The sequence below is a fragment of the Lagopus leucura genome, unplaced genomic scaffold (genome assembly GCF_019238085.1).
Source record: "Lagopus leucura isolate 7727_CA_CO unplaced genomic scaffold, USGS_WTPT01 Super-Scaffold_100045, whole genome shotgun sequence".
NCBI classification, from domain to species: domain Eukaryota; kingdom Metazoa; phylum Chordata; class Aves; order Galliformes; family Phasianidae; genus Lagopus; species Lagopus leucura.
In genome coordinates this window covers 3148877-3218960 of record NW_024962292.1, presented here as the reverse complement: position 1 = coordinate 3218960, position 70084 = coordinate 3148877, and the positions used below count along the sequence as shown (strand labels likewise).

Below are 70084 nucleotides of genomic sequence, written 5' to 3'. Positions count from 1 at the left end.
GATGACTACAGACTGCCCTCAGGACTGAGCAGATCGCATATTCTGTAGATGAGAGCTAAGAGACTTTCATTTGCACATGTACATTTCAGAAAATAAAGCAAGCATACAGTAATGCCCTTTACTCACACCAAAATCAAAGCAATACTGCTCTTGTATATGTTATCTGCAGAGATAGTAGCCCATCTATCCTTATAAAAACTGATAGAGGACTAATGTGAAGACTGGTACTTCCCACATCTTCTTCATGGGTTGAAAAGGGCCTTCTCTTGCTGCTCACATTTTTAATCTCTGCAGCCTCAGCATGCTGCAGAAGAAATGCAAATTCCCAAACTCAGATTTTGCAAATACGTAACAGAATCCCATATCCTCTAAGATAACAGAACCTGTATCACTCTAAGGTTAAGAGAGCTTGTAAGAAAAGATAAAGCGTTGACAGATGATAAAGTAAGTAATGTCCTTATAATTTAAAACTAATGATTTTGCTGAAAAGCCCTCTGGATTTACCTGACCATGCAATGACCACTGCTAAACAAAAACAAGTATCCTTCAAGTAGGATGTGGCTAAATAAGTTGCTGCTCCTGAGAGACAGGAACAGATTCAATTTGAGGATACATTACCACTATAGGAAGTGCCATAGTAAAAGGGAAATAGAAAAATTATGTTTCCTGCAAATGACTGTAGATACATTTCCACATAGGAGCTTAGTCATTAAGCTGGAAAAGACAGGAATTAATTCATACACTGTAATGTCTGTAAATGAATACTTAAAGCAGTCAGGGTTTCAGATGGAAATCATGAGGGATATGGAAGTACTTACAGGTCAAATGATGAGAACCAAAGTAGAATGTCCCTGAAAACACAAATGCAATCTTAAACTGTCTAAGAGGAAATACCTCCTCAGATGTATACATATTAATATCACTGCACCAGCAGCTAATGTGACCTCACTTGGGCTATTCTTTCAGTTAGTCAATCCTGAACAGAAATTATGGAGTATAACATGTTCAGAGCAGTGTTACTACCATGACTGAAAACACAAAAAGCCTTTTGGATAGGAAAAAAACTACTTAAAAATTTTTAGTTTACCCAACAGGAAGCAATTAATTTTCACAGATTACATTTCTAAAATAGATACAGAATTTGGAAACAGGAAATTCCATCTTCTAAGAATGGTAAAATTAACAATATACTTATTAATTCATGTATGAAATGATGTTTTAATATTAAATGTCTTTACGAAACTTTAATAAAGGGAAATCTCTCCAAGATTGCAGCTTCAGCCATTCTGGGATTCTGACACAATCTTTTTACTTGCAGGAAGGAAGGGAAGGGAAGTTCCCTTAGGAAGGTAAAGAAGTTGACTCAGTAGAACAAGAAAACTTTTATAAATATTTTCTTAAATCCTGAAGTTTCTGAAAATAATTTTCAATATTATGACATTAAACACAGAGCCAAGCAGATAGTACTACATAAAGAGCGAACAAATCAACCTAAAAATCTGTGGGAAGCCAATGCTCCTGCAGAAGCTACACACAGTGTCAGAATAGGGCAACCAATGAATAGCAATGCAATCAAAGAACAGTTCAACAGGCTTTCCTAATAACATTCTGACAGTTGTTTGGATCAGGCAAGTCTTTGTTTGAGACTTTAAAAACAAGATGAACATGACTGGAAAATAAAGGAAAATATTATCTGCATGATTATTTTCAAATGTCTTTTCTAACTACTCCAACAAAGCATAAAACTCCAGAGAACCAGCTGGAACTTTTTCCATCTTCCCCACAAAACTGAAACAAAGACAGGCAACATTTGTATAATACCAAAAGGCTATACTAAAACTGAGGAAAACAGTCACAGTAATAATGTATATATATATTTTTTCCTTCCACCAGGACATATACAATAACAAGGAATTTTCACTGAACTGCACGTGTCCAAGGAGTTATAACACTGAGATGTGGTTTTCCAAATAGTAAAGCAAATTCCACGCTTCAGGTCATGATAGAAACACTTTTTAAAGGTTGCAAGTTTCCCCATTTTTAAGTGTAAAAGCATGTACAACTTGGTTTTCAGGTGATGATGTCTACATACCTAATGAAAATGAGAGACAGGAATATGTTCTAAATGAAAATGGAATTATTTTTGTGGGCAATGCAAAGTACATTGAAGCAAGAGGATGGTACTATGGACAGGTAAGCTGTAGAAACTTCATTTGTCTCCAATATCATTTTAACTTACCATTGTTTGCTTCTTTGATAAGTAATATATATTTATATGCAAACTGGACAAACCTGGCTGGCTCTGCTTGTGGTGTGCTCGCTGTGTGCCTACCATGACTTTGGCTTGAGGGCTTAGCACTGCAGCTAGTGTTGACTTCTACAAGTACTGTGAGCTCCATACACATTTTTAGAGCTTATCTGTGAGCAGAGTATCCACAGTACAAATGAAAATATTCTCATGAGGCTCCAAGGCACCCATTGTTTTTAATGAAGTTACAACCAGCTAGAAATGACACCGACATAACTCCAGGGAATCCAGTAACTGCAGACAGAATAAGCTTGCCAGTTTCAGTTTTACAGAAGTCATTTCTTCTGATGGACAAAGGCACTATGCAAAACTTAGGGTTTGTTTAGATATCCTTGGCTTTAGCCAATACTGTAGTGTGAATTGCACACTAATGACTTTATTCCTCACTGTCCCTATAATCTTTGGTCTGGAATACCTCAGAAAGGAGGAACTATAGTGGAATCTGCTCTGATCACATTAGCATAACTATGTTCTTAAAAATTTCTCCTACCTTATCACAGTTTCAAGACCATCTCCTAAACATCTGTCTCACCATGCTTGATCTGAGTCTATACTATCGTCAGGATCCAGCTGTTGATGTAGCTCGAAGAGGAGATCCTAAATATGTGGGTCGAGTCATTAGTTCTATGGTAAGAAATGGACAACTTACTCTACACAAAAGCAGAATGCATTAGTTACCCTATGTATGGTATATTACACACAACTGCTTTTGACTGTTCTATCTGTTTTTAGATCAATGGAAATGATAATGATAATGGAGTTCTCCTGGGAAAGTGGCAAGGAAGTTTCCATTCACATGAGAACCCATCCAGATGGGATGGCAGCGTAGTAATCCTCCAGAAATGGCGTCAGGATAACTACAGGCCTGTTCAATACGGCCAGTGCTGGGTGTTTGCAGGTGTGATGTGTACAGGTAAGCACTGAGGGTAAAGGACTGTGGTGAAACAGAGGCACTTCATGACCTCGGGTTTTTTCAAACCTACAAAGCAGTTAATTCTATAAAAAGGAACAGTGCTTTGAAGGCATCCTGAAGAATCAAATATTTTGATAACTTTTTTTAAAATCTCAGACATAATCTATTATAATCTATTACAAAAGTGTTGGGTTTTTTTGTTTTGTTTTTGTTTGTTTGTTTTTAATGTATTTCAGTTCTGAGGTGCTTGGGGATCCCGACTCGTTTGGTTTCCAATTTTAACTCTGCCCACGATGTGGATAGAAACCTGAGCATCGATAAGTACTACGACAGCTCTGGAAAAAGTCTTAATATCAGCAAGGATTCCACATGGTAAACATAAGTTTTTGCATCTCCCAGTATCATGTAAAACTATATTCCATTGTTTTGGGGAAACATTTACTTCAAACAAACAAAAAAAAAACAACTTTTTTTTTTTCAGTCCCATACATCAAATTGCAACTTTCATAAAAACGTAAAATGCTTCCACTGACAATATACCAGATTCAAAGTCTCTTATTAACTCTTAAGCAGCCTGTTTGTGATAATGCAACTCTGTACCTTCCACATTCTTAACTAGTTTACTGCTACAATAACTTTCTTTCATCGCACATTCAAAGCCTCTGTTTCTCAGCTTTGAATGTCATCCTCCTTAGGGAGCCTCCCCAATAAGATTTTCAGCACTCCTTTAGATAGCCTTTCACTTTACGGGAAAAAATAAGAGATAATTCAAATACAGTTTGCAGGTGGAAGAAAATAAGGTTATCAGGGGAAGTAAACAGAGATTCAGCAAGGGAAAATCATGCTTGATCATTTGGTAGCATTCTGTGATATGGGGACTGTCTGGATAAATGAGCAGAGGGCAGTAGATGTTGTCTATCTTGACTTCAGCAGGGCTTTTGACACTGTCTCTCAGAACATCCTTCTAGTTAAGCTTAGGAAGCGTGAAAGAGATGAGTGGACAGTGAGGTGGACTGAGACCTGGCTGACTGGCAGAGCTTGGAGGTTTGTGATCAATGGTGCTGAGCCTACTTGAAGGCCTGTAGTTGGCACTAGGTCTAGTCTTGTTCAACATATCCATTGGTGACCTGGATGAAGGGACAGAACGTTCACTCAGTGTTCACTCAGCAAGCCTGTTGATGATACAAAGCTGGGAGGAATGGCTGACACAGCAGAAGGTTGTGCTGCCATTCAACAAAACCAGGACAGGTGAGAGAATTAGATAAAGAGGAACCTTACAAGGTTCACCACGGGCAATTGTAGGGTCCTACACCTGGGGAATAACTGTACGCATCAGCACAAGTTGGGGGCTGACCTGCTGGAAGAGAGTTCCGTAGAGAAGGACCTAGGTGTCCTGGTGGACACCAGGTTGACCATAAGCCAGCAGTGTGCTTTTGTGGCTCAGATGGTCAATGCTATCCCTCAGGATATCATTAAAAAAAAAAAAAAAAGTGGTCGGCAGGTCAAGGAGAGTTCTCCTCTTCAGTGTTACTTCTAGTTCAGAAAGTCCCTAATTTTCTGACTGCTAGAAACTAGGCATGTACATCAGGGAAAGGATCACTATGATCACATGCTGTTCCTAGATTTTTTCTAATCACTTCCTGCTGCACACAACTACAGATGAACTATTCAACGTTATGAATAATTTGAGTGTAGCTGTCCCAAATTTTTTTAACTTGTAGCCCTCACATCTGAAGGTTACCAAGCTCAATCCCCAAACACTGTCCATATCCAAGGCCTATATCTTTCCTATTACCCCCAAAGTAAACTGTTCAGTTCTGCATACTCACTGCTTTTGTTCTCTTTTTATTAGAGAGGCCTACAACTCAACAGCAGGCAGTAAGTCTGTACTTCATGAAAAGCAGTGAGCTGCTGTAAACAGACAACTTACGTCAAGTCTTATACAATCTTTTTAAAAAAAAAAAAAAAGACAAAACAACAATTCCCTGCACCTTTCAATCTTTGAGCCTATATGCCTCTATGTTACTATGCTTTCTAGACATTGTACTCTGTCTCTAGGGATTATCATGTCTGGAATGAAAGCTGGTTCATTCGCCCAGATCTGGGAACACGATACAATGGATGGCAGGTTTTAGATGCGACTCCACAGGAACAAAGCAAAGGTAACAGTGTTATGACTTAACGTTCCTTCCCCAAACTGAGTACGATTAACCAAGTTTACACTTTTTTTCATGCCTTAGGATTATTCCAGTGCGGCCCTGCATCTGTTGTAGCCATCAAAGAAGGCGATGTAGACCTGGATTACGACACCTTATTTGTGTACACAGAGGTGAATGCCGATTGCAACAGATGGATTGTATACAATGATGGAACTAAGAAAAGAGTTTATTGTGATACTGAAATAATCGGCAGGTTTATCAGCACCAAAGCTGTTGGCAGCAATTCCCGTGTGGATATCACTTATAACTACAAATATCCAGAAGGTAGAGTTTGTTATCATAACTTATGCCTTTCTGAACTCCTGGAAGTAGGATGGGTAGCCTGTTTAGCTTGGGTATTTCTCAGATTCCTTTAGAAAACATTTCTGTTGTCAGACTATTTTCCTAATACAGCAAGCATTATATTTTTGTTTTTGTGTACTTGCTAGCATCCTTACTATGACAGACACTAAATATACTTCAGTCTCTCACACAAAATTACAAAATGAAATATATACAAAAAATAGAGCTCTGTGTTTTACTAGCAGAGGCAGACAAATCCGAATTTTCAAAAGAAGTCTTAGAATCCATTGATTGTAATACTGGAAGTTGTTAGATTAGTAAATAGTAACACTCTCCTTTACCTGGCAGGGAGGTGAGGACAACCACCAAGTCTCTAATCAAATACGTTAAATTAGTCTTGTAATTCTAGACATCTATCCCCATATGACCACACTCAGTTTCTCTCAAATAAACACTACTGTGTCCATTCCAACTCTTCATCTTTTCTTTTTGAAGACCCCATTTTACCCTGCTCCCATGAGTGGTGATTCAGCCTTCCTGTCTGACTTATTCACCAAGCTATGCTCTCTTGTGCCATCAGCTAACCAGCTGTTATGTGTTTGCACTCTCTGTAGACTCAGTCTTCACAGTACTGGATTCTGAAAACAAAATAGTTGGGAAACAGGAAAGGTAGTAAGTGTCATTTGTCTGTACTTAAGAAAACGAAAGAGCAACTGTTAAAAACCGCTTAGCTATATGTTTGCAGGAATATTTTTAGATGCCTAATTTCTGAAGGGAGATGTGTCTTTAAATAAGAGTTAAGGCTTGCTGCTCAGAGTCAGTGGCTGTATTTCAGTACTTCCCTCTGCAAGGTTTTAGTGCAAGCACATTTAATACAGAGGCTGGTTACCATCAGATTAGCAGTGACACCTACAATGCTACTGCGTATTCTGATCAAAGAAAAAGAAATCTTGCACACAAAAAAATCCACCAACAAATGCATGATATTTCATTTCAGTAACTTATTCACCTTATTACATTATGTTTATTACTTTCGTGAGAAAAAAGAAAAAGACTACTAAAAATATGAGGAACTTCCAAGTATTTCATATTTCTAGGCAAAACAGAGCTGAGACCCTTTGTCATTCTGATAGCTTTTACATAGAGAAGGCCCAATGGCAAAAAAAAAAAAAAAAGTATGAATTTTACTTGGTTCTCTTGTTTAACCAGGCTCTTCTGAAGAAAGAAGAGTTTACAGAAAGGCCTTGGCCAAGATATTTGGATCACGCATCACAGAAGGACACACCGCTTCCCCACATGAAAGATCTTCAGACTCAATGAGAAACCCTGGGATCTCTGGGAAGTTCAAGCTGGCTGAACCTCCAGTGTTTGGCAAAGACATTAACCTCATCTTAATTCTCAATAACCTATCCACTGACCACAAGACTGTGAAAGTGGACATCAGTGCGTCAAGTGTCCTGTACACCAGGAGAGCAGTGGCAGAGATCCTGAAAGCAAACACCTCTGTGGATCTTGGTTCTAAGCAAGGTAACTGCTAATAACCCCAAGGAGCATTTCTACAGCTTTTCTTAGCCATTAAAACGACCTGAAGGCAAACAGAAGGAAGAAACATTGATATAATGTCCATATCAGCCTTACAGTACATTGACCTATTCCATCTCCCAGCAGCACTGTTTATGACAAGGTTTTACACAATATTTTTCCCTTTAAAAACTTGCACTAGTTCAACCAGGAAATGAAGATCTCGTGAGTTGTTATAAAGAAGGCTACATCTATATTAGAGCACCAGAAACAACACAATGTCCCTGTTTACTGCAGGGGAGTTGGACCTTTCAGGGTCCCTCCCAACTCAAACAGTTCTATGATATATATGCCCATGATCATTATGATACATACAGGAACACATCTTACTCTATAAAGGAATTAAGAAGCCTGCTGTATAAAGATCTTTTGAATCTCCAGGGGCTGCAGAGATAAACACTCTCCTCCTTTCTCATACACACACCCCATACATGGCAGAAAAGTAGTAGGACTAAGACAATAAGTAGCTGACTAGAATGCTTAAAAAAGATCTCTTGAACAAGCTTTCTTCTTGACTGAAGTTAACAAATAGGGTATAGAGAGAGAACAAATAGTTATATGCCAAATAGTAGAAACTCACAGGGACAGAAATCCAGTGAAATGCAGATAAGAAAATTCTGCTTCAGGCCCAAATCCTCCATTCCAAAATGTAAGGGTGAAACGAGCTCTTTAAAGCAGACTCTGCAATAGAAGGAAGTGCACAACTGGCCGCACAAGGAAGAAATATACAGACCCCTGCTGTCTTATCTTCTGCTCTCTTTCATAATTTCAAACACTCACTTTTCTTTAGTATTCTTTCAGAATGTAATAGTTCGTACATGTTTGAATTGCAGAGAAACACATCCGGTTAAAGATCCCTTATGCTTACTATGGGAAATACTTGACTACTGACAAAAGGATCCAAGTCACTGCTTTGTGTGAAGTCATGCATGGGGTTAAGCTGCTGGTGGAGAAGACAATCATTTTAGAGGACACAAACATTATCATTAAGGTAAACAATTCTGTTACTGATACCCTAAATATACGGAAAGAACTAAAGGGCCTTCCTGAAGCTCAGTATTTAAGATGAAAATTTGAGGATAAATGCATGAAATTTGACTGCAGTTCCAGCTGTTGTTCTAAAAGTTTGCCTGCTTAATCTGAGAAAGTATATTTTCTCAAAATGGCAGCGTATGAGAGAGACCACTTTGAATCTGCTTTGTTACCATTCTTCTTTCCCAGTCACGTTCCACAGCTTTCATTTTACAGGAATTGTTTTTGTTCCATATTTATTTCAGCTATTGGCAAGTATTCAGATTGCCTTCAAACAATTTTGACTTCTCCCAGAGTAAACCCTGAATTCTAATCTACATCAGGGCCAGTTTATATAGTTTTACAATTTAACCCAAATTAATTATGTGACCTGAAATAACACCAACCCAAATATCAGACAGATTTAATGATATGTCTATGTAGTCAGTGCTCTATTTCACTGAGGTGGTATAAAAAAAAAAAAAAAAAAACAACCAAAACAACATTGTATGCAGCTCAAAAGGTAGAATTTCTTCTCAGAAAGAACAGTGATGCAGTGGTACAAGCTGCCCAGGGAAGTGATGGAGTCACTGTTCCTGGGGGCGTTTAAGGAAAGGGTAGATGTGGCTCTTAAGGACATGGGTTAGTGGGCAATGTTGGTGGTAGATGGATGGTTGGAACCATGATCTTGGAAGTCTTTTCCAACCTTAATGGTTCTATAGCACTCTTTAGCTAATCCAAATCCAGCTTCAAGTATTAGGAAAGCATACCAACCATGTGTTAAATTCCAATACTCCTACCAATCTCATTCATCTTCAAACATAAGAGATGCTCGCCTTATAGTTCAACTGAGACTCTAGAAAAGTATAAGTAAATAATGGGAAAAGTGTCTTTGTCATTTAGATTCCTCATCGGGTTGTAGTGAACAGAGCTGCTACTATAGAGATCTCCTATGCCAATCCACTCCCTGAACCTGTGGACCGCTGTGTTCTCCTGGTGACTTTGATGAATCAGCAGGTCAAGATACAGTAAGTGAAAGCATTTACTCATTGCATGATCAACTGCATGATCAACTGCATGATCAACTGCATGATCAACTGCATGGTTAGTTTCTCAGTTAAAAAAAAAAAAGTCATGTAAATTCTAATTTCTGTGTAATAAATATTCTATTTATTAACACCAAAATGCTACCAAATAAATACATACTGAGAATGAATGATTTCTCAACCATGTATTATCTTTCTACCTAAGAACTTCTTCAAGAACTAAAAACTGCTAACAGCCTTCTTGGGAAAGCACGTGCACACGTTCTTTTGTCTCTCTGTTATTTCTTTCACTGTTTGGCTTTTTATCTACAATACCCCCCATAGTACTAAAGTAAGTCTGAGCTAGAGTAAATAAACAGGATAGCATCTTAGCTTTCTTTGTTTCAGCCCAAAAAGAAGTTGCTCTGCTCTCCTTCCAAGAAGGAGAAAACTGTCTTTTCAAAACTATGAGCAGAGGTGTTCTATTACCTTTTTTTTATTTTTTTTTTTACCCCAACCCTTGGACACTTTTTTATTTTTTAAACAAATTCACTCAGTGTTGAGTATTAATTACCTAAAGCTTGTTTTATTATAATACAGCCTGACTTTCTGTGGCTCTGGAAATATTTGGACATGATAACTCAAAATATGGAAAATAATTTCTGGTCATCAGGAAAAAAAAATATAACCATATTACTGGCACAATGGATATGAGTTAAGCATCATCGACAGACCTTTAACATCAGTCTTCCTATTCCAACTTTCTGTGCTGACTATCCAAACTTGTATCTAGTTCTAACACAGAAGCATGAAGTAGAGATTCAAACCTTAATCATTGTGTTCTAGACTAAAATGCAGTACTGGCTTCTCTGCCCCAAACCCCAAATAACTCACTGAACACAGCGCTGGGTCTTCAGTAACCCATTGGTGTCCCAGTTATCGTGCAGTTCTGCTTCTTGGGAATCTCAGGAAAAGACAATACGTGTCTGAATGAAATTATTTTTTGTTTTGTTTTCAGTCTAGCACGACTGGCACCAAGGGAGAGATCAAGAATTTATTTTGAATTCACACCCCGCAGGACTGGGCCCTTACAGCTGCAAGTAGACTTCTCTTGTGACAAATTTTCACATGTTAAGGGCTTTGTAACCATTGCAGTAGCACCTGCATAACACGATGGAGTCAGTCTCCTATTTCAGCATTATCACAACAGGACTTTCTTCTCCAAATAGGGAACAATGATCTCTCATATTACAATAGAGTTAAGTTCTCTGCTTTTACAGCACTTCATTATACTCTAACTGTACTTCCTTTTTTCTTTTTGTCATGACATCTAGAGAAATAAACCTTCTTTTCTTGTATAGTTTCACTGTTACATTAAATCTACTGATTGCATTAAGCTTCAGATTTTGACTTTTCCATCAAATAATTAATGCAATCTCTTCATAATCTCATTCTAGCTACCAGCAATAAATAAAAGCTATTAAAATAACTGTATTCTTTTGTAATGAAACATACATTACATGAAAATATTATGAGAAATCACAAGACTGAGGAAAGCTTCTTTTCCTATATTTAACAAGCTTCTTACATTACAAAGTGGATCTCTTCCTCCATTGTTCAGCATCTAGTGATACCTGTGACTTTGTGAATGGGGAAAAAAGCCAACAAAGACTAGGAAAACAGTCTTCCCACAGCCTGTGGGCACAGGCCTGCAATGGAGCAGACAATTCACATACATATTTAACTCAGTAATGTCACCAACTCCCAGGCAGCATGAAGCACAGGAAGAGACTTGCATTAATATAAAAGCTCAGTAACATGAGGTAACTAACATTTTTTTCCCACCACTTTGTATGGTCACTAGACACAAAGAACATATTTATCATCACAACACAACACAAGTTGTCCACAGGCAGAACCTGCTCCACACTTCTGTCACAGTGTTTGCATACAGATGTCTCTTTTGAGAGCTCCTGATCCTATCAATGCCAGGCATCAGGCCTCACCCAAACCACACTTTCAAATATAATCATAGAATGGCTTAGATTGGAGGGGACCTTAAAGATCACCTACTTCTAACCCTCTGCTGTAGGCAAGGTTGCTGCCCACCAGCTCAGGCTGCCCATGGCCCCATCCAACCCAGCCTTGAACACCTCCAGTGATGGGAACCCACCACCTCTCTGGGCAGTCCGTTCTTGCATCTCATCACTCCCTGAGCACAAACTTTCTTCCTAACATCCAATCTAAGTGTCCCCTCTTTTAGATTAAAGCCCTCGAACCCTCATCCTATCACCACGTGAAAGTAATCAGTCTCCCTCTTGCCTATAAGCTCCCTTCATGTACTGGAGGTACAATGAGTCACCCCACAGCCTTCTCCAAGCTAAACAAGCCCAACTCCCTCAGCCTGTCTTCACAGAAGTGCTCCAGGCCTCTGAACATCTTCATGGCCCTCCTCTGAACCCACTCCAACAGCTCCACATCCCTCCTACACTGGGGCCCCATACCTGGATGCAGTACTGAAAATGGGGCCTCACAGGGGCAAAACAGATGGGCACAATCCCCTCCTAGCTCACTGCCAGCTCTCTGTTGATGCAGCCCAGGATACATTGGTCTTCCAGGCTGCAAGTACACACTTTTGGCTCGCATTCAGCTTTTTGTCCAACAGGATCCCTTACTCCTTCACCATAGGGCTGCTCTCAAGTCCTATTCCCAGTCTGTACACGTATCCAGGTTTGCATCAATCCAAGTGCAAACAAGCCATCAAGCCTCTCTAGGGATGGCTAAAAAATATCGTGCTCACTCAATTGTTATTACTACCTGGGCTTAGTTTGGATCTTTTCAATACAAATTTAAGCTGCAGAAAGTTGATTTGCCTTTTTGGTTGCATGCAATCTTGATATGAATCTGGAAACTAAAGAAGAAAACAGAAGAGATATTTAAAAGGCACAAGGTAGAAGCACTGAGGCAAGGAAAATAAGGGATCACTTTTTCCCCCACTATCCTTCTTGCTCCTAACCTATCACAGTCTATTGAAAGTATGCAATAAATGGTGCACAACATCCTCTTGGGACAAATTGGCAGGGCACGTTTCTAGATAAGTCCTGGCATGAGATGCAGGACAGAAGAACATGACAGCTTAAAGAGCAGAGAAGTGCCTGTAATTACAGTGGGTAGAGCTTATGGCAGAAAAAGTGATGCTCTGCAGCTTCCTCCTGAGTCCAGCTCAAGACATCACACCAAACAGCTACAGAGAAATGTAGAAGTATTAAGAATGCCAAACTATAAACAAAAACGAGTAAAAGTAAAGGCAGACACTATTCAATCCCCTATTCTTCATAGAAACCTTTGATGCATAGGTGACTGCATAATCACACCCTCCCAGTGGGCTGTATGGCTTGTAATGTAAGAAACACTTATTACAGACAAGCACGTCAGGAACAGATAATGAGAAAATCAAGGGTCCATATGCCTCCAAGAAAGACTCTGTTATACCAAGTGATTTGTAAGACCTTCAGGCAGGTCTGTCTTTTTCATAAATAGATTATGCTATGCAAAGTCACGATGCTACTGAGTTACAGTGACATTACAAATCTGTGCAGATCACTGTACACTCCATGTTGTAGAATATGTATACGATATCCGTCTATATCAGGCCTTCTGTTCATGCAGTCTCCAGAAATGTAAGCTGACACAAACACATCTGACCGAAACGAAGTTGGTTGGAGGCACTTCCACAGATTGCATAGAGATGAGGTAGGTGCCCCATCCCTGCAGGCATTCAGGGTCAGGCTGGACGGGCTCTGAGCACTAGTGGAGCTGTGGGTGTCCCTGTTCACTGCAGGGAGTTGGGCCAGATTGTCTTTAAACATCCTTTCCAACTCAAATGATTCTATGATTCTAGCTTTCTGCTGACTCCTTGAAGACCATTTTCTTTGTTCGATCCAGTCCGGAATGTTTTCTTCTCTTAGTAGAGAAGACACCAGGATACTGATTATAATCCTTCCTCAGCCATTCACCAGTTTTAAATAGTCGTAATTAGATCCAATATTGTGCAATTATATCAGCCCTAAATAGATGCTTATGTAGGATATTACTAAAACAACAATAACTTGCAACCACAGGTCACACCCTGCTTTATATAAGCTGTAGCTTATTTAGAGGGGTCAGTACCTTAAGCCTTTCATTACTTACGCTGGTGGGAGAGGATTCAGAAAGTTGCTGCACACTTTTGTAGCCATAGCCTCAACTACCCAAGTGTGGAAAAGAAGAAAGAAACCTTATGGCTGGTAAGTTACCAAAAAAAAAAAAAAAAAAAAAAAAAAAAAAAAAAAAAAAGATAAAAAATAAACCATAGCTTGATTGCTCCAATCATCACTCTTCCAATACAGATAAGTGACATTTGCTGCAGAAATAGGATAAATTACATCTCACTGTTCTTGGAAAATTAGCACTTTCTAGGTTACATGCCTTTATTGATTAATGTATTCAAAATGTATTTATTTGATATAATGTATTTGAATGGTATGTTGGTTGTTGCTTTTTGTTTTGCTTTTTAACTCATGTAACAGAAAAGTAGAAAAAGAAACTACTTTACTTTTTTTTTTTAAACCATATCCATTAACTGCTCTACACAGTGCCTCAGCAGCTTTGTTGGATAGAGGTGCAAGCATCAAACTGCCATACAGAAATGCTGGGCTCTAATCCCTTTCTGATACCAAATTGATCAATAGCCTCACAAATGTCATTTGATGGCCTCCAGACCCCATATCCCCCTCACAGCCAAGCAGTTATGTCAGCCTGTGTGCTCCTTGGTGGAAACACAATCCTAATATCTATGAATTGTATTTCACTGGCTCCCATGCTAACTGGAAAATTCTGCAGAACGTTGCTTATAAGCACGTTCCCAAAGTCTATCCATTAGAGGAGAAGCACTTTCCCAAACGACTTTTTTTTATGACTCTTTTGAATGATGATATCATCATTATCAGGATCAGGATCACCATTATCAGGATTATTCAAAGTCCTTACCCTCCCCTCCACCCCCAAAAGAGAGACACTGAAACCAGAAAAAGAAATTGTAAGATTAAAACTGTTTACAGATTAAATCAAGGAGAAAGTTGGAAGTACACACTGGCAAAGACTGGCACTAGATTTTTATTGTGACTTGTGACGTGTTCACTAGAAACATCTCTAACTACTAGCTTTGGAAGGTGGGCCAAAATATTAACACAGTAAGTTCTTAAAGGCAACAAATGCTGGTCATTGTTGGTTTATGAGTTATGTTTTGTTACTTTTTGTTGTTGTGTTTTTTTTTTTTTTCTTTTTCTAAGTTTTCCTACTCCTCCGAGTGTCATTTCTTACTCTGTTGTACATTTTGTCTTTACCTGTGTCATTCCGCCTTGGAAGACCTATCAGTATTTATTAGGTCATTAAACAACATAGTTCCATCAGCATCCTTAAAAGCACAGCTCAGATGTTATTATGTATATGCTACATTTTTGTTTTCCACTACACAAAATGTTCTCTATTATCTGCATCACTGCACAGCTAATGACACTCTCCAAGACATACCTCTTTTCCTTGCACATGAAACCAGAACAGCTTTCATATGCCCCAAATTCAGCAGTCTTAGAAACCTCTTCTTTTCTCATATGCTTCTATTTAATTTGTAAAGTTCAGGAAAAATAGTGGTAGGATACATACAACTAAAGCGTTGCAAAACTAACTTCTACTAAATCTCTGAGCCCAGGAAACATGCTCTAATTCACTCTTAAATTAGAGGACTTGATGGTAGGATTATTGTTTGCTGTAGGTTTATTTCAATTAAGCATATTTAAGCCAGGAAAACAAAGTCATGGTACAAGTAGAAGCTTTATAGCAATTTCACATCACGTAACATAAACATTACTGCATATACCTATTACTGTACGCTGTCGTGCAAACACAGCAGAAAACTCAAGCCTCTCCCCACCTCTATTCTTGTAGTAGAACCCTATCAGTTCCTACAGATCACAGAATAGTTTTAGTTGAAAGATATCTTAAAGACCATCTAGCTTGAACGCCCCTGCCATGGGTGGGGACATCTCCAGACATCTCCCACCAGAGCAGGTTGCTCTAAGTTCCATCTGACCTGGCCTTGAATGCTTCCAGGGTGGGGATCTCCACAACCTACCCAGACACACTATTCCATATCTACATCCTCACAGCAAAGATTTTCTTCCTTATAACTAATCTAAATCTCTTTTAGTTTAAAACCATTCCTCTTGTCGTATCATTACACAGCCTGGTAAAGACTCTTTCTCCATCTTTCTTATAGGCTATTTTTAATATTTGGAAGGCCACAATAAGATCTTCCCAGAACCTTCTCTTTCCTAGGCTAAATAATCCCAACTCTCTCAGTCTGTCTTCAAGGGAGAAATGCTCCAGCCCTGTGACCATTTCAATGGCCCTCCTCTGGATCCATTCCAACAGGTCTGTCTCTCTCTTATTTTGGGCTCCCCAAAGCTGAATGCAGTGCTACAGATGAGGGATCACAAGAATGGAGCAGAATGGGAGAATCACCTCCCTAGACCCACAGGTCATGTTTCCTGGGCTGTATCAAAAGAAGCAACTGGCTTTCTGGGCTGCAAAATTTGAATTTCATTTCAAGTGACACAAGATGATGCTAATCAAGTCCTGTATCTCAGTTCAATGAAAGAGAGAAGAGCATCTTTCAACAGCATTAGTTTGCAAAGGGCTAACATGCTCTTGTCTCAGCAAAAAATTTTCAAGTCAAAATCCTCTGGAGTGCTATAGTGCAGAAAGGCACCTTTCAACACGTGTGTTCATAGAAGGATCTATTTATTTATAATTATTATTAATTAAAGAACAAGAAAGGTTTGAAAGCTTCTGTAATCTGTGTCTCAGTATCTCATTATAAATGCAGAGGGCAACCTATCTGATGCAACAGAACAACCCATTGCACTGTCTCAGACAGCTTATTATCTGTCCTCTGGCCATTGCCTATTTCAGAGAGAGTATGAAATAATACAGAATATGAAACACAAGCAAAAAGCCTCTATGTTAACTAAGATGCACATTCTCTTGACTTGTATGTCCTGAGTTTGACAATAAAGATATTAGCCTTCATCACCTACCATACTGCTTGCAGGTTGAACTCACATATGAGTTCTAATATTTCTTTACATACCTCTGTAAAGCACAATGGAAGCTAAGATCCCCGTAGGAAAAGCTCTTCTTTTAGCTAGTTTATTGTTGCAACTTTGTTTTTTTTTAAATAGCTTGATGGTGGATTTTTCTGTTTTCCTGGAACATTTAACTTCAGCAATACATAAATGGAATGAAGCAACAACATTAGACAAGCTGACGGGATGTATAAGTTTAAAGGAATGGTTTCCATTAACTTACTTTACATTTTTCTAGCTCAGAAAATAACAAACGTTGACTGGCACTCTAAGCTAAATAAAGCTGCACACCACACATCTGATTACAACAGCACACAAGTGATCTTGAGGAGAGGACAGGCTTTCACTATTACCCTAAACTTCCAAACAACGGTGCAACCTGAGGACAACTTCACATTTATTGCAAGCACAGGTAATTTCCTCGTGGCACTAACCTCCCATCCTGACTGCTCCAGCTCCAAAACACTACTGCTTCATAGCTTTCTGTGTGATCACTAACCTTTGCTCCATATCACTCAATTATTCTAGGCTTAGAAGTGCCCATTCTAAACCTCAAATGGGCACCCTAAACCAATAGACAATTAAGGTAATAATAAATGGAAAGGCACAGGCCATTCTCATACACACACAAACAAACAAAAAAAAAAAAACAACCAAACAAACCAGGCCTGTATTTCTTCTTTTAAAGACCTACCTGAAGCACTGCATACTGTCTTCACCTTGTGAATCCTGAGCTTTCTGCAGCTCCAGGTCTTACAGACCACTATTACGTGTTTGTTTGTCTTCTTTCCTAGCACTCCACCTGTTTAAACTCTGCTTGATTAACTTCAGGAGTTCCTTATGCCTGGAACAGTCCACACTACCTATTTACTAACACTCCCATCCCTATCCTCCAAAGGGCCTTCTCTGAAAAAAAAGAGACAACTCTTTAACTTTTTAATGAAATGGATATTACAACCTGTGCCCCATCTTGCTTCTGTAGTTTTCAATGTAGTTGGGTTTTCAGGACAACGTCTTGCCTCTTCACTTCTCTAGAATGACTGTGGGAGTACTCACCTTGACTAGGTCATGCATCTAACACAGAGGGGCCCCATAGGGTGATTTTATGCATTGGATTGCAGCTAGCTTACACCATGAACCATAATCCTTCAATGTAGCAAATGAAATAATCGTTGATCCTGGCTTGTCACCTACTGCTATCACTCAGAATTGCTGTCTCCTGTTCCTTCTGGCAGGACTATCTGCAGCAGAATCACAGCAGACCAAGGCCATATTTCACCTTTCTAAGGATGCTGCCAATGGCTGGAGTGCAACCCAAGAGCACTGTGAGCCTGGCCGCACGAGTCTCATGATAATCAGCCCTGCCAATGCCATCATTGGACGATACAAACTCAAACTCCAGATTGCTTCTGGCAACAAGACCTCTTCAGCACTCCTAGGCCAGTTTGTGTTACTCTTCAATCCCTGGTGTCCAAGTACGTTTTATGGTATTACATTCTTCAGGAAATCTGGGTGCCACAGTAAAGCATGTACCTGACAGCATGACACAGTACGATATTTTGATCTACGTAAAGGATGTTGGTTTTGCTCTTTCTTCAGTGCTTTAATGCATCAAAGATCCAGCTTTCTGCTCATAGAGTAAAAAAATAGAGGAGGGAAATATTTCAAATGCTTATTCTACATTTTTTTTGTCCTCTGATAGCATGTTCTGTTGTGACACAATATCTACCAGTAAGACATACAACAAGATCAGAGAAGCAGGGAAAGGACATGGGCACACTCAGTTCCCATAAAATTAGCCTCATGCTAATTCTATTCACTCTGTGAATGATTGCAGGGGTACAGCCTCACCTGTTCCTCAGAAGTCCCCTTGAAGTTTTCTTCTCAACTGCAGCAAACCAACAATCCTTTCAGCTGGCATTTCTCATTCTGCTTTCAGATGACGATGTCTATATGGCTAATGAAGAGGAGCGACGGGAATATGTTCTGAATGACAGCGGAATCATATTTCAGGGAAAGGAAAAATATATTCAGCAAGAAGCTTGGAATTATGGGCAGGTAAGCAAAGAAAACAGGAAAATAAGAGTGAGTGCATGGATGAGGGTCTTAAGGACAGAGTCCTTAGTATAGGAGTATCATAGCATAGAAGTTCAGTATTCCTTATTCATTTTTTTCTTGACAAACTATCAGTTTTCTACACATCACAACAACATCAGGATCTTTTCCCCTCTGGCATGTGCTAGGAAAAGAAATAAGAAACAAAACACAATTTGAGGTGTTATTGTTTCATTGGTCTGTTGTTGTTAACAAAGTAGAGAAATTCTACTTTTTTTTTTTCTTGTCCCCCATAAAGGGCAACAGAAACTACATGAGCTGTAACTTCTATTTATTGAAAGATTGGTACATCTAAATATTTTTAAAATTAGCCTAGTAATGGGGCAGAGTATCCCAAAGATACTCAACTGAAACAACTCAAGTTGGAATTTTAAAATACCAGTTTGGCCTTCTAAACACATCTGCTATTAATTTGATCATACCTACAGCTCATCTGTGGTTACAGAGCTGTCCTGCAATTTGTAAGGTCAGTCAAAACAACCTATGGCCATTTTAAGGATAACAACTGCACCAACAGTTTCTCTCTTTCTCTGTCTTTCTCCCTCCCTTTTTCTCCTTCTCCTTTTATTTCTTTTCCAGTTCATATAATTTGATATATGGTGAAGGCAGCCCATCAGAGCAAGGTTTTTGTAATGTGAAGGGGAGAGTACCTGCTGGGACACAACAGGATGTGGGAGGAGGTGAAGCCTGCTGAGCCAGTCCTGGAATGGTCTTGTCTGGACCACCAGGCCATGCCTGGGTAATTTCTTCATGAATGCTGTGGTACCAAAACGTGCTTCTAAACATGCTGGTTGCTAATTACTACTGGTATAATTAAATACCAGCGTAGTGTTTTTTCTTTCTTATTGTATCTATTTTCTTTCATAATACTGAAAAATCTTAGATAACCATCATCCTATCATCCAAGGAGAAGGAAAATACATAGGGAGTTTATTCTTGCTTTTATTTATAAAATTAACCCGTAATAATAATGTTTCTTTTGATTTTAGTTTGAAGAAGATATCCTTGATATCTCTCTGTCTATACTGGATCGAAGCCTGAGCCACCGCCAAGATCCATCCACTGATGTATCCAACAGGAACGATCCCATCTATGTGTGCAGGGTTATTAGTGCTATGGTAAAGTGATCAGCTAGTTGCAGCTGTACAGTGCACCTACTAACAAAAACCTCAGTGTTTCTACTGCGAACTTTCTCAATGTCATACAGAATGTGTTTAGTTTTTACTGGAAAAAAAAAAAAAAAGGCTAGAGAAGAGAAATAAGACAGATCTCACCTCAATGAAAACCCCCCAAAATTTAATTTTCCTTTGTCCCAAAAGTTTGCTCAATAATTGAAGGAATGAAGAATGTTTCTAAGATCTTCTGACACTGAATCTCAGCAGTCTTCTTAACAGATTTTTAGATTAGATATTTTCTCTAATTTAGAAAGTCTATTCTGAAATCATTTGCTCTGTTTCTCGAACAGCAAAAGATGCATGAAATATTTGGGAAAACTAGTATTGATATGATGGCATTTAATGTATTTATACTGTATCCTTCACTCTAGGGGAGTTTGTTCAATGAGGATGGTATGCATTTCCTTCAACAAACAGTTACATCTCCTCAACAATTCCCCATCCTCACACATGTATAATGCATAACTAGGCAACCGAAAAGTTTTCAGTTTTATAAATAATGTATGCCTTACTGCATTCCTTACCTGAAACCGCTCATTTACAGCTGTGATCCTTCCTGGCCCTTTTAGACAGCATTTGCTTTAGAAAATTTCAATATTAAGTAAATAACTCTACTAAGATATAAATAATTACTGGGAGTAGGAATACTGAAGAAAAAAATCATAAAAAATCTTACTGTTTACTATACTTGATGCTACATGAAACCATACACAGCAGTTACACAGGCTGCTAAAACGCAGGTGCACAAATATACAAGCACATTTTAACAGCTGGATGCCCCATCCCTGGAGGCATTCAAGGCTTGGTTGGATGGGGCCTGATCTGGTGGGCAGCAACCAGCCAAAGGCAGGGGGTTGGAACTGGATGAGCTTTAAGGTACCCTCCAAGTTAAGCCATTCTAAGTAGCCCTCCAGTACTTAAAGGAGGCCTAAACCAAAGGGACTCTTTATCAAGGGATGATAGGATAAGACAGAAAGGTTTAAAACTGAACGAGGTATATTTAGATTAGATATAAGGAATAAATTCTCTACTATGAGAGTGCTTAGATACCAGAACAGGGTGCTCAGAAAGTTGTGGCGATTCCTCTCTGAAGTGTTTAAGGTCAGGCTGGATGCGGCTCCAAGCAACCTGCTCTGGTGTGAGGTGTCCCTGCCCATGGCAGGGGCATTAGAACTGCATCACCTTTAAGGTTTCTTTCAACTCAAACCATTCCATGATTGTCTATTTCTGCCTCTCCCTTCTTCTGTACTGTATTGTAACTCTCTCATGAGAAGCATTGTTTTCAGGTTAACAGCAATGATGAAAAGGGAGTAGTGGAAGGGAAGTGGAGTGGAAACTATCGCTCAGGAACCAACCCCTTGCACTGGAGTGGAAGTGTGACCATCCTTCGAAAGTGGTACAGAGGGAGATACAAACCCATCCGGTATGGCCAGTGCTGGGTCTTTGCAGGAGTTATGTGCACAGGTATCCGTGAAGGGGAGAAAAATACTATCAGAAAGGAAACTTAGTGGAATTTAAGTAGCTTTAACCTTGTGATGCTGTTGAAGATATATGAAGAATGAAAGACTAAAATGAGTAAATCTAGCTCTTTTTAAGAAGAACAAGGCAGTTAAGAATGCTGTGTGAATGGAACTGTCTTCTCAGCAACTGTGCACAATGACTATGTGACATCCCTGTACCGTATCAGAGCAATGTTTCTCCATCAGAAAAATGGAGAAATATTTTCCAAAAATCTGTAAAATAGGTTTAAAGCACTTTTATCTGTATTGCAGTTCTGAGATCGCTGGGAATACCTACCCGTGTTATTACAAACTTTAACTCTGCCCACGACAGTAATATCAACCTGAGTATTGACAAATACATCGATGTTTCTGGAAAGACGCTGCACTTGACTGAAGACAGCGTGTGGTAAATACGAGTTTTATCTTAATATTTCTTCCACTATATTCTCCTCTAGTCACAGCATCTAGAATCACTCTCCTGGAAACCCACCCCAACCTCATGCTTCCAAAGATACAAAATTCCATAGCAAAGAATCAACAGCACACTGTGTTCAGAAATGCAGGATGCAGTCAGTTTCAACATTCTGAAGACTCAGCAGAGGAGATATTTGGCACACTTGCTGTTCAACACGCAGGTTGGAGGATACAACCTCTAATTTTGTTTCTACTATATGACAGCTTTTTTTCCAAAAGAAAGTTAAAGGAAGAGTGATTAACTGCTTGATTAAAATGAGCTAATTTGTCCCTCAATTTCTAGAACTTTCAGAAGACCGCAGGTTTTAGATGCAGCTCCTGTTGACTGTCTCAGTCTTCCTACCATTGTACACCCCTTGCACTGTATTAGGTTACTAAAGCAAAGCCAATATATTGAATGCAGCAGACAAAAATCCTATGCCACCCCATCACTTAGGAAGGACACATTATTTCTTTCACATGAGAGGAGCTATTTGTTAAATATGATGCTTCTAACAAACAGGTGAACAGAAACTAACGCGCTGCATTCTAGTGCATGTACCAGTGTTTCAGACCACAAGCACCCTCTGCTATTTGGACTAAGTAGGACAAGCATGACACAAAGTGGAATTAAATACCACAAGACAGCACTGTACATGGGAGACCTTGTTCTGGAACATGTCAGTTCCAACTGACATGTTGTTTTAGAATATCCAGATCTGAACACTTGACCCTGCAATAAATATATATTTTTTTAACATTACTTTGTGTGTAACACCCCAGTATTTCTGAGAGGTCTGAATACCGAAAAGACAAAGAGGGGGAAAGAGGTATTCAAGAAAGCAGGAAGCAGCTATGCAGAGGAGCATGGTTTGTTCTTGCTCTGCACCACAAATTTATCATACCTTTCAACATAAAATTGATTGTATTAATCAAAGATTTCCTATTTTCCTTCCTTCCTTCCCAGGAATTTCCATGTCTGGAATGAGAGCTGGTTTACTAGAAGAGATCTTGGATCTTTTTATGATGGATGGCAGGTTTTGGATGCAACACCCCAGGAAAAAAGCAAAGGTAGTACTGTGGTAAATAAAATAACCCTGTAGATGCTGTTCCTCCTAACGCTGCTACTGAAATTCTAGGATGATTCTCTCTACTCTCTTAGAATAGATGTAGCATACCTCATCTCCAGCACACTGCCTTTCTGTCAGCCTCTGGAGTGTCTACCCGCATGCAGATTCTTACTTTTTCTGCTCATTAGCCTACATAAAAACAAATGCATCTTAAGTTCACTTATCTTACTCTTGCCTGCCTCAGCTCCAAACACACATTCATAAAATGATGCAGAACAACTAAGGTTAGAAGGGACTTCTGGAGACTATTCACTCTGCTCAGTGCAGGGTCAATGACAGCAGTTTTCTCAGGACCACGTCCAACTGGGTTTTGAATATTCCATAGGATGGAGACTTCACAACCTCTCTGTGTGTACCATTCCAGTGCTTGACCACCCTCACAGTAAAAGAGGTTATTCCTTATGTTTAAATGAGATTTTCAGCTTGTACTCATTGCCTCTTGTCCTTTCACTGCTTATCATTGAGGAGAGTCTGATCCTGTCACCTTTATACCTCCCCATCAGATATTTATGTATTAAAGCTCCTGGTTCATCAGTGCTGCACATACAGCACTGATGACTCACATCTGAGCAGTCTGACTGTGCTGAGAGCTGCCAGCCTCTTCTCTCCTTTCATTTGACAGGTCAGCATACAGCCTCATAGGCTTTGGAGGATTAAAACAATTCTCATAGCACAGAAAGCACTACTTACATCTCTTCAGCTTTACAGCCTCCTTGTTTGTGCCTTCTGATAGAAAATGCATGTTGAATTTCTGGACATGCTGTTACCATAATGCAAAGATCCAGAAAGAATGGAATTCATCAAAACGTGTCTTTGGAGATCTGACTACCTCTCCCTTTTGCTGTCAGCAGGAAGATTTGTGGCCTGCACCTGATCTTTTGCAATTGGTAACCACTTAACTTCTCTCTCCCTCACATAGGCATCTATCGATGTGGCCCAGCTTCCACCAGAGCCATTAAAGAAGGAGATGTGAACCTGGATTATGACAGCTCATTTGTGTTCGCAGCAGTGAATGCTGACTGTGTTACTTGGATTCACCATAGCAACAAAAGGAAAGAGAGAATTTACTCCAATACCAGGAAAATTGGAAAATTTATTAGCACCAAAGCAGTGGGCACCAACACCCGAGTGGATGTCACTGATAATTACAAATATCCAGAAGGTAAATTCTTTCTATTTTCAGAGGAGATGGCATTTACTCCAGCTTAGGCAGAAGAATTGAGCTCTTCTAGGAGTTATTTTGCACTGCTAACAGTTTCTAACAGGTGCCCATGAACAACCAGCTGAAGCTAACAGCCAAATTTCACTTTCCAGCCATCGTAACCATGTATATTCATTTAGGAGGTTTTTTTGGTCAAAATTAGCTTTTGGTTAGGCCTTAATTTCTCCTCCCATGTATCTTTCCCAGCCTTCAGAAACTTTAATTACTGAGAGCAATCATGGCTTAATTGCCCTATATCCATCGAATATGAGATCTCTGACCAATTTATCTTTTAAAACAGGATCCTCCAAAGAAAGGGAGGTGTACAAAAAGGCACTGAAGCTGCTGCGTGTGAGAAACACTGGAAGAAGAAAAAAAGTTACAAAACCCAGGAGACGACTTCGAGTAGCACGGAGACAAAATATGACAGCGACCACACGAAAACCCACTGTCTCGGGGAAGCTAAAGCTGGATGCATCTCCTGTAATAGGCCAGGATATCCTCCTCACCTTGGCACTGCAGAATTTGACTGCAGACTTCAAGACCATAAAGGTTAAACTGAAGGCTTCAGCTGTTCTCTACACGAGAAAACCGAAGGCAGAGATCTTGCAGTGGTCTAGGTCTGTTCAACTTGGATCTAAAGAAGGTAATTTTAATCTTATTACAGATCAGGACAAGATGTAGCTTTAGTTTGTGTCCAAATCATATAGACATCATGAATGTCTCAGATGCCCTGACTATAAATGGTCTGAGCTTAGAACTATTCAGGCAAAGAGAAACTTACTTGCCCTGTTTTAAATGTTTGCTCTTGGACACTGTCAGGAAAGATACCTTTGTAGTAACAGGACAGTAACTGCAGATCACAGTAAGAAAGAACTACACTACTTGCAGATGAAGGCCTTTTTGCCTTGCTCTTAGAGGAGGAGTGCTAAATAACAAAGCATAGGACAAGTGAATACAACTACCCCCTCAAACTAATCCACAATATTATAACTCCTCCCGCCACGCCAAGAGTGGATGAGAGTTATTTCTCAATGTGCTGAGAACTGCACTGCCTTCCTCGTTGCCAAGTAAGACAGAATGTGCATCCTCTGACAGTAAGATAGAGGCTGAACAGCTGCATCAGCACCGGCATTTAAATCAGGCCATCTTTTCTCTTTTGACTCCTCTGCAAGAACAGAATGTGAAATTCCCAGCTTCAGATTAATGAGAAAACCACCAGCATGGGCTGCTACAGAAATCCATCCTCAGATCTGCCCAGCTAGCAAACCATACCCAATCACTTGGTCTTTAAGGCAAAGATAAGTAGAAGTCATCTCTGAGCATTATTTCCAACTATGGGCTGTCAACATCCAAAAGTGAACAGACTCAAGGTGACAGCATCATTGCTCCCTAAAATATAGGTATCCTGAGGATTATAGTACTTAGAAAATAAGAGAGTGGAAATATCTGCTTCTGTTTGCATTCCAGCAAAAGAGATCTCATTCAAGATCACCTACTCCCAGTACAAAAATGCTTTGCTGGATGACAGGAAGATCCTAGTGACTGCTGTGTGTGAAACCAGACAGGGAGCATCACTTCTACTGGAAAAAGATATTGTACTTCAGGATCCTCTTCTCACCATCGAGGTAAAAAGCCAGTCCCTTCTGTGTCTCTATGTCTCCTGTACTGTAAGCAACCTGCAAGGAGTGATAGAATTTCTGTGTTTCCCAGCATCCAGACTAGATCTGCATACCCACAAAGGAAAACAAAGGTCTGTAAGAAGCCTCCTGTGCTATATTGCATAGCATCAGCTAATAGGGCAGACACTTCAGTGACTGAATTTCTAAAAGGTTTTGTGTTTCTGTTGATTGAAATTTCTGTATAAGCATACATCCAGTGACAGAAAAATACAATTAGGGTGCTGGACTTGGACAAGCAGATGTGCCAATTCTACGTTACCTCAGTCAGAATACGGTAATGAATACATTTATTTGCTGTTTCACATTCTGATTCTTTTGCCTGAGATGCCACAATTCACCTCTGTCTCACACTTAATCCCAAACCATTCATTTAGCCTAACTAATACTAATTTCATTTAAGCTGTCTACAGCAGTTGGCCATATATGCCAAGATAATACTTGTATTTTTTTCTCTTCTCACTTTTAAGTATCATATACGATACAGTATATAACACTGTATTCCAGCCCAGTTAAAACACTGGGAATTATTGATCCGACAGGAGTTCACCACTCCTCAAACACAGCGGATGGCTGACACAAGCCTGCACTCTCATGTCCAAAAATATGTACATAGATTAATTCCTTGCTCCTTCCTGTTCAGGGCATCCTGAGAAGATAAGTGGTTTGCAATGGAATTTAAAAGAGCAAACTGTGAAAAAGAAGTGAGGCCACTTCTGGAACACTGAAGCTGAGCAGAATATTTTTTCTCTGTAGGTCCTTGGTCCAACAGTGGTACACAAGGCCACCAAGGTGCTGGTCACATTTACCAACCCGCTGTCTGAAGTGGTGACAGACTGTGTGCTGAGAGCAGAAGGCAGCGGCCTGCTCAAAGAGCAACTCAACATCAAGTATGTAAATGGTGTTTGGTGAATAACTCATTCACTTTAGTGGGGAATCCAGAACACAAGTGAACTTTTTTTGAAAGATTCTGCCAACCCCATGACTTCTGTTTGCACTAAGATTGCACAGAACATCATGCTAGCACTCTCTATATCTAGCTGGAATATTTTGCCCCTCTATCGCCAAACGTTGAATTACAGAATGCTTGGGGAATGGAGAGAGAGCATGCTTTTAATGACAGCGTGTAACTTGGAGTGCTGTAGTTTGTGAGTAAAAAATTCAGACCTTTCTTCCTTCCTATCCTTGAAGGATAAGAGGAAAAGCATTATTCTCCCATTGCCTATGGTTGTTAGTTTAAAAATGTTTGAAAATATTATTAATCCAAATATTTAGATTGGGAGAGTTAATACCAGGAAACTCTAAGAGGGGGAAAAAAAATAATAGAGGAAGCTGAATAATTACGTGCATCACTGGGGCTTCATTTATACTGAACACAAAATTCTGTCCAGTGTTGAGCTAGCTGTGAACATGGTAGCTTACGTCCACACACAGAGCACACAAACACACCAGTTACATACCCCAACACTTTCTTTTTATATTGTCTGACATTCAGGAACTTTGAAGAATATATGGTAAGAATTTCTCTGCTGCTTGAACTTACCAACATATCCTGTTTCTTAGTGTGGCAAGAATGGCCCCCATGGAGACCTCAACAGCTGAGTTTGAGATCATTCCCTACAAGAGTGGCATCAGGCAGCTTCAGGTGGACTTGGCTTGCATCCAATTTTCAAACATCAAGGGATTCGTGATGCTTGATGTGGCTCCTGCCCAGTGATACAACCTTTACACCAGTTCAGTTTTGTCATGGTTTATGAGACTGGCACAGTGCTCAAGCATTATTAGCACTAGAAATGTAGAAATGCAGATTACTCGGCCAAAGCAAGTGAAAAAATATGAACCAAAATCAACAAAAAGGTACCATGCACTGTACTGTTCTTTGTTTTGCAAAGTAGCTCAGGAGAAAGTTTCAAAGCTAAAACTGATACCTATACTGCTTTGTTGATAGAAATGACACACTTTCTGTCTGGACCTTCCTAATTTAAGTGCTGCCAAAAGCTTTCAGGACTTACACGAATATAACTCTGGCCTGACTGCTGTGTTTCATTGCTTTTTAAATACAAATGACAGCAAGACAAAGGTGCCAGTCTGGAAGATAATGCTGCAGGAAATACTGACCAAGCTATTCTACTGGCCCAGAGGGAATGACCCTAAACTGTGTCCTCTTCATAAGAAATGGCAGCAGTTTCCTTGGACTATTTACTAATTTAGGCTTTGCTAAGCCTAAACATAAGCAATTTCCTGAAAATAAAAATTAATGTGTGTAGAGATCCACCTTAGATGCTCTCTGGCTTCGTAACATTGCCTTCTTCTAGTATGAATCTATTTTAGGCTGTGGTAGTCATCAGAATCAATAAGCAGCACAGGCAAACAGTGCATTGGTCCTAATTATTTTGGAATGATGCACTTTGATTAAATTGCAGTGGGGGGGGAGGGGAGTGTGGGGAAAGGTTGGGTGTTTTTTGTTCACTCCAGTTCAGCAACTTCTCCCTGCTTTACCCTGAAGAATTGGCTGAACTTGTCAGTGAGACCACTTGAGAAAAAGGAGTCCACTACACATACTGCTGTTTTGTGATAGCTTGACTTTCAGGGCTGTTAAGCTGGCAGACCTGCTGCTACATGCCTCCCTCAGCCCTTCATCTTACAAAACCACTGTATCCGCCCTCCCCACCTATGACAGAGGAACTGCCACCTGCTGCCTTATGCCAAGCAGACAGGAGAAAAGCAAAACTGATTTTTCAGTTTGCAAAGGCAGATACTGTGCAGCACTTCCAGAAACGCACAGGAAGCAGGCTGGTAGAAAAGGCTGAGGACTATCAGGATTATGAAGATTCACATTCAGCAGTCATGTATCCTTTTTCCACAAAGCTGCTAAAAGTAGGTCACCATACTCTGTCAGAAAGGTATTGTGACACCTGTATCTCAAGCCCAACAACGTATCAATATATTCCTTGCAGCAAAGAAGCCAAAATTAACAAAGATATGAATTTTCCTAAGATACTGTTTGTCCATTTCCTCCTACCAACACCTAGCATGAGGCATGCCTAGGAACCGAGCCTCAGCTTCCCCAAAAATAATGTTTCAGAGACTCAAACTGATTCTGTAACAAATTAAATGGAGGTCTCATTCAAATTTCTTTGATTTGAAGCCAACACAATCTTCAAAACACATAAATTTCTGTTTTACTGCATCCATTACACTACTCTGCCACCCACATATATACTTACAAGGGTCCCCAAAGCTAGTCAAAACCAGTCAGTCCAGCAAGACTGGAATGAAGACTGAAAAGGTCACACATACATGAATGCAGGAATTTGGATTTCTCCAGGCAAAGCAGAGGGGGCAATGAGTAGCTTTGCACCTATCAATTAAGTCTTACAGAATCTTGGAAAGTCAGGGTATAAAATCCACCATTCACCTCAGAAAGGGCCTTGAGGTGGTGATTATATTCACAACGTCTCATTCAGTCTTGCAAGAACGCAGACTGACATTGCAGACTGACATTAACTCAACATGCAGTACAGCTAAGCCATTTAAATTCCTTCACTATTTGTCCTTAAATACAACCCAGGAAATGATCTAACACAGTGTTTGTCACAAGAGCTTGGCATCACCTCGTCCTAATTAACTATTTGTAAAGGAAGCCTACTGTTCAAAGGGAAATCAGCAGGAGCACTTGTGCAAAGTCCTTTGCTTTGCAACACGTGGGGTTGCTGGGTTTTTGGGGTGTCAGCATTAACTGCCCTCAGCAACCACACCCAGCTCAGCTGCAGTGCTAAAGCACAGATTTATCTGTCCAGCGATGTACAAGAAATACACATTCCTCCTGTGTTAGACAGCTGGTCAATTAAACTAATAATTATTACAGAGAAAATGTTAAAATGCCTGAAGAAAGATTTAAACGCTTTGACCAAACCTACAATCTTTATACAGCCCTTAGTCAGAAGTCCATAGGAGTTAGTAGAGTAACACACAGCTAATTACCAGCATTTGGCTTTATAAATATGCCATTTAAAGCTGAACATGCACCCAGCCCTCATTCCACTCCGATTAATCCAGTAAGTAATAATAATAATGTAAGCACTAGCTGAAATCTAACATTCACACTATGAATTTGGCTTGAAAGGTCTCAATGACAGTAAATGCTTCTCCCCAGAACTGTTTTCTTGATATAACTTTCTCAGACCTTGATTCTAACAGTCAATTAAATAACTACTCTTCTACAGATTTATCTTTTTAATCTGATAGCCCAAGTTGGTTGTTTCAAAGCACTTGGTTGCTTTGGCTCTCAGCAAAGCTGCACTACTTTAACACATCTATAAATGGCAAAAAAAACACACCATAAAAGGCAATAAAAGACACAGTGTAAGCTCTAGAAAGACAAAAAAATCACACCCGTGACTAAAATTCACCTCTAATACATGGATGTGCCAAGTCAGAGGTAGACCGAGCTGTATGTATTTTTCAGTCATTGCATTCAGAAAGAGATCTAGTCATTAACAATGCTAATGTAATACTTTAAGATTCTATTTGTAAAGGTAATAAAGATCATGAGGAACTTTATAGATTCATATTTGGACCTGTAAACAACAAAAATCCCCAACCCTATAAAGATACCACAGTAACAGCCAAGCAGGATGGATACTTCTGGTTCCTGTGGATCAATTTTAGATTTCTGTGAGCGTGTCAGGGATGTAATGGACACACAACTGCCAGAAGACATGCCTGAATGAAGTCCTTCAGAAGAAGCAGTGCTTTTCTGTACAAAAAATCTCCTCATGTCATAAAGCCATTTAAATCACTTAGGACCAGAAAGTTACAAGGAATTCCATAGAGTCATAAACAAGACAAAAAAACAGACAATATAACAATCATTGAAATTCAGCACAGTTGGAAAGCAGTTTTTAGTCACCCATGATGCAGAGTGTTACATCAACTGTATCAAGAGCAGAAAGAGATCCCAGCAGAAACAGGCGACTCAACTGAGATTACAGCGTCTCGTGTTTCTATGATTTCCACTAATGACATGTTAGATTGCAAAGCAGACAGGAGGGGAGTACTACAAAGAATATTGTTAACAAGAGCTCCAAGTGAAATCAGTACAAGATAATGCTTTGCTTGCAGGGGTGGGGCTCATGCACATCCTTCTCAGGCACCTGGTGTTACGTATGTACTGGCAGAGACAAGATTAGATTGGATGAATCTCCATCCTGATCCAGTTTGGCAAGTTGTACACGCTTATGCTTCTGTTGCATTTTAGAAAGCAGTGCAGGTTTGGACTTGGTTAATTCCAAGTGAACAAATGATGATTCTTACTGAATCCTTACAGTGAAGCAGGGAATTCACTCAGTTGTTTCGTGGATCTTCTGCACGTGCTGGTAAACATACTAATGCTGATGTTAATGACATTGAAGTTTCAGAAGTTGAAAGCAGGGTTCTGCTGGTCTAGTTGCAATTGCAGTTTTACAAACAGTGGTACATATCACAAGTATAACGTGTGTTAAATCTGTGAACAAATAACATTGACAGCCAGCAACTATTCAGTAAAATGAACTGGAACTTTATCTTTCTGGGGACAGAAACATGTAAGTAACATCTATTTGAAAAGCATACTTAAAGAGCCACCATTAAAGCAAACTCACAAGACAAAGTAAGTGAAAACAGTACTGAATTTACACTTCACAGTTCAGATTAAAAAAATAAAGCAAAACCTATTTTTCCGAAGTGCCTGATCTTTTCTGAAGAATCCTGGGGGCAACACCTCTGGAAGACCCATATAATAGAGCCACCTGTCATCATGTCTGAAGAACTGCATGCTTCTCCATTTCCTGACACAGAAGATATTGCTATCAACAAGAAGTGTTGCAGGGAAGGCAGGCAATCAGTAATAGCAGAGATAGTTGCATACGCACCTCCAACTTCAGTTACACTGAGTGCATGGAAGAAAACAGTCGTTCAAAACATCGGTGTTATGACAATTTAACACCAAAACAAAAGGAACACAAATACTCGTAGGCATACTTTGGAAATATCTATCGACACACTTCAAAGTGCTTGCATAGAAACATGCAAACTGCTGGCTGCTTATAGCAAATAGACAAACGGGTCTCAACTCAGCAGCACATAGCAGGCGAGTTGAAACTAGATGATCATTATGGTCCTTTTCAACCCAGGCCATTCTATGATTCCTGACTATGCAGTTACAACTGCAATATATACAAAACTGGCAGCACCACTTTAGCACCAGCAATAATACTGGCAGTGCTTGCACTTGCCTTTACCAAACTCTGGATAAGACAAGAATGGCATCTGTTGGTTTAAACTAACAGATGAAACTGACAGGTCTCAAGAAAAAACAACGCATGAAAATCTGATATTCCACAGAGACAGGCAACTCACACGTAGGAGATCTCAGCACTTCCTCCTGCTGAATGTTTATTTCAGATCTTGGATGTAAAATCTCAGGTGTCTAATTTCAGATTGTAAATTCTCACTAGACAGAATGCCAGTAAAGCACTTCAGTGCTGCCTATTCAAGTCTCTTTAGTTTGTCTTTTAGTATCACTCTAAAAGTAATGTCTCCTATTTATTTCCATGGAAACTATAACAGATACAAAGAGCACAACAATGTTATTTGACAGAGCAAATCCGCAGCTACAAAACCTTACTTTTTCAACACAGTTGAAACCACAATTAAAAATGCATTTTCACCAGCGATGACCAACAGCCTGCATGTTGTGCTCATAAAAATCTGCGCCAGCAGATGTGAGCCACTGTCACCACTGCTGAAATGCACCACCCACCACCTCACTGTGCTCACTGCCACTGTTTGGTCCCCAGATGTTCAGCAAGCATCAGTGAATGTCAGTAGGTGCAAATGTTTCCGCATGGAGGAATTCAGTTACACCCCATTGCTTCACACACACTTCCATGCCAGACGTCATTCTGTCTAACTGCCCCTCTGCTGCCATCTATCACACAGCAACAAAACGGGACAGAATGTTGGTGGGAAGGTTCAGTCTGTACTGCCATACAACTGATTCCAACATTGTGGGCCAGCAAAATAGGAGGCATTACTTTCGGAGCAACCCTCATACCCTTTCAACAGATTTCCTTTCTAGCGCCTCTTTGATGTAATGGAAGACACAAAGGGACAATAAGTAGCCCTCTTCTCACAGTTTACAAAGTGTTCATCAGTGCATCCTACTTAGCAAATGCTACTTGCAGTTGCTGGTTTGACCAAGAGATGGTACTATCCGTACACACAGCCATTGCAGTGTGGTGAGGAAACGACCTGCTTACATCTCTGAACCAAGAGATTTTAGATGTGGTTTAGATAAACTAAACACATATACTGCAAAAGTGCATTTAAAAAATACTGATCAGTGAAGAAAGTCTGTTTGAGCCTGATCAATGGTTTAAATCTTACACACACTTAAAGAGCATGGATCAGTAACTATATACTGAGTACAGCTCTTTATAATAAAAAGTTCACAACATTAACACTGAAGCCATTTACAGTTGATACAAAAAAAAGGTGAATAATAATAAAAAAATCACATCATTTTCTGGACATCTCCCCACTGGCCACAGAGTCTTCCCTGATTTCTGCAAATCTGGTGACCTCCATGTTTAGTAATAAAAGTCAAAGTAGTCAAAGCTTGTTATGAGTCAGCAACGCGCCCTTGCTGCAAAGAAGGCTAATGGTATCCTGGACTGCATTAGGCAGAGCACTGCCAGCAGATGGAGGGATCCTTCCACTCTACTCAGCACTAATAAAGCAACATCCTGAGTACTGTGTCTGGTTCTGGACTTTCCAGTACAAGAGAGACATGAGACTACAGGTACAGTTCAACAAAAGGCCACCAAACAACAAAGGCACAGGAGCAACTCACATATAAGGAAAGGCTTAGAGCTCTGGGGCTTCTCAGCTCAGAGAACAGAGGGTTCAACGTATACAAACACCTCAAGCAAGCACATAAAGAAGACTGAGCCAGATTATTTTCAGTGGTATCTACTGACGGAACAAGAGGGAATGGGCACAAACCGAAAGAAAGGAGGTTCTGTCTGAACATCTGAAAATGCTTTTACTGTGAGGGTAGCTGAGCTATGAAAAAGGCTGCCCAAATAAGTTGCGGAACCTCTCACTTCAGAGATATCCAAAAGTCATCTGGACACAGACCTGGACAGCTTCTTCAGCCTGGGCTCTGCTTCAGATGGGAGGGTTGGACAAGATGACCTCCAGAGGTCCCTTCCAACAACAATCAGTCTGGAATTCTGTGAATCTACATCTATATGTTATGTAGATATATATGTATATATAAATGAATCATTATATTTACAGCACAGCCTCAATTATTTATTACTGTATATAATGATATACGTGCACAATATATTATATTGTATTTAATATACATAGAATTGAGGTTATGCTGCAAGTAAAAGATTTCATATTTACTTGCTTAAATGCATCAGATAAGCTGCTGTAAAGTTTAATACTCAAATAATAAGAAAATTGGCAAGCTCACTGGACTATATTTAGCACCAGCTATTGAGTATAAATCCAATCTCATTCTGGAATGATTACAGCTACTTCTAAATGCATCACTGCATTTGTAAGAGTTGGGTCCCTTTCTCTCACTCTACGTGTCTACACTAATCTCTGCTTGCTATTTTATGTTCTTGTCATTCAGTATCTACATTTTTCTTTACAACTTCCCCAAAGCTGCCACCTTCATCTTTATTACTCAGAATAACTAAGCACGCTTTGCCACCTTTTTCCTGGTTTTCCCTAAATTATTCATGAACTTGTAGAAGATCATGGACTTCTGCAAACTACTGGTGACTCGATCCTCTGTGAAAAGTTTATTATTGCTGTCTTATTTTCTGTCTTTTGACCAATTATTTATCAATACAGTGACCTCCCTTCCTTCCATCTTACAGCAACTTTAAGAATGATCATGTATTTAGTCCAAGCCCTCCGTGTGATGTTTTTGAATAATCTGCATCACACTGCAGAAATTCTATTTTTCACAGTTTTTGCTTTTAGCAAGCTTCCTCATTTAATTGACTTCACATTTTTAAATTAGGCACAAGTGCACTGGCCATACTGACTTTCTGTTTACTCACTAAAGGGTTTAGGATCTAAGTACCTTACAGTCACTGGTAGAGAGCAGCTCTTCTTCAAGGCTAACTCATAAAAGTGCATTCTGTTCATAGTTTAGGGCCAAGCTAAAATTTGCATTTCCTATTCTGGGGTCTGTAACATACAGTTCTTTGAAGAAGAGGTTTTTAAAGGTTTCACATCAATTGTGGAATTTAACTTTGTCCATACCACAGAAAAGTCACCCTTTCAGTTCTAACATGGCCTGACAGATAAGAGCCCTCAACTTCTGCACAGCAGGCCAGCAAGATAAGCTGAAGGAGAAGGGACAACATTACGACACACCCTTTATAAAGAAACTAAGCAAACAACTTCGCAAGTAGATTATTTTTAAAGAAAGCTGAAGGAAGGAGACATCACCCACCAGATCAAGTGGAGCTGAAGACTGTCACCATACAAGAGAAGGAGCCATGGGCCAAGGTAAGTGATAACCAGCTCTGCTAGACCAAAGCAATAATGTTTGTCAGGAAAAAAAAAAGCCCCTGACTCAAGACAGTGTTCATTAGGCCAGAAGAGACAAGATGAGCTTCCTACTGGCCAGAAGCCAAGAAAGTGGTACAAAGTCTGAGGGAGTTAGCCTTAATGTAGGGGTGGGAGAGGTTGAGGTAAACCAAACTACAGAGTTGAAGCAGAGAAATGACTGTTTTAGCTACTTGAGGAAGGAGAGGGTCCTGGGCTCTAAAGAAAGCTAAAATAAGATCTGTGAAAAGTCACAGGAAGTAAAGCAACTCAGATTTCCAGACTGCATATGAATTACCAGTCTACAAGACAGCCAGACCAGACATTTTCAGCGTACAGAAAAAAAAATACACAACGTTTGTTTGAGCTGGCTCTATAAAATTTAACTGGTGCACAGCTGGGAACTGGAACAGCCATAAAGGGACTCAAAAGCCAGACCAGAAGCAGTAACTGCCAACAGTACAGTAGGACTTCCACACCAACACAGAAAGCACAACAACAATGTGAAAAGGTGTCAAGGACAAGGCAAGTCAGCCAGCAGGAGAAAGCAAACCAATGAAAACTGAAAATGGAAGTAGTTGGCACTTTAGAACCAGAGCAGTAGCTTTGGATAGAAAGGGGATGATCTGTGGATTACTGGCTTTTTTTTGTTGTTTTTTTTTTTTTTTTTAACTGGAACAAAGAGTAACTTTGATCAGAATGGGGAGGTAGGTAACAGGAAACGTCACGTAAAGGACAGCAGTTACAACTCACAGGTTTAAGGATCTCAGTGATGAATGGGGAACTGAAGGTAGTGAGTTCAGGATGATCCCAAGGCTAGGAGAAACCATGATGATATCTGCTTCTCAGCAAAAGTTTGGAAAGATTAAAAACACCATCAAAACCAGAAGAAAAGTGCAAGTACACGATCACACTAAGGGCACTGAGCACTAAATTATTTGAGATCAGGGAGCCTGCAATTTTGAACAGCTTTTTTTTTTTTCCCCTCCTCTAACACTGGACAGAGACGTGCAAGGTGAATGATGCAAGTGTAAAAGACAGGAGGAGGTGCTTTTCTGTCTCCTGTGTGTGAAGTTTAGGTGTGAAGTTACTAACCAGTGCGGTGCCAGGTGTTTTATTTGCTGTGATCCAGCATACTTTCAGGACCACAATGCCACACCAGACCTGTGCCAGCAGCTACAGGTTGATTTTGCACATCAAACATAACTAGAAGTAACTCTAGTTAACAGACATAACTAGAAGTATACAACAGGTGACACCCTGCCTCATGTGCACAACTTCAATCGTGTATCCCACGAGCAGTGGAGCTGCTTTGAGTTCAATTAGTGCCCTTGAGTGGACACTGCGAGCTTCCAATTGCAGTCACAGTGAACGCTCAGGTATGTTCCACATCCATTGCTGGGCAGAAAGAGCTTTGCAAAGCCATTTTGTTCACTTCACATTGCTAAGGTATAAACAAAAGCTGCTTGTTAGCCACCTGAGACAGGACAATGCCAGCTCACAGTGAAGGTCCTGACAGTTACTGGTCAGGAACTTTCACAGGCAGGGGCACCATTTGAGTGGAGAAACAAATAGGTGCTTTAGGATGAGGCCCAGGGCCAGAGTGTAAGCAGCTCACTATCTCAACCTCATTTTATCTTCCCTCATGCAACAGGTCTAAGCGTGAAAAAATGTGATCTTAAGATCATAATGAACAACAATAACCACCACACAGAAGAAATCAGCACTGAAAGGCTTATGGTGAGGCGGGGGCAGCCTTTCATTATCACAGTGAGCTTCTCATCTCCAATACACAATTACCTGAAGCAGCTGAAAACGACCTTCCTCTCTGTACAGACAGGTAACATTACCAAACCTTTTAGAGCTCTTGTCCAACAGCCACATGAAGAACAGTATTGGTAGGCATGTCCAGAGCTGGACAGGTTTAGAAGTCAGGCACACAGTTTATCTAAACCAGAGTAGAGCCTCCTGCTGCTGGAACTGCAAGATCAGAGCTAAACCTTTTTCCAGAAAAGAGGCTGCAGCACAATAACCAATGCAAGTTCACTGCTCTATGATTTGCAAATACATACTCTTACTCGCGGCTTTTGGGTTAGGAATGTTTAAACTAACCCTGTTTCAGATGTTTTCTGTTCCAGGCTGTTTTCCAGTGACAACCCCAAGAAGAGCAGGACTATTCAGTCCCAGCTTGCTCTACATGCTCTATATCTGATCACGTGGCTGTGACTTCTGTCACAAGACACAGTATCCCAGAAGCTGCATTCTGTTTCTGGTTTCTATTCTGTATGAAATACACATTCCACTTTCAAACAAGGTGGCCTTAGTCCACTACTAACCTCAAAAAGATATATAACCTTTTAAGATAGAAGCATTAAGGTAAGCACTAAGCTAAAGGGTTAAGACTCTCCTACACGGAAAGAGAGCTATGGCTCCAGACTTAGACATGGTAGAAAAATCTGCAGTGGATGGGTTGCAATACATGTCTGGAAAATGTATCTCTTTTGCTGCAGGACCACAGCACTCTAAAGCAGATAAAACCCAGGTTAAGTTTCCCATCTCCAGCCTGGGAGACCAGAAACAGTGGAGTGCAAAACTAGAAGAACAGGACCCATATTGCTGGACCATCTCTGTGAACACACCTGCCAATGCTCCCATTGGCCATTATGATCTGTTTTTACATGCCTCCAAGGCTTACTGTCTCCTGGGAAAATTCATCCTTCTCTTTAACCCTTGGTGTCGAGGTAAGTAGTCTAAAACAAAAAGGCAGACTGGGATCAGTCACTTCAAAAAAACAGCTTTGAGCTCTGTCACTGTGTCACCAGAGAGGATGAGGAGGATTCTACCCAGTAATTCCATCTGCTTCTGCCCTGTGCTTCAAGCAGTGCTAGCTGTACAAGACCCTGACATGGCTTTCCTCAGCACTCCTGCCCTGTTCCTTGAACACTGCTGTCAGAACCAGACTTTCTTAGAAACAGGAAAGTCAACAGACACCAAAGTAAAAGAGCTACTTAGTGCAACAGCCTACTTCTGTGAGATCTTTTAAAGTTCCTCCACTCAAAGAGAAGTTGCAGTGAAATTCTTCTCTGCTCTATTTTGCCAGGACAGTATGCCACACACCACATAAGTTTAATATAGTCTGCTGATGCAGGGGTGTCTGAAACCATCTGAATGCTTCCCTCCTGATGTTTTTCTCCTCTAAACTAGATGATGAAGTGTTTTTGCCTAATGAGGCGCAGCGGCAGGAGTACATTTTAAACCAAGATGGTGTCATCTACTGGGGGACTGAAAATGAAATCCTGGCACAGCCCTGGGACTTCGGACAGGTAAGACGTGAAATGTCTGTGCCTTCTTACAAGCAGTAGAGGAAAGATGCCTATTTCCTGCATGTACAGAATGCTATTCATTTCCAGGACTTTGGGGCTTTGAAGAAAGCACTTGTTATCAGTACTCACTGTTTTTCTTAGGAATGTACAGAACAGCCCGTCTGAAGCCTGTATGAAGTCACATAACCCAATTTACATAATTATAGCTAATTTCCTGGCCTGTTCTCTATGAATAAAAACCCTGAATTTCCCTCAGTCAGGAGATGCAGTACGATACTAATGCAGTTCCCATCTTATTTCAATAAAGTTGCACAGCTCCTTCAAATCTCTGCCCAGAGTTCTCCTCCACACCCCACTTACAGAAGACTATTACAAGGGAGCAAGCATCTGCAGCTACAACCCCTTGCAGGGATTTCAGAAAATAAAATGTTCAGGCCACAATTCCTGAGCTGCTGTTCTTATTGCAGTTTGATGTGGACATTGTGGACATCTGCTTCAGGCTGCTGGACATTGGTGAAGGCTACCAACAAGACAAGGATCAGACCCAGCGCAAGAACCCCATTTACATCTGCCGCACAGTTGCTGCCATGGTAAGGAGAGAAGCCAGCAGCTCAGACCCCAGCAGGTCAGAATTGAACACAGACAGGAAACTAGTATAATCTCACTTCTTGTTTTTGGAAAACTACTTACCAGGGCTTGCCCAGGCTGTTACAAGCAACATCTCCTACCTATTTCCAGCATTTCCTGATATTCCTGCAGTAGGCAACCAGTGCTGCAGAGTTTCTTAGTAGCAATAGCACACTTACTAGGTAACTCCCAGAGGAGACCTGCACATCATCTTCTGCCCAGCTATGACCTTCATGCTTTTCACAAAAAATTATTATGGTTTCAGCTGCCTTGAGAGTAGCTTCATCAAACAGGATACAGTTTACCTACTATGGAGATTTAATTCCTTAATCCACCTTTGTCTCCTCCTCCCTGAAGATGAACTGCAATCTGTCTAGAAGAATCCTGACAGACTCTGGGACCAGAGAATGCTATGATGGGACACCCCCTTCCAAGTGGCTGGGCAGCAGCTCCATTCTCCAGCAGTGGGTTACACTGCAGTGCCAACCTGTTCGCTATGGGCAGTGCTGGGTGTTTGCTGCAGTCATGTGCTCAGGTACAGTTCTCATTTAAAGACTTGCATGTTGATCAAGCCCTTACTTGGTTTGGAAATCTTCTAGCATATACCTGGAATCTTTGTTAAGCCAGGAATCCAATAACATAACCTTTTATCTCTAGATTTGAGGCAGATGCTCAGTTTCCTCATCAACATTCAGCACTGCCAGCTTTGGGCTAAAAGAGTGTCAGTACACACCATTCACTGAATGCACCTATGTTAACTTACTTCCTGAAGGAACAGTGCCTCTTGCCATTTCCTGAGACTAGGCCCACCACCACTCCAATAAGTTTCATACCAAAAAAGGCTCTACATATAACAGCACGGACACTTTAGGGCAGGATGCATTACTGATTCACAGCTCTTTCTTTCACAGTTCTGAGATGCCTGGGAATTCCCACTAGGGTTGTCACAGGCTTCACATGGGCTCACAACACTAACAGCAACCCTAATGTGAACGAGTATTATGATGAAGATGGGACGCTGCTTACACCTGACAAGAGCGCCCGTATCTGGTAAGGAAACAAGGCAGGGCCCAAGGAACAGTTGGAGACAATATCCAGGTCTAAGATGTGACAGAGGGAAAAAGGAAAACAGCTGCAGGGAGGTTTATAAGATGTAGAACAGCTAAGATCCAGTCTACATGACTCGTTCTTGAGAAATTCCAGCAACCAGAAGTTTTTTCCCACCAAGGACAGCCCATCCCACCTGGAGAACCTCCATTACATCAAAAACTGTGGTCACTGCTGCTCCCATGTGCTGGGCTCTTCTAAAGAAGTATTAATTAACTGTGCTTTGGCTATAAGTGTCCTGTACCACAGGGCTCAGTGCCTTGTTATAAACACGCTGTGCCTCTCACAGGACTTTCCATGTTTGGAACGAATGCTGGATGGCTCGAACAGACTTGTTACCAGAGTACAGCGGATGGCAGGCACTGGATGCCACCTGCCAGAAGAAAAGCAAAGGTAAAGTATTAAAGAGAGAGATGGAGAAAAAGGGAGCAAATAAAGCAGTGGGATCCCTCCCTCAGCTTCCACTGAGGGGATGCATTAAGGGAAGGAGGCACTCTGAGGGCTGTATGCACCAAATCATCATTGACCCGTTTGGTTTGTGAGCTTGTAGAGCTCTAAAAGGATCCATTGAAGCACAACACTTAACATACCACTCTCTATAGTTGTCTAAGTTTACACTAAGCATGGGCCTAGCTGGCAAAGCATCTGATTCTTAACTGGGCTGTGTTTTCTCTTCAGGCCCTTCATTTTGTGGGCCAACTCCTGTTCAGGCCATCAAGGAAGGGGACATAGAAGTGGATTATGATGTCTGCTACTTCTTTGCTGCCATGAATGCCAAGTGCAAGGTCTGGATACACAAAGCAGATGACATCCTCAAGCCAGCTTTCATCTGCACAAAGTATACTGGCAACAACATCAGCACCAAGAGTGTGGGCAGTGAACGCTGTGAGGATATCACACACAACTACAAATATCCTGAAGGTATGAGGTGGACAAATGTTTGAGCACATTCCCTGACCATGTTCCAAGTGAAGGGTAAATAACTACAGAGCAGAGCCATACCAGAACAGCAGGGACATCCACTTCTCACTACCTCCCCTTCCTGAATGGGGCAACAACATCTGACTTTGGCTGTGTACAGAACCAAAGTACGGGTCGTATTTCAGTTTCGTCCTGCTTAATTACCAGCTCGCTAGGACAGGCACTCTCCTGTCTGAAAAAATCTCCTTTCCTGACTTCTGTTACCTGCACATTAATTTCCCATTACCCTTATATCACATTTCATACTCCAGCTTTCTGTACTCCTAGACATTGTCTAAATCCGTCCCTCAAATAGCAGCTCTTCAGAATCTATTACTGTGTTCTATTTACCTGACACAGCCCCACCATCTCATCTTTTTCTATGGCATGCTGCCTCCTGGTTGCAGTCCATCGCAAGACAACACAGTACCACTCCATAGCTACGGTTACAAAGAGAAAATCTTTTCTTACTCTGACATTTATTAGCACCAAAGTGCTCAAAAACTATGAGAAGTCTTTTCAGACACAACCAATCTCCTCGCAGCTGAAATTCTTGGTCCACTTCAACCAAAGCACAAGGTATTTCTCTGCTATGAGCAACAGTTGTCTCCAATACAGTTCGGATAATTCCACTCTTTCTACATGTAGTGCTTTACAACTACTAAACAAGAAAGAATATTAAAATGTGCTTTTCTTTTTGGCGACAGGCTCTCTTCAAGAAAAAAAAGTACTTGTCAAAGCCTACAGAAAGATAAAGACACTTCAGGCAATCAGCAGCAGGAGAGAGATTATCTCTGTTCCTCCTGCCCATGAAGAGCTTTTTATCCACCTCCAGTCCAAGAGTTCTCCAATACTGGGACAAGATATTCCACTTTCCATTGAAATGTTTAACTATAGTGGTAGAGAAAAGGCTACACACCTGGTACTTGGAATTCAGTCTCTACATTATAATGGTGTTCCCATTATGCAACTTTGGAAGGAAAAGTTTAATTTTATCATCAGAAACAATGAAGGTAAGGGCTCTGCTAAGGCTGAATTAGTGCATCCAATCCTCTCACTTCAGAAAAATGCACTTAGCTATAAGTAAGAAATATTGGATGGAAAGCCAAATGTAGGCAATCCAAACAAATCACCTTTGTAGGGAAAGAGGAAAATAACTGCAGCATGTTAGGTGGATCATTTTCACTTGGGCTTTTAAATGCAGTTTTCAGTACATTGTTGGGTGGTGCAGGCTAAGAACATAATATCAGTTGCACTGTTATCTGTATTTCACCACTCTATTCCAGTTAAAACCCTGCAAGTCTTTGTGCCTTACTCACGGTATGGAAAAGAGCTGGGAGAGAACCGTCTGCTTAGGCTGACTGCCACGCTGAGAGATGAGGACTCCTTCTACATATACTTTGCACAAGAAGAGATTAGCATCTGTGACCCGCCTCTGACTATTGAGGTTAGATTGGTCTATCATTCTGTTATTGCAGTGGTGAGATAAGAGTTTTTGTAGTTATGAGCAGCAGAAAAATTCTACTACATTGAGTGGCTTTCCTCATACTGTCTTCTTTCAAAGCACTAAAATAAGAATTTGTGAAAAGTGAGTTGTATTGCACTGTTATATAGAGTATTTCTCCTATTTTTACCTTGCATATGTGCAAAAATAAATAAATCCAGGTAACCCCTAACATGGTCATGAGTCCACAAGTCAGAAGGAGAAAGCTACAGAAGAACACTGCAGTGGTGAAGAAAGCTGGACTTTGTGTCTTCTGGCAACTGGCAGCTCAGGCTGAGACCTCTGGCAACAAAATTCAATTATCTCTCTTTAATTACAGAAGTTTGTCTTTCCTCCTCTGAGTTTCAGCTCACTGCTTTCTTTCAACAGTTTCCAGAAAATGTGGTACTGTACCAGCCATCCACAGTGAAGGTCAGCCTCCTGAATCCTCTCACTGAACCCCTGGAGAAGTGTGTGATAGTGGTTGGAGGACGAGGGCTCATTTACAGACAAAGGAAGTACAGGTGAGTGCAAACTGAGCAGTTAAACAGAAAAACAAACAACACAAGCCAGAGAAATCCTTGCCCTGGAAAAGCTGTCCATCAGAATAAACAGGCAGCATCATGGTAGGAAGAGATCATTACAGCTGAAAGACCCAGGCGTTCCCTTACTTAGGGATAATACATAAGATTTTCACACTGAAAAAGAGAACAGATAACTTTCAACAGGCCTTCCCATTATCTGCTGAAGAACCAAACAAATCTGACTTAAGTCAAGTTACCCAAACGCAAATATGCTTCTCAACTTGAAAAAGCAACATTTCTCTCAAGAAACTGCATTAGGACAAATTACACTTAGATATTTCCATGGGGAACTCAACCCTCATATTTCCCTCCCAAAGCTGTTTTTATCACAATCCCATTCTGGTGGTTTCAGTGACCATTTAACTTTTTCTATAGACCCTCCTATTTTATTTTATTTTTGGCATCATAGAATTGTAGAATGGCCTGGGTTGAAAAGGATCAGAATGATCACCTAGTTTCAACCTCTTTGCCACAGGCAGGGTCACCAAGCACCAGACCTGGCTGCCCAGAGCCACATCCAGCCTGGCCTTCAATGCCTCCAAGAATGGGGCATCCACAACCTCTTTGGACAACCTGTTCCATTGCATCACCACCCTCTGAGTGAAAAACGTCCTCACATTCATCCCTCACAAATGCATCTCCTATGGCCAGGAACTAGAAATATAAAGAGGTGTACTTTCTATATAATGCCTTCTTACCTTTCAGGCTGGGTTCTGTGCAACCTAACAGCACTCAAGACTTGCATATCTCATTCACACCTACTGAAACAGGGCCAAGAAGACTCACTGCACGCCTTACATGCCTTCAAATCCAGAACCTGAAGAGCTACAAAACTATCAATGTTGCAGCTGCATGATGTCCGATTTAGAACAGCTTCTGCTATCCTGTTTACAAGGGTGGCCATGATCTATGCCCTGACCTTTGGTGAGCACTGATACTAAAAACTTAAATAAAATCATATTTATAATCCCACCTATCACTATATTCACTCTCGGGTCTGGGAAGCTGAACTTTATTGTGAAAAAGATTGGCAATGTGCTCAAGCAGATACCGGGTTTCTGTGTGCATTCCTGCTGAACACACCAGTGCTTAGTCATTCTTTCTCTCCAGCAAAAAAAAACAAACAAGAACATCCTGTAGAACTTCAAAGTGACAGATGTAGCACTCCTCTAGAGAAATACTCTTTATCTCCTACAGATTTTTGAAGTTGGTAATACAATAGGTATTTTCTACCACTTTCTTAGGGAATAGAAGAGAGGAATAGCATGCACTCCTCTTTAAGATTAGACAGAATATAGTACTTTTTCTTTTTAACACTTCCTTTGGCTGACTGCAAGAGAATGGAGATTCTTTTCTTCTGCATATATTCTCTGCCACATGAAAATAGATGCAGCTAACGACACAAATCTAGCAATATTTTATTGTTCTCTGAACCCCACAGTAGCTGTAATGTCTGAGAAACAGAACATATTCACAGCATTAAAATGAAGCACTACACCATCCCAAGAGTCCAAGCAAAATGACATCTTCTGCAACTGCAGAGAGGGATTTTCTGGGCAAGTTCTGCCAGGCAGCAGTAAAGTTCCCTCTTAAAAACACTGTCCTCATAATTCTCCCTGTAGCTGGAGAATGGCCAGATTCACTGGAAAAGCATATATCAGAGCTAGTGGCAGTAACACATGCGGACACAGAAGAGCTAAAGTTCACCCTGTGTGAAATTCTTGATTTTGTCCATGTTGTGATCTACTGCACCTGTTAGAAACTGCACCCAGCCTTCTTCTGATGGTGGACATACATGGCTTGTCCTGCAAAAGTGGAGGAAATTCATTAGGAAAGCCTCCTGGGGGTTTTTATATTTATGTATCCAAAAATCCCCCCAACACATTGGTATTGTGAAGTGCTGAATTACTACAGTATTAAAATAGGACTTCTGTAACCCCACAGTGCTTGAACAAGGAAGAACCCACGTCCTTATCTCTAGTTTCAAACCTTGACACATACGTCCATCTTCAGCAGTAACCTCTTTCATTCCTGCCATCCTCTTCCTATTGCGTTGTGTCTGGGTAACATCAGAATTACACCAGTATGACAGCATTTGCTGTCTACAAGTGAATCATCTTTGACAGGAGGTAGAGATATTAACCTTCACAGCAGCAAACACATGCTCATAAATTGTAATTCATACTCACTTTGTAATCTCTAAGACTTTCTTTAATACTGAGGCCAATTTAGCAGCCTACAAAGAAAGAAAAGGGAAATAAGTAAGCTTAACATGGAAAAAAAAAAAAAAGGGGGGGGAGGGGGGGAAACCCAGCATTAACTGGAAAGAAAGGGGAGGTGCAGAGATGATTAATGTAGCCAAGAATAAGTAAAACTGCCAAAGGCTCTGATGCAAAAGGAAGTCACCTAACACTGGCATGGTGGGATTATCTCCAAATCTGTCGCTGTCTGGGACAGGTAAAAATAAAGATGTTTCTTAAAGTATACTTTAAAATGTTGGTGGTTTTGTTTTTGTTTTTTTCTTTAAAAAGATAAATCTATTAGAACAAAAAGGCATGAAGTTTTAAGTAACTGACTGTATTGCAAGTTGATAATAGGCAATACACCATAAGAAAAAAAATTTCAAGCCACTCGTGAACGTATGAAACCAGAATTAAACATTTCAGGTATGAGAAAGTATATACTTATCTAGGTTGGAAGGGACCCCTGGAAGACACCTGAGTGCAACCTCCTGCTCAAACCAAGGCAAATCTAAGAGTTCAGTCAGCTTGCTCAGAGCCTTGACCCCTAGAGATTTTGAGTATCTCCAAAGATGGAGATTCCAGTGCCTTTCTGAGCAACTTTTTTCACTTAAACGAAGCATGTGCTCAACGATGCTGTGAGGATTTTTAATTTATTTCTTGAATTAAGATCACTTTATTTGAACAAATCTAAATTGCCCAGAGAGAAAAAGTAGATGTACAGTACACTGGCAGCCCTAGACCTCACTTTCCTGAGTAACGTCATTGGACATCTCTATGGATCATACTTTAGAGCCAACACAAGAGAAGACATCCTCTTCCCTGAAGTAAAGATGAAGAATACACTTCCACCTGAAGGTAGCTAAGTGTACAAGAGAACCAAAAGATTCTTCATGCCTAAGAACTTATTATAGAGACAGCAGTAAATCCTCTCTCTGAAAGACATAATTCCCCAAATTCAATTTCCTCCCCTTCTTTACAGCCAAGTGAATAGATCCACATGCAGGCTGCAAAAACTTACATTGAGTCGCACGGCCAGATGGTTCATAGGTGGGTACATGCTCAGTGCCAGCTCATCAACGCTAGAATAGAAGACAGGGGTGCAATGGACGAAAATCCCAGCTGCACAATCCACAGATTCTGGTCAAATCCTATATCCACCCTCAATGCAAGTCAAGTATGGCATGACAAGGAGACAGCATTGGTTATACCCATGGAACACTTCACAACGCCTCCTCATGCGTCTGTGTGCAACTCTCACCTTATTTCTAGTCATAGTCACAACTCCACTCTAAGCAGCAGCACATGTTCCTTTCCTGACATGCAAAACTCTCAACAGCCTATGATAAAACAGTCTTCATATTTGTTTCCACCACCTGGCCACAGCTTAAGTATCAGAAAGGTTTTTCCAGTCCGTATTCTAGACCTCAAGTAAAACAGGGACTACTCCGAAGCACAAAGAAGCATTTCTGCTGCCAGATTCTGTTAATTCCAGTAAGAAAAACTAATCAATGACTCCAGTTCAACAGAGCAAACTGCAAGAACCTGGCAGACATTCCCATTCTTACATCAACTTAAAACCACAAACACAGTTCAGGAGGTTGCTTACCTTGGACTGATCTCATTAGCAATGTCTGCAAGGTCATCCAGCTGAGCAATCTGCTCTGGAGAGTCAGCTTTTCCATAAGCCTTCACTACACTCAAGACCTTCTTTAGGCAAGCTTTAGAAGCCTTCATTAATCCCATGCAGGAGCCAAGCAACTTCCGGTCAGCTTCTGACCAATAGGTATCTCTGTTACCCCGAAAGCCGAGCTCCTCGTCTTCTATGATATCACTGTAGGGGTCTCGTTCTTCCACCAGAGCCTGAGAACACAGATGCATTGAAAACCTATAGCCTAACATCCATTCCAGCAATATCCAGGAGCATAAGTAAAACATGGTCTAAAAATCACACAAATAATTTGTGGAGGAACCTCTCTTCAACCAGGCATCTCTGCTGCCAGGCTCTGTTCACTCCAGTAAGACTGGATTAAGAAAAACTAAATACTGACTCCTGTTCAATTTGGCAAACTGCAAGAACCTGGCAAACAGTCCCATTCTTACATCAACCTAAAACCACAAACACAGTTTAGAACATAGCTTCCATGAAGCTCTACGTAAGCTAAACCAGATCCAGGTTTAAAAACCTCAGTAAGATACAGGCATAAGATGCTCTTACTCATAGTAGAACCTATCTAAATCAAAGCCTGTAAACAATCCTTGTGTTCTTTCAGAGAAATCACTGCAGGTTCCTCAGTAACTTAAGGGTGTCCTTACATTTTCCATCTCTTCCACAGCATCCTTGACCACACCTAGAAATGCAGACAGAGCTGACACAACTGCTGCCTGGTTATCTGTAAAAGGAAAAGTAAAGAAAACTGTAGCACTGCAGTGATTCAAATCTGCTTGCACCAACGTTCACCTATATTTGCAGCCATTAGATCTTGAGATCATAGGATCAAATTTTTTGCAAAGCTCAGAGCTGTACTGTATTGCTTTACAAATAATCAGAGCAGATTTCCACACTTCAGAGAACAGCAGGGTTTTGAGGAATGAGTAAGCCTCCACTGTACTGCCTAAAATGCCCCTCTCAAGCGTTACCAATATTTTGAGATCACACATCCTAGTTCCATTGGTCTGCATACACAGTACTCACCTCGTGGCAGGCTGGACACTTGCTCACATGCCTCCCACACACCACCAGTTGATATAAGTTGCTCCTGAGATGAGCTGAAACAAATCAGAGGCTCTCAGAGTTAGACACTATAACACTATACACTGCTAGGCTGTTTTATTTTTGTGCACACTATAAGGGGCTCAGCTGAGAAAATGGCAAACTAGCTTGTCACTGGTATTTCACAACCACACAAAGCACGAGATGCTTTCATAAATCCTACTGAGTTTAGTTACTAGTTGGAAAAAGAAGCAGGAGTTTCTTACAAAGACCTCTCAAGGTCCTTAGATGTTATTTTTTAACTTTCAGTATTTATCAAAATCAGAAGAGACAGCTGACCTCTGCCTAGAGAGAATGGAATTAATCAGTAAATACAGAGGCTGCATAATATTTCCCCTGAAAGACTGTGGTCCACTAACTAGCTACAGAGTCACACAATTACCATCACCATTCCCTTCACAAGCAAGAATTGCCAAACAGTATAAATAGTATCAAGCACCATCATGGAAATCCCACTTCCAGCATTTTTCCTTGCCACAGACAGGATGAAAAATCTCTTCTCTACCTAAGCAGATGCACTTGAAGAATGCTAGAAGTGAGACCCAGCTCTTCCTTACCATAGGATATGCTTTTACCAAGGGTCTCTCACTAGGTCCTGCTCATGCTACATCACAGCTGTGTTGCAGCCACATTTGTCCCTGGTGTTGATTCCTTGATTCCAACCTGAATCCAGACCTGCTGTCTTGACTTATGGCTTGACCTCAGACCCAACTAATTGCAATGGATGAGCTGGGCAACCACTGGATGACGTGTAATGCCATTAAAATTTCCAAACCCAATTCTTATTTTGTTGTTACAGTTTGATACTGCTGCTATGGGCTTGACAGATGTCAACACCAGCACTGTTCTGTTCAATCAGATATTGGAGGACAGGTCCCTTGTCGGTGAGTCTGCTGCCTTTACCTGCCTGATAACAATGCTCAGTTCCTGCCTTCCCACTTCCCTTATGAGTGCAGTCTACACTTGCTGCTCCTTAGTGAGTATATTTGCAACTTTTCTTCTTGCTGAAAAAGTACTACCTCCCCAATGGAGAAATAAGAATTGTTTCTGTGAGCTGGATCATTCCCTCCAATACTTCAGTGGTAGCATCTCGTACCATCTTCCGAAGTGTAGTACCTGGTTGAGAAACAGCAAGTATGTTTCTAAGAGGGAAAAAACTAACATAGATGAATAGACAGACTTGCAAAAACACACAGTATAAATAAAGTTAGAGAAACAATATATATTGCCTAAATTCTAAAGTTCTAAAAGACTTTAGACGGAGATTTCAACACTTTATAAACAGGAATGGTTGATAAACTATACCACTTCCTATACTATCATTTATTGATAGATGTAAATCACCAAAAGTAAATTGCCAAATTCATTCACAATCATGCTGCAAGTCTATAGAATAGCTGACAAGACATTGCTGATGTTAACTTGTTTTCCTGTGTAGACCAAATCTATGATGCTGTGAAATACCGGGTTTCTTTACATCATGGTGAAAGAACTGTCCTGCCATCACTCTCTCACCTTGGCCCTTGGGGAGCCAGTAGTACACTGTGGCAACTGCAAGAATGGCATTTTGGACATCTTCACTCAGCTTTTGACAATTCTGAAAATGGGTAGGCAGAAGGATTAACTAGGAACATCACACGGCTACAGTGCATTTAGAAATCCTCAAAAGAAATCATTTAAGTCTACATTATTTGTAAGAAAAAGGAAGAATAGTCATGATTACAATAACGGAGAAACAAACAAGAAGAAGAGACAGTATGTTTCTATGAAACCTAAAAGCACAGAAGAGGATAATTTGCTAGAGCTGCAAGCTCACTGTATATATCAGGAGTTGATATACGCTGTATGACCACCACACCCTGGTTCAAGGAAGGTGAAGAGAGGAAAAAACAGCTTAATTATTCTCAAATCGAGGTGCTTATTTTATCCTTCCTCAAACATACAGTGTTAATATTCTCTTAATTAACAGAAAACTTAACACCATTCATTGTTAAGAGAAAAGATCTATACTGCCCAATATCTCATCTTCATCAGCAATCAGTTATAGAAGCTCAAGAAAAAAGATCTAAGAAAACATCTCCTAACTTACATAAATTAGTTTTCAAGGCAATTCTTGAATTTGATTAATACACATTAAAAAAAAACCGAAACAATTCACATGAATTGTCCCTTTTTTATGCTGACTCCAATAACTTTGTTTTAGTCAAATGAACTGGGAGATACCTCAAAGTTCTCCCACAGACAGCAATTTCCAGTTCTGTGGGAGGTTTTTACTAACCTCTGCAGAAGGCAGCGGAGGCCTCGAGAATGCTAGACTAAGCTTTGTAGCTTCCTGTGATGTTGCCTTGAATGCTTGACCTAGACAGGATATTGTGGGGAAAAAGAAATTAGAAATCCTCTCAGGTAAATGCCAGCAGAATGGTGTAAGTAGATTAGCAGTGTCTTCTCAGCCACCACTATTTCTTATTTCTGAGCATGAAAAAAACATGAACTAAATTACACTGCAAAAGAAAATTTCCCTGTAGCTTTTGCACCACACACACTGCATGTATAAGACATGTGATCACTGCCAGCTTTTTACTTAGCTGGTACTGCTGTCCACACCCACATCCATCTGCTCCAGCACCTTCACTAGAACGTTCCATAAGGCTTTAAGAGATCAAATGCTTTAAAAACATGAAACAGCTTTTGCAACTACACTCTTTACTACTTTACAACACCAGCGGGACTAGAGCCGAGAGGGAGTGCAAAACCCCCGGCTGAAGACCCGTTTGCCGGGGATTCCACCTGCAGCTCACTGCTCTGCTGCGGACCAGTCCAGCCGCGGCCCAACGCCTCTACCCCACCCGGCGGCCAAGCCCAGCACGGTACCCTCGGTGCCAGCCCGCTCCCCGGCCCGTACCTAGCGCGTCCCAGAACCGCGGAGGCTCGAACGGCTCACGGCCTTCGCCCGGTTCGCCCTCTGTAAATGCAGACAAAAGGTCTCAGCCTGCGGAAAGCCGGCCCAACTTCTGGCCCGACGTCCGTTTCTGCCCCAGCCCGGCCCCGACCCCCACCTCTGACCCGTGCCAGCACCGCGCGCAGCGAGCCGCACAGCTCCTGCAGCAGCTCCCGTGCCTCCATGCCTGCAGGAGCACCCCGCGCGCTCCGGCACAGCTGGACGTCAGCCGCGGCACAGCAGCCCGTCGGCTGCAGTACGTCACATCCGCTTCCGGTAGCGCTTCCCGTCGGCTGCGGTACGTCACACCAACTTCCGGCACGGCTGCCTATCGGCTGCTGTACGCCACATCCGCTTCCGGAGAGCCGTGCAGAAGAGGCGGCTCCGCCCCCTTAGGAAAACCCTACTGGTTACGCGCGCTACCCCTGCACGGAAGGACGAGGTTTGGCACGGAGCGCGGAGGTGTGCGTTTTATTGATTACACAGGCAGCAGCGAGCAGCCGAGGAACGGGAGGGGAGGCCAGAAACGTTGCCAGAGAGGCAGCTACAGCAGGCGGTGGAGATCCTGGAAGTTGAACAGGTTGTTGGCTGTCTCGGACCAGGCTGCGTGGGTCGCTCCGTCCATCTCAGAAGCAAGGCTGTTCGTGCTGTCCAGAGCGTGGTTTGCGCCCCCGATGACCGCGTGGCATTCGGGGCACGTGCTCCTCTCCATCGCCCCCCCACAGTCCCCAATTACGTAGACGTGTCCATTTTGGCATTTGAACCAGTGACCACGTGGGTAGCCGATAGCGCTGACAATCTGCACTCGCTCAGCGTCAGTGATCCCCAACCCCGACACGGGCAGGGCAGCGTCGATGCGCTTCAGCTCAGCTTTTACTGTAGCCTCTTCCTTTTCTGTGAACCTTTTTGTCCCTTCCAAGATTCCACGTAACGTGGCAATCCTTGTCGCAAGGGTCGTAGTGATCATTTCGCTTGTGCCTTTACACCTTGACAAGAGGTTGTGTAGATAGGTCAATCTCTGGATCTCAGCCTGCAGATCCATGAGCTCCTGCTTTGTAAAACTGAGGCGTGGCTTATCCAGCCACTCCTGGACTTCATCTAGACGCTTTTTCAGCCCTTTTTGCTCTTTTGTATCAATTTTGCTAAGGGAACTGGTTAGGTCAGCTATACGTTCATAGAAGTTAAGCTGATTCTCAATTGCTCCAATGCTCTTTATGGAAAGATCAGAGGCTTTTAGTTTATCCTCCAACATGAGGTACTTACTTTGTAGGTTCCTCTTCAGAACACTCTTACTTGTGAGCACAGCCTGCAATCTTTGTCTGCTTGACTCGATTTCCCGTGCTGGGCCTTGGATTTTCTCTTTCACCTTCTCTATCTCAACCAGATGCTTTTTCACAATGGTGCCATATCTCAAACTCTTTCTGACTGGTGTCTGACAGGTAGGGCACACCTTCAGCTTGATGACATCATCATCTTCATCCATATAATGATCAAGGCCCTGAGACTCAAAGATGTGGCCACAATCTTCAAGCTGTACAAATCGTGCATCCTCATCATCCTCAAAGCCAAAAAAGATCTGGGTAACCTCCTCATGGTCACAAACAAGGCACTTCTTTGGGCAAGGCTCTCCACAGAATCCAATACAAGGATGACCACAGTGCAGCAGCTTAGTACATGGTACATTGCATCGAGGCCTATTGCATGGTTCATGGCAAAGATTGGTACACTGGTAGTGCTGGCACCGCCACTCACATGGTTCTGCGCATGGAGTACAGCACTCTCCGCATTTCTTCTTACATCTGCTGTGGACACAGTGGTTCTGACAGTCAAGCTGACAGGGAGGGCATTCTGTAGTACAAGGCTGCTGACACCTGTGGGAGCAGATCAAGAAGCGCTTGCATGGGCTCTTACATGGCTCATGAAATCTTCCTCCAAAGCAGGTGTGACAGGAACCTGTGCATTCATGACCACACTCCAGTTTGACAGAACACTTAGCCATACATTCAATAGGTTTCTGATGTTTCATCTCGTCAGCGATCCAACACTGAATTTTCTGGCTGTGGCCACATGGCAGAAAGACTGTAACCAGTTCAGGACACCGAGTAGCACATTCCTGCCCACAGTATTTGTTGCATGTATGCCCACAGTTTAACTTTTTCTGGCAAGGTTCTTGGCAAATAAACTTGCTGTCTGGACAAGAGCATGGCATCATCTGCAGGTGACCACATTTAGAGACAATTTTCTCTACTATTACCATACATGGTCCACATGGCTCATAACATAAGCGTGGACAGCGGTGCCCCTCTGTACAAAGCACCTTCTGACAAGGCTTCAGACACTGATACTTTTTGTGCTGTACATCATATGGGTGGCATGCTCTTGTGCAAACATGTCCACAGTCCAACCTAAATTCACAGGGTTGAATACAGCCTCCTTCTGGGACTTTGCTGAAGTCTGCTGCTGTAGATACGAGAGTCATGGTCTCAGGGTGATTTTGACAGCAAAGCGTCAGTGAGCGGCCAATGTTACCTTTCTCTCTCAGTGTGTGAATGATCTTGCTCCAGAGAGGAACCTTGCCCATCATTTTCATATTTCCAATACAGTACAGACCTTTCTTAGCTCTGGATAGGGCTACACATATCCGATTAGAGATCTGCAAGAACCCAATTCTCTCCTCTTTGTTACTCCGCACAAGTGACAGCAAAATAATATCATTCTCCTCTCCCTGGTACTTATCCACTACGTAAACCTTCACACCTGCAAAAGTCTTGGCTGGCATGAGTTTGCGTAAACAGAAAAGCTGCCCAGTGTAGGTAGTGAGAATGGTGATCTGAGAAGGTTGATAATCCTGACACAAGAAGTATTTGCAAAGTTCCACCACAAACTGCGCCTCATGTATGTTCTGATGGCTTCTCCCTTCCTGGATGACTTGCTCAGGAAAGTCATGCTCCACAAAGAAAAGGTTAGATAAGACCCCCTGAAACAAGAGAAAGAGAATCTTAGAAACAGAATTCTACTTGTCACTACAGCCTGTTTCCATGTTCCTGACTATCCACTAAAATGGCTGCTCTGCTAAAGGAGCATGCAATATGTGGTTAGTGCACACTGGGGCAATTTCTTTTGATGTCTATAACATATTCATCAGAAGTGACTAAACTTGTCAATGGTATTTCAGCTTATTAGGGACATTTCATTATCTTAACATGACATCAGGCCCCCGAATCCGATTGTATTCCTTACCTTTTTCTGAGTTATTTTTACAATACATTTTCTGGTTATGCAAAATCAAAAATTTGGTTCTACTAACATTTTCCATATCACCACAGTTCTATTTTACTTTCATTCTATTTTACGTTCAAGTTGTGAAACAGTGCACGGTTTAGCACTTGCCTAAAACTGAATAGCAAAAATCCCATCTCCATTGCTGCAGTGGAAAGAGGAAAAAGGCAAGAAGGCCTGACTTTCCATGAAGAAGGCTTCAAACATTAGGGACTCCATCACTCACCAGCTCCAGCTGTATACTGATAAAGTGCTCAAACAAAGAACTCTCCAGAGCAGGATTCCAATAACAAAGTCATCTGTCTTACACTAGAACTACACAAATTATGCCTCAAGTCTCAATATTTATTCCTAATTTTCAATTTCCTAATTTTTTTTTTTTTAATCCTTTTTCCATTTTTCACTGTTCTTTTAATAAATCATCAATATTGGATCCATTTCCAATGTCTACGATCAGCAATACCAGAAGAACTACAGATTACTTGCCTAATTCTATATCCTGCATTTCCCTGGATCAGGTATTAATTTCAGTAGCTAAATCTGATGTGAGAAGTTTAAATCCTTTAACACTGCATTTTACAGAAACTTATTTTAACCAGTAATGGGGCAAGAAAAAGTGCTTGGACTACTGAAAACTCACTTTTATGTTCTCATACTTCAAGACTGAAGGATGGTTTTCCAGATTCTGGTAAATATGAGGACTGAGAAGCTGGGCAATTTCAGGACGCATGCGGTGCTGAAACACAAAGCAGATCTATTGGTCTTGAGGAAGGAGCACCCTGTTTCCCTGCTAAGAATCTGTTTTTCTATTGTACGTGTCATTGTTGAATACAAGACAAAGGTGACTTTTCAGTAAGACTCGAGAAGGCAACATCTCCCATCCCAGCCCTGCTGCCACTACCAGCTATCACAGGTGAGTGGTAGCCCAGTAACATTTAGCAAGGCTGTTGTAATAAGAATGCTGGTTTCAGTGCAAATCTAAGAACAAAAGCATTCTAGAGAATAAGAGCTTACACCTCATTCTAGCCAACTCTTTCAGGCTGTTTTACTATAGGACTGCTGGAGGTAGAATTAACTTCTCCAAGTACCAGGAAATAATGGTTGGAGCAGTTTAACAGGAAGCAGCCCAAAAAGATTTGCTGTCAGCCTCCACAGTCCTGGAACAATTTTATATGCCTCAATAGGTCATGTTTGTTGCTCTAAGAACTGGGAGAACCACAGTGCTGTGAGTCACATAACTGAATAAATCAGACATATAGACATAACATACGATTTCAGTTTGGTAGCTCTGACCATTCTTTTCAGGAATGAAGTAGCACATTCTTTTATTTTAGACTACTCTGTGAGTAGAAATATAAAAGCTTAAATGTACTATAAATTTTAAACAACCTAAGTACAAATGCAATAAAGAATGTTTTATATCTGTTCCTTACTTGGTATTTTAGGCATACAAAGGGGAAATCAACTTTCACCAGTCGTTCAAAGAGAGACACTTCCAGATTGAAGTTCTTTGCCAGGTCATAAACATTGGCACTAGGCTGCAGCTGGAAAAGAAGGGATAAGAGTATTTTTACAGCATTAATCCTATGTATTAGTAAGATATTTTTTTCCTATTGATCTCTTTCTATTACTGGTTTCCAGTCAAAAGGCCAGAGACATGATTCTTGCAGAAGTGCTAAACAGCAAAGTTGGGTGCTGTGTTAACTAACGTGGATTCAAGCACACGTCAAATTGTGTCCTTCAGTAAACTAAAGGATAAATCCCACAGGAACTCTACTCTATAACCAAAGGAGACAGCACCTGTGGTATCCATGGAGACTGGTGAGCAGTATATTTTGGCAACCCTTCACGTTTGGTGTTTGGTAAAAAGGTTCTACTTGATTTGCACAAAAGTCAGAGGCATCTGTCACGAATATTACCTGCTGGTGATCTCCAATGAGGATGAGATGCTGGCAGGCTTTACTAAGAGTAGTAATAGTGTGAGCCTCAAGCACTTCTGCTGCCTCTTCCACAATTACAATTTGTGGCTCTACTTTCTGCAAGATCTGACGGTATTTGGCAGCACCTGGACAAAGACAGAAGATAAGCCTTAGTAAATGCAATTACACAGAGGCAGCATGATAAAGTTTTCAGAAAAGGGTTAAACTGTGTTCCAGAAAAGTCTGGGGTACTTTCCAAAATTCCAAAAAGCTTAGTCTTAGAATATGGGTTTTAAAACAGCACCAGTGCCAAAGATGGCTTCTATGCAGAAAGTTGTTAGGGAAGGATTAGAGTCCTATGCTCACCTTGGCCCATTATTGACTCTTTTCAAACACAGGATACCTAATGAACACACTGATTAACACACAAGTAAACCCCCAAACTACCTCTCCAAAGACTCATACTACTAGACTTATTGTACCTCTGCTCACCAAAAGCTGATGTGGAGAAAGCAGTGCAGAAATGAATAGCATTTAACTCAGGCACAAGAAATTGAGCATTAATATTAGAAGAATACTGCTAAAAAGTAAATAAAAAACTGCTTGTGCAAACTGAAAACTTGTTTCTGCAATAGCCATGTTTACAAAGGGAGTCAGAAATGAAGAAGGCTGCAGATTAACTTGGAGCCTGACCCAGTCTATCATGCAGCACAGGATAGCAAGCCTGTAACAGCAAGGCCCTTTAACTATTGCTGGAAGCAGCGCAGCACTGGCTTGGTCCCCAAATGCTTCACACCTGTAGTTGTCATCCCCACAACTATGGCCTCCTTCAGAATGCAGAGATCTTCTTGCATCCTCAGTTCTGCTAGCCTTTCAGCTGCTGCCTGGTACTGCTGTTCGTGTTGAAGAATCTTCCGTCGAATAAGCCCCTGATAGGCCTGCAACCAAAGCCTGAGAAGAAAAAGACATTAGTACCCACAGAAAGGAGAACAGAACAGTGATCCGAAAGTTCAAAGTGGATTCAGTTCAACTTCTTTGCCCTTTGTGAAAGACATGACTAGCATCTGTACTCAGTCCCCAGCGCACACAGTGAAGATGACAATACTGCCCTGCCAATGCAGGCAGGGTAAAACCAAATACCTTAAAGGAATAAGTTTTTTAGATAACAAGCTGAACATGTATGGATAAAAAACCTTGTCCTGCAAGAAAGTGTTTGAGCTCTGACAGTCCCTGACACCCTTGCTTGACAAACCCTATAAAATATCTTTGTCACCTGTAAAGCCTCCAGCGGGAGTTCATGTCAAGTTGCCACAGATCCTGAATAGCATAGGCCTCTGCCTCAGACATTGCATTCAATTTATGGAGCTCAGCTTTCATCTTATGTTTCATTTTCTTCCTCTGAGAAGAAGATATCTGGGGGGGAAAAAACCCACGCCACTCCATAATAAGCAATTACAGCACAAATATTATTTTGTATTTCTATATTAGCTCACCCAAATTATTCCTTACACAGACAAGCAGAGCCATAGTATGCTAATGTATACAGTTACCTCCCACTGTGCAGACTTCTGTTGTGGTTCTTCCTCATTCCATTCTGCTGCTTCTTCCTCATTCTCCAGCTTCATAGCCAACATCATACTGGCTAGTTCATGAACTTCCCTGTCCTCTTCCTCCTTCCTCCTTTGAGGCTTTGCTGAGTCCTCATCCTCAATCACTCTATCAGCTTGAATCAGGTCAGCCTCCTCTAGGATCTCCAATAGCTCTTCTTCTGATTCACTTTCCTGCTCCTCCTCTCTCTCCTCCTGCTGACCACCTGTGAGATTCACCAGTTAGATGCAGGGAGTCACAGCCACTCTAGCAAAATCACAATACAGTAGTCAGATCACCATGTGAAAATTAAGGTTAATCTTTCCATTGCCTTACAGTGTCATGCATCTTCCAGCCTCTGTTAACTAGCAGTGTCTGTTTTCTGGCATGCATGCACTGCTTGGCAAATGCCTGTGGAAAATAAAGGATTTTTTGCTTGCTTTGTTTTTCTATTTACCTAGATACTCAGCGTCTATATTCCTTGCAGCACTCTGGGTGAAGGCAGTAAAACCAAGGCCCAGCCACTCCAGAATCATTGAGTGTTGTGAAGTACTGTAGTAAAACTCATCATCATCCTAATATAAAGGAAATAAATCAATAAATGTTCCAGTTCAGGTTTAGGATGATGATAAAGCAGCACCTTGAAGCATAGGGCAACTAGGAACAAGTCCCCCAAGTAACTTCCATGGCCAGAAAGTCTAGGCAACCTCACATCTTCAAAAACAGCATTCCTCCTTCCCTTCAGTTTAAAGCATTCATTTGAGCACTTGTATTTTTATATTGACAAGAATCACTTAAAATCTCTGCAGTTTAAAGTCACAGATTTTAACTCCACTTCTCTGCCAAGTCTAGTGACTACTGTCACTTAGGCACAGCTCACCCTTCACTCTCTTACTCTTGTACAGGCTGAATGAGGCTAAAGGAAGCATATCTGGGGAAACTGATTCATTTTTAAAAAGGCAGTAAGCATACACTTACAAAGCATACTTGACTCATAAAGTCAAGTAAAAAAGCTTGACTCAAAGCTATGATTCATAGCTTGACTGACAGAAAAGGCAACTCTTACCAGACCACTCTTCAGACTGTCCCAGTGCTGGGGGGCAATGAATGCTTCCAAGTGGCGCTCATGCAGCACTCCATATGTTGTACACTCTAAGAGCTTTGCTCCTTTATGGAGCTCCTCCTCAGCACGTTTCATGTCACACGTTATCTGCTCAGAGATATACAGATGAACAAAGTCATATACAGATGAACAAAGTTCAGAAACAGGAGGACAAGAAACTGATAACATGCATAAAGAACAATAAAAAGACTGACGTTGGTGTCAAAGACAAGGTGAAAGAGCAGCTGTAGAGAAAGTCAGTTTCTCCCATGGACAGGCAGCCCAATACCATCATTTCCAGTGAACTCTACACGTACATTCACATAAGCTCTGCGGAGATGCATTGGCAAGTTGTGTCGGAACTCACTCTTCTTCCTCAGCTCCTTTAAGGTGAACTGTTTTAGGATCTCACTGCTACTTCTCCCTCCAACACGCACCATCCCACGTTTTTGGAATGTGTATATTCCTGGGAACGAGAGAGAAATATTAGTACTGCAGAGGCAAATTCTGGTGGTTTTGTTATTGTTGTTTTTTTCTTTTTTCTTTTTTTTCTTTTTCAGGATAAGGGTGCACATCCTACACTGGATTGCTACGACTGAAGGTCATATTTTGTTTTTCTTCCCTTCCCTCCCCCCTCACTGTGCATCAACAGGCTAGAGTCACTACAAAAAGCCACAGAGCAGGTCACCATGGCAGAGGGTAGGACAGAGCAAGAGTATAATTTCTGCCCTCTTCCCTCACATGCTACTTATCAGATACTCTTACCTTCTAAGAACTGATCCAGTGCATGGTTAGTATAGCAGACTACAAGGATGGGAGAATTCTGATCAGTCCTTTGCCACACATCCTTATTAGTCAAGAGGGCCTGAACAATCTTCAAACCCACGTAAGTCTTCCCTGAAAAACAAGCTCAGAATCAGAAAAAGAGTAATGCATCCTCTACATGCAAGTTCTCCCTGCCACTGCTTCCCTCAAGTCACTAACACCAGCTTAACACGATACTTTGCTGCACATAAAATACCCATATACTGGTAGAATACAGGCAGTAGTGCTTGTTAAGTTTAGGTGCCATTTATAAACAATTGCAATTACTCTTGAAATGCTTTATTCATACAAAGGATCAGGGCTAAACATCTTCATGTTCTAGAATGCTGTGAAAGTTAATAGAGGTGCTGCACAGCAACAGGTTCTGTGCTATCAAATAGTTGATACATTTTCATTCCTATAAGCAAGCAGTGCCAACAGTGCATTTGGTGCCTATAGGCAACCAAATAGCAATGTGTAAGGTCAGATACGGATATTTCAGAATATTTTAACATTCTTCCCAGTAGCTTACAATAACTGTGCTACTAAAGCATCAGCTAGGCATGGGACTAATGCACTGGACACAGCACTGCTGACTTTCTCTGGACTTAGTTTCCTTAAACGAACTTCCCTAAACTTCACAGAGAACTCTATAAAATGAGAATTAAAGCAAATGTTTCTCACCAGTTCCAGGAGGTCCTTGGATAATAGCCAGCTCCTTGGTGAGTGCAAGATTCAATGCCTGCATCTGGGACTCATCTAATCCCAAGGTTTCCATTGAAGGCCACCGATTGGGATTTAGAACTTGGATGTTTTGCCTTCTCAAACCATCAACATGTATCTCTTCATCTGACAGGGTATCTTCCATCAAAGGTGCAAAGTTGTATTTAGTATCCATTGTCAGGTATGCTGGCTTCTTCACCTGTACATCACATTCCACTATGTACTTCTGGAATGGAATATCTTCTTCCTGAATTTCCTGTAGCCCTTCTAACACGTGTCGATAAGCCTCAAAGTAGGCAGTCGTCTCTACCATGAGGAAGGAGTCTGAAGGCTGAACCTCTGCTAGCAGTGCTCGGCTCTGTGCATTGAAACTGAGCTGCACGATCCCTTTAGCAAGTTCTGCATTATCTCGCTCAGAAACAGTAGCAAAAAGGCACGTTTCAAAGTGATCTCTGGACATGCAGACAAGGGATCCATATAGCAACCGTTTGGAATTCTGCCATCGCACAAACTTCAGTGGGTTTATATCAAACTGGACCTTGTAAACAACACCAGATGGGGAGCAGAGAGGGGTAATAATCCGTGTATCAAAGTAGATCCTGATGTCATCAAATCTTTTTTTTCTCAAACTTCTATCCTCAAAGCTTTGCAGAAGATCCAAGATACCTTCCCTTAAGGGTTTTATAAAATCTTCTCTCAAAAGCCGGAAATGGGTGTCAAGATAAATGTTGGTGCTCTCATATCTTCCAGAAACAATATTGGGACGTAGAAAAGGTTTCACATCGTGGTGTAACTCATCATAGGTTGGATAAATGGTCATTGTGCGATAGGTTTCTTCTTGGCCGTCAGCCTGAGGTTCCATGAGAGTGTAGTTATCAGCTCTCAGTGTGCCTTCACGTCTCTTCTCCTGGAGGTGCTGCACAAGCATCTGGACTTTATTTAGGTTCTTCTCTGCTTCTTCCGTGATCTGCACACCAGAAGCTCTCAGAGCATTTATAGATGCTGGCAAGATTGTCAAGAGCATGGAGATTTTTTGCACAGAGCTAGATGGGAAAATACTGATCAGATCTTGAAGAAGCAAGATGATGTTGCCAATATGTTCAGGATATTGATGTCGTACAGCAGGGACTGCCTCTGTGACCATATCAGACACATACTGTGGCAGACAGATCTTAAGAAAGTTGGACTCCTTTACCATTCCAAGAAGCTGCTGGACACTTTGTCTATCCATCCGGGAGCTGCATGCTTTTCGAAGCACCTGACAAATGAGCTCAAGGAAACTGGGTTTCATAGCTGTTTGGGAAAGAAGTTCCTTCAAACCTGAACTCGAAGCAAGTGTGATGACAACTTCAGAAGAGTCTTTTTGGAGGAGACTTTCTAGGAATTTGTAGCCAACCTTTTTAACTTGCTGAGGCTGATCACTAAGCTGGGTGCCAGCTGGGGTAGAGTTCTGGTTGAAATGAGGATTCCCTGCAGGCTGCATCCTCCTTCCCTTAATTTCAATTTCCTGTCTGTTCCTTGGCCCTCTAGCATCTTCCTGGACTTGTCCACCTTGATACCTTTTTCCCCTACCTTCATTTTCTTGCTCATTCCAGAGCCTTCTGACCTTCTCGTGTCCCTGCCCACCTTGGTATCTTCTTCCCCCAGATTCATCATTTTGTTCATTCCACAGTCCTCTGGCTCTCCCTTGTGCTTGTCCACCTTCATACTGCTTTCCTTTACGCTCATTTCCTTGCACATTCTGGGACCCCCTGGCTCTCTCATGTGCTTGTCCCCCTTGGTAGTTCCTTCCTCTACTCTCATTTCCTTGCACATTCTGGGACCCCCTGGCTCTCTCATGTGCTTGTCCCCCTTGATGCCTTCTTCCCCTTCCATCATTCTCCTGCTCTTTCCGATGTCTTGTTGCTGCCCTGGTGACTGATCCATCCTGATTTCTTCTTCCTTGATTGAAGAACGTTCTATTGCCAACAAAACTCTCCTCTCTTTTCCCAAGTGGAAGAGTATAATTACTGGCTTGAGGATCTTCCCCTGCCTGACGTACTGCTTTATTAGTCTGGCCTGACACAGTATTTATTCCGCTTCTGCCTCTCTGTATAAACCCAATATCCGGATGATCTAAGTGTTTAAAAAAAAAAAAAAAAAAAGACACAAAAAACCCCAAGCACTTGTTAACGATGATGGACCAGATTAACCCGCCTCTCAACAGCGTGAGCATTTTGGCAAAGACACTGCTGTTGAGCCTCCCGGGCTCCGAGAAGGGGATGAATAGGGAAATGTAGGAGCACAGACTCGAGCCGTACCGCAGGGAAGGAGGGGTTCCCCCGTGCCAACCCGTTCCCCAGCAGCCCGCTGCTCCGCGGCCGGCCCTCACCTCTCCCCGCAGCTCGGGGCTGCCGGAACAGGGGCTTATGCCCAGCGCCGTCCATCTCTGCGGAGCTCCGCGGGGCGAGGACGCCGCTCCACCGTCCGCTGCTCCGCTGTGCGCAGCTCAACGCCCAACCCAGCCCCACCTACGCTCTCCCCACGAAAAGTTTCACTTTCCAGTTCCCCGTAAACTCCGCCCGCACGCCCGACAGGCGGTGTCTCACGGCGGCCGCTCCGCCCCACCGCCGGCAGATACCCGCCCCACTATCGCTTCCCATCCCTCCCTGGTGCCGGAGCCCTTTTCCCAAGAGGCAGCATCCGTACCCTCTCCCTCCTTCTGCAGTAGCAGCTGCTATATGGCAGACTGACATAAGGCTGTTGTCACCTACCCGTAGGAGCTGACGCATTTCCACAGCTACTGGCATGCTGACACTGCTGTTGTAAAGTGTTTCTGAAAGGATAATTTGTACTTTCATTTTTGTTACTTTAATAAATACTGAATGGCAAAAATAGCCTTTAAAATAATTTCATATTTCCTATGACTCCCTGGGAAGCTCAGCAATAATTTCCTTTGTGCAATAATGTTTCACCAGTGTATTCTCTCAGCTCCATCAGACATTTAATCCAACCAAGTAAAGTCGAATTGTTGGACATAAAACCACTATTGAGTGCTTGCTGTATCATCTGTTAGCATCATTATTTCTTTGACAGCACAAAGGACTGCAGATTGCCAATAATAATTAGAGCTCTATATGGTCTTAAGCAGAGCATCTCATTGCACTGGAAAGGAAACTGTAGGTGGTAAACAAGAGAAACAAAAAATGAACCTAAACCTGTCTCAACTAACTGTGCTTTACAGAATTAGAAACATCTCTACATATGATGTTTGTATGATATTTGCATCGGGCACAGTACACAGGCTGAGGCATTCCTGTGCTGTCAGCTGGTCCTCTATTCAAGAAGTCACGTAGGAGGACTGCATGAAAATTTAAGAAGTACACACTGTATTGTTCAGATGCAAATATGTAACACCTTTAAGAATGGAGAAAACATGCTTCTGTTTATAATACATCAATAAGCAGATTTTTTACAAAGCCAAGGCAGAAAGAAGACAAAGATGTTAAAATAATTCATGCCCTTGGAGTGATTTTGAAAGAAGTAAACCTGCTCACAGCTTTCCTGACTGCTCTGAATAGACTTGCAGTTCTCCAAAATGAATGATGAACTATTTCCACCTTATTTTTTTTACTGGAGAAAGCAAACAAACAAACAAAACCAACAGTCCTTTCCCACCCCCCCCGCCCCCCCATTTGCTAACTCAGTAAACAAGGCTACCTGAATACAAATCCTATGGGTCACAAAAGCAATACCTGTTGGGACATCTGCCTCCAATGCGCATGACTACAAATGGCCACTGAGATTGATAAGCCATTCATGTACATAATTATTTCCATACTTTGCCAAAAATAGTGCTCCAGGTCTTTGTACTTCAAATTGTGTTAAACTAAAACACATCTTTAGACAATAAAAAACCTAGTTCTGCAACTGGGCCTTGGAAGCTGAAGGACATAGCCTTGCAGAATTAGTCAGTAGGAGAGATGCCTAAAATACATATATGGCTCACTGGCAATATTAAATTGATCTTGGGAATTCTTTTCCAGTGCACTTTTTAATAAATATCTAGACCTAGAAGTATAATCTGTATAACAATTTGGGATAACCTCGAGCTGAAAACAGAGTCTTTGACTCTTTCTTTGACTTCAGAGAGTTCTGGAACAAACTTTAAATCCCATTCCATACTCTAGCTTGCCTATATTTCTGCTTTTAGCACCGCTCCTTGAGTTATTTCTATATAAATTTGAATGCCCATACAACACTGCTGTACACTTGCACAGTGGTCAATCATGTGGCATACAACTCCAGCCATTGAGATCTTATGTTTATGAACTTATTTGTGAGTTGAGCATCTGATAACATATGGATTTTCCTTGTTGCTCTGGTTTCACATTGAATTAGCCAATAGCTCTGAAATGCTGGAAGTAGGTAGGGCTCTTGGCCTTGCGGTACAGGTTCTGAATCACATCCAGTGTCTTCCATACACAATACTCCTTTAAATCTGCTCCTCACTGCAGTATTTGAGAAAGTTTCCTTAGCTTAGCGGTGAGTGCTACGCCTGCTTTGTTGGAATGTCACTTTCAGTGTATTTATATGAGAAGAGAACTTTGCACAAGTCCCCATAAATCACTTCTCACAACATACTCTCCTGAGCTAATGGTTTGCAACCCCGTCAGTTGCACTGATACAACTCTTCATATGCGTGCACAGGAGATCCAATCACTGACATAAGCCAGGGTAGAAATAGTACTAAAGGAGAGGAGTTGCTTTTCTACTCTTGATCTTTTCATTGATTCAGATATACCAGAGTCCCACAGTTTTACCAGCACAACAGAGGGAGACAGAAAACTGCATTGCATGGAACAAGCAGGTCAAAGGACTGCTGAACCCGAATGACTGTCCCCATGTCACATAACTGTACTCAAAGACTGTATTTTAACAGATGCTGCAATCTTAGTGATCCTTACTCTGAAAGTGTTCACTGGACTACAACCTACAGCTGTCTGGAAGTCAAGCTGATAAAAGATGACATTACATGACAAAACTGCAGTACAGATTAATGATTAATTTTTTTCCAGCCTTCCTTATGACATGTAACACTTTCCAGCTTTGAAGTCATGGAACAGAACATGCAACCAATTCTGTCCTTTCTAGTTAAAAATTTACTATTAAAGATGATCCCAGAATTGTAATGGCTACCTCTGTCCACCAAATCCACCGTCTTTAAATTGCTAAGAAGCTTGCCCTTCCAATGTTTGCAGCAAGATGGCATCTGTGCCATTAGAAGCAACACACTGAACTGCAACAGAGTAACAATGTTTTCACATTACTCGCTGTTCTAACAACATTCACAACTATCTAAATGGTACTTCTCATGAAAGGAAGTTCCCATTCTATCAAGTCGAAGTTAAACTGCAGGACCAAATACCTTGCACGTGGAGATAAATCCTGGGTAGATCTGTCAGAGTGTAAGCACAGGGCAGGACTAGGGTTCTGGAGCAGACTGTGTGACATCCTCGATAAAAGGCTCAAAAGTAAAGCAGAGATGGCAGTGCTGTGAGGAGCCATTAGGGCCATCAGGACCATTACAGCCACTGGGGCTGCTGGGGCCATTGGGGCCACCTGCCACCCATATGCCACAGCACTGAAAAATTAGATCCATCCCTGTGGAATTTTGCACGGCACAACCACAGCCCTGCAGCCACTCACCTCCCACAGTGCAGGGCCCTCCTCTCCCTCCTCACACAGCCCCTCCTCCTGCCCTCTTACACCACAGCCATGGCATCCCTAAAGCTCTCCAGAGGCCTTTGCACATCTGAGGTACCAGCTCCTTCACCACAGAGCAGGACACTGCTGTCACTGTTCAAAGTTGTGTCACTGCAGATACAGAGTCGATGCTGACCTCTTTGCCGCTGCAGTTCTAGTGAGGAAATGCATGAGCAGAGCTGTTTGTCAGGAAGACCGGCAGCTGAGTGACTGCATTGCCTGGCATTTTTGCCAGCTTCTTCCCTTCGTTCCCTTACAACATGACAGGCAGAGCACTGGAGCTGAGACAGAAAGCAAACATGAAAATCAGATGAGTGATTCCTGGAATAGCTCCTCAGTATCCAAGATGCTAACTGTGAATACGTACACGAACCCACCAATAAATGAGTCCCTCATGCTTATTCATTTTTCATTTGCTGTCCATAGTAGCAACTACATCATCATGCTTTGGCGAAGGCATCTTTCAAGTCTCAGTGCTTACAAAGTTTTGACTGTGGGATGATACTTCTGTCTGTTCTCAATGATGTGCATTTATCTTCTTGACAAATAAAGGCTCAAAATAGGCCCTATGCCCTCTTAATCACACAAACACTAAATAGAGACAAGAGCCTTTTAGGCACTGGAATGCTCCTCTGTTGTTAGTATAAGAACATAGAACTACAACAAGCTGGCAGAAAACCTAAAAACTAGGTTAAGACACCTAAGCAACAGAACAAATGCTTTCTTCTGCTGCATCTGAGAAAACTGCTTAGAGCGAGGCTACTTGTCCTCTGGTCATCAGCACAATTCTAACATGATAGCACTGTCAATCCAAATGTATCCTGCACTGATTTTTTTTACATAACAGCACAGAAAGATGCAAGCTATGTTCAGAGGTCATACACAGACTTCAGATTAACAAAAATGAGGTTGTTTGATATTCTGATGATTCAAGAAAAATAGTACTGCCATGACTCGCCTCCTTTTTTCCCTTTCCTCAGAGAATTCTTTCTTTCTGACACAAGTTAGGATCATGAAGCAGGAGTTCAGATGCCACCAAGCAGAAGGCTCTAACCATGAATACCACTTACATCACTGTGTATTAATATTACTGAGGGCAGTCGTACCAAATGCACATGCATTGGTTTGGTTGTTAAACTACCATCAAGCTAGCTACATTTTCTCCCTTGTTTTACTTGGACAGATATTTCATTTTAAGAAGTTTTTTGTTCTGTTTGTTTGTTTTTCCCTCCCACTAAACAGACCCCCAGTTGCAGACGTATCCACCACTACACCAGAAAACTCATCAATTTTCATCACAAATATCAAAGCTAGAGATCCTTTGAGAGGGAAATAAAGAGATTAGGTCATTGTGCTTTCTTGGAAAATGCTGCAAACTTGTTTACCAGAAAACTATTACAGTTAGAGAATAAAAGCAGAACCATGTCACTACCAATAGAAGTTTGGATCCTGCAAATATTTTTGTTTGTGACATTTATAAAATTACATCTCAAAGAAGAAGGGAAGTTAAGGGCAATTTTTCAAGTGTTGGTAGCAACAGCTAGAACCAGACTTAGTTTCACTCTAATTTCAGGGTGGTTTACTATTTAGAATATACACAATATATTGGTTGGTGCTTGCCCATCAACTTTCACTTGCTTCTATGAAGACCTTTTGGCATTACTCCTTGAATACAAAGAAAACACCATGAATCTCATCTATTTTCCCTGTCAAAAGCTTTGTGTTTTCCCCGGAAAGAATGCAGAGCCTACTTGAGGGTTAGGAAATGAAAAGTGCAAATAGATGCACTGCCATCATCATTATCATCATCGTTATACACAAAACAAAACACCATGTAAGGATGCATACTTTTTACTCATCAGGCATTATTTAGCGACACAGGTTTAAACATACAGTCTTAACACAATTTGTTCTTTCTTGCACTGCCTCTCCCAAGCACAGTGATGGTTCATCTGGAAACAAGGTGGCCTAGGGGCAGCTCTGTCAGCTGGCATGCACAGTACCCAGGATTTATTCCCACACTGAGCCTCTGGATGCTTGGCTTGGCTGGAGTGAGGGAAAATGAAATGTTTTAACTAAGTTAAAGCAGCAAGAGAGATTCTAGGCTTGTTTGGCTGATTTCTATCTGACTGTTTTAAGATCCAGAGGGACCCCATGAAGTGCCCTCTACAGAGGCAATCAGAACGTAAGTTGGTTAAAAACACCACTGTGTGTGTTTCTATTGGATACAACGCTGTTTTGGGGGTATTCTTTCTGGGGTTGAAAATGTTTTAATATATTCATCCTGCACTAATGCCAAAATCTGATACGAGACTTTTAAACTACATATTTTATACAAGTAATCAGTACAATTCTTCACTGCAGAAGGTGGGTGTATTGATCAGTACAGACAATTTCACAGAACCATCAACATTTTCTAGCATGACTGTAGACTTACATAGGGAAAAAGATAAAAAATTGCTACTTCCTCTTTTTAGGAATAGAGTGGATTTGGCTTGTTATTTCAGTGCAAAAGAGATATTTCTAGATTAAAAGCTGGACGCAGTGCATATGTCATACTCTGCTATCCACACACACAGAAATATCTATTGTCAGTCCTGACTCCTTTGCAGCGTTAAGTCATGGAACTCAAAACCTTGGCTAGGGGCAAAAGGCTACGAAATGCATTCCAGTATCTTTAAAGCCTCCCTTAAACAAAGTGTTTAAGTTTTATCTGTTTATTTGGCTCCTTGGGAACGTTTTAGATTGTGATATAAATGGCTCCTTTAGCTGTCCTTTTGGAATTAGGATGAGCCACTTAACTCAAAAGGCTTGGAAGAAATTACGATAAAACATGTCACGATGGCAATGGTAAGCTCTCAGAAAAGTAGAGATTGCCCTTACTATCTTAACTCACTCCATCACATTATGATACAGCTTTGATTAAAAACCCCATATTTTACTTCTTGTTTTGGATGCGTCTTAATCAAAGCCAGAGGGGAGAGCACCCAATGAACAAGAAACTCTCAGATTTTGCTTTCAAACCCTTTGTTCAATTTTCATTCTCCTGATGATATCTGAACTCACTGTTATGAGCAGCAGCGCATCCAGGCCTTGAGCAGTGCACCAGGACAGCCTTGCTCACACCTCAGTCGAATACAACTTGACAGTAACAACCAAGCATTACATGCAAGCCCACAGGCTTTTTTTTCTATAGCCCAAAGCTCAGGGAACGCAGCCCAAGGTGACTCCCAAATGCAATGCAGATGTTGGCCAGCTCTGAAACCCGCTGCAAGACAAAAAAGGCAAGAGTGCTTCTTAGCGTGGTAAAGGTGATGGATTTTAATTGTTAAAAACCACAGAACTGCTTTATTGGCCTCTGCTTTTAGAGATGACTAAAACACATTTCCTTTATATAAAATCATACGTAAGATGTTATGTTTCTGTAGAGCCAAAAGTGTGAGTAAATGAATGACTGCATTAATGGAAAACGTTCTGGTACGAAGTTTCAT

The 70084-nt window shown here is 41.4% G+C and overlaps 5 protein-coding genes across 8 annotated transcripts in view; 3 read left to right on the top strand and 2 right to left on the bottom strand.

Annotated features, from left to right (window-relative positions):
- The window catches only part of LOC122187302 (protein-glutamine gamma-glutamyltransferase 6-like), a 14156-nt gene extending 3648 nt beyond the window's left edge, over positions 1 to 10508 (top strand). Inside the window, exons 4-13 of the mRNA XM_042884709.1 lie at positions 2075 to 2193; positions 2809 to 2937; positions 3041 to 3221; positions 3458 to 3593; positions 5280 to 5383; positions 5462 to 5704; positions 6932 to 7249; positions 8137 to 8294; positions 9218 to 9342; positions 10358 to 10508. Coding sequence (XP_042740643.1) covers positions 2075 to 2193; positions 2809 to 2937; positions 3041 to 3221; positions 3458 to 3593; positions 5280 to 5383; positions 5462 to 5704; positions 6932 to 7249; positions 8137 to 8294; positions 9218 to 9342; positions 10358 to 10508 — 1664 coding nt within the window. The remainder of the gene's footprint in view (positions 1 to 2074; positions 2194 to 2808; positions 2938 to 3040; positions 3222 to 3457; positions 3594 to 5279; positions 5384 to 5461; positions 5705 to 6931; positions 7250 to 8136; positions 8295 to 9217; positions 9343 to 10357) is intronic.
- A 6219-nt stretch (positions 10509 to 16727) lies between these two features.
- Positions 16728 to 27495, top strand: LOC122187293 (protein-glutamine gamma-glutamyltransferase 6-like). The gene is made up of 12 exons (XM_042884701.1): positions 16728 to 16935; positions 17759 to 17998; positions 18463 to 18581; positions 19628 to 19756; positions 21100 to 21277; positions 21586 to 21721; positions 22736 to 22839; positions 23818 to 24060; positions 24401 to 24745; positions 25570 to 25727; positions 26535 to 26668; positions 27342 to 27495. Exons 1-12 carry the CDS (start codon positions 16728 to 16730, stop codon positions 27493 to 27495), a joined length of 2148 nt encoding a protein of 715 aa, XP_042740635.1.
- Positions 27496 to 35228: 7733 nt separating this feature from the next.
- EPB42 (erythrocyte membrane protein band 4.2) lies at positions 35229 to 44455 on the top strand. Its single transcript, XM_042884805.1, has 13 exons — positions 35229 to 35360; positions 37054 to 37239; positions 37910 to 38140; positions 38604 to 38722; positions 39190 to 39312; positions 39707 to 39884; positions 40261 to 40399; positions 40746 to 40849; positions 41135 to 41377; positions 42124 to 42429; positions 42703 to 42863; positions 43290 to 43423; positions 44189 to 44455. The coding sequence occupies exons 1-13, from the start codon at positions 35351 to 35353 to the stop codon at positions 44337 to 44339; spliced, it is 2085 nt and encodes a 694-aa protein (XP_042740739.1). The 5' UTR covers positions 35229 to 35350; the 3' UTR covers positions 44340 to 44455.
- A 422-nt stretch (positions 44456 to 44877) lies between these two features.
- CCNDBP1 (cyclin D1 binding protein 1) lies at positions 44878 to 51818 on the bottom strand. 3 transcript variants are annotated; one of them, XM_042884808.1, is made up of 12 exons: positions 51553 to 51818; positions 51399 to 51458; positions 50775 to 50854; positions 50012 to 50093; positions 49516 to 49612; positions 48419 to 48492; positions 48040 to 48116; positions 47333 to 47586; positions 46745 to 46805; positions 45673 to 45719; positions 45473 to 45542; positions 45214 to 45288 (listed from the first exon to the last, which is right to left on the bottom strand). In XM_042884808.1, exons 1-11 carry the CDS (start codon positions 51617 to 51619, stop codon positions 45509 to 45511), a joined length of 933 nt encoding a protein of 310 aa, XP_042740742.1. In that variant the 5' UTR covers positions 51620 to 51818; the 3' UTR covers positions 45214 to 45288; positions 45473 to 45508. The 3 variants fall into 3 exon arrangements, with proteins under 3 accessions (XP_042740740.1, XP_042740742.1, XP_042740741.1); XM_042884806.1 differs by lacking the exon at positions 45473 to 45542 and having other exon boundaries at positions 44878 to 45288; positions 51553 to 51703; XM_042884807.1 differs by having other exon boundaries at positions 45214 to 45542.
- A 72-nt stretch (positions 51819 to 51890) lies between these two features.
- Positions 51891 to 63382, bottom strand: ZNFX1 (zinc finger NFX1-type containing 1). Of its 2 annotated transcripts, XM_042884803.1 has the most exons (13): positions 63220 to 63382; positions 60810 to 62963; positions 60087 to 60218; positions 59639 to 59787; positions 59286 to 59429; positions 58677 to 58794; positions 58183 to 58445; positions 57906 to 58045; positions 57429 to 57583; positions 56633 to 56778; positions 56147 to 56257; positions 55354 to 55449; positions 51891 to 54411 (listed from the first exon to the last, which is right to left on the bottom strand). In XM_042884803.1, exons 1-13 carry the CDS (start codon positions 63272 to 63274, stop codon positions 51979 to 51981), a joined length of 6096 nt encoding a protein of 2031 aa, XP_042740737.1. In that variant the 5' UTR covers positions 63275 to 63382; the 3' UTR covers positions 51891 to 51978. The 2 variants fall into 2 exon arrangements, with proteins under 2 accessions (XP_042740737.1, XP_042740736.1); XM_042884802.1 differs by lacking the exon at positions 63220 to 63382 and having other exon boundaries at positions 60810 to 63199.
- Positions 63383 to 70084: the final 6702 nt, after the last annotated feature.

Excerpts from the sequence above, each read along its gene's own strand:
- CCNDBP1 (XM_042884806.1), bottom strand. The coding sequence starts at position 51,619 with ATGGAGGCACGGGAGCTGCTGCAGGAGCTGTGCGGCTCGCTGCGCGCG. Across the intron at positions 46,806-47,332 it reads GCTAATGAGATCAGTCCAAG|CGTTGATGAGCTGGCACTGA; the intron begins GTAAGCAACCTC and ends CTTCTATTCTAG. Across the intron at positions 45,720-46,744 it reads ATCTGGCCGTGCGACTCAAT|GCTGCTAAATTGGCCTCAGT; the intron begins GTAAGTTTTTGC and ends CTTTCTTTGTAG.
- LOC122187293 (XM_042884701.1), top strand. The coding sequence starts at position 16,728 with ATGGTTTCCATTAACTTACTTTACATTTTTCTAGCTCAGAAAATAACA. Across the intron at positions 16,936-17,758 it reads CACATTTATTGCAAGCACAG|GACTATCTGCAGCAGAATCA; the intron begins GTAATTTCCTCG and ends TCCTTCTGGCAG. Across the intron at positions 24,746-25,569 it reads TCAACTTGGATCTAAAGAAG|CAAAAGAGATCTCATTCAAG; the intron begins GTAATTTTAATC and ends TTTGCATTCCAG.
- ZNFX1 (XM_042884802.1), bottom strand. The coding sequence starts at position 63,063 with ATGCTCACGCTGTTGAGAGGCGGGTTAATCTGGTCCATCATCGTTAAC. Across the intron at positions 56,779-57,428 it reads TGTGGGGATGACAACTACAG|GTGCTGCCAAATACCGTCAG; the intron begins GTGTGAAGCATT and ends GTCTTTGTCCAG. Across the intron at positions 54,412-55,353 it reads TGAAGTATGAGAACATAAAA|GGGGTCTTATCTAACCTTTT; the intron begins GTGAGTTTTCAG and ends CTCTTGTTTCAG.
- EPB42 (XM_042884805.1), top strand. Across the intron at positions 40,850-41,134 it reads CTGCCAGAAGAAAAGCAAAG|GCCCTTCATTTTGTGGGCCA; the intron begins GTAAAGTATTAA and ends TTTTCTCTTCAG. Across the intron at positions 43,424-44,188 it reads TACAGACAAAGGAAGTACAG|GCTGGGTTCTGTGCAACCTA; the intron begins GTGAGTGCAAAC and ends CTTACCTTTCAG.